The sequence below is a fragment of the Oryza sativa genome, chromosome 8 (genome assembly GCF_034140825.1).
Source record: "Oryza sativa Japonica Group chromosome 8, ASM3414082v1".
In the NCBI taxonomy this organism is placed as follows: domain Eukaryota; kingdom Viridiplantae; phylum Streptophyta; class Magnoliopsida; order Poales; family Poaceae; genus Oryza; species Oryza sativa.
In genome coordinates, this window is record NC_089042.1 from 20,963,888 (window position 1) to 21,017,887 (window position 54,000).

Genomic DNA, 54,000 nt, shown 5'->3' on the forward strand with positions numbered 1-54,000 from the left:
CGTGTCCGAAAACTCCTTGCGACATCCAATCAAACGTTCGATGTGATACCCAAAATTTTTTTTTTCGCGAACTAAACGGCCTATGTTGGTTTTATGTTGGTATCGAAGTGATTGTATGAGAATGTCCCCTTTTATATGGTCATCCATCCTTTTCTTAACACGGTCACCAATGCTGACATTTTATACATAGAAAAGGGTATATTGTTTTAAGGAGAAAATGAGAAATGAGACTAAACCTTGGATGAGGAACTAGGGTTTCGATCTTCCAATAGGTATTGATAAAGTCGATTATGGATACTCAACGATGATCTAAAGGCTCTGATCAGGACGATCGAATCCCTCCTAATCACTAAACCACTCTTCGATTGGTTATCAACCGAGCCGAAATATTACTGACCTCCTCGATAAGACTATCTCTTACAAGCAAATCGAGAATACAAGCAAGTGAGTGGAAGAAGCAATCTGAAAAATTTATGAATATAAGACGAATCTCACAAGTTGGATTTCACAAACCGAAGCAGCGTGAAACTGCAATGCCATAATAATATAAGCAAATCTAACCATAATTCGGAGACAACTACTAAATAAATAAGTTATATAGTCGACCAAGAAGCCCTGGACGAGTCTCTAATGGACTCCAACACGATACACAACATGTTAAGACGGTGACGTGACACTCGTATAGATTCTATATGCTCTCTTGTTTCGACGATTCATGTTGACTTAGAAGGAATTTTGATGTGAGACAAGGCTCATTCGAAAGTTGGTCTCATTATCTTTCCATACATAATGGAATCCGAATGAGATCTGGGTGACGATTTTAGTGCGGGTTGCTCTTGGATTCTGAGGTGGGCTTGAACTTGATATGAATTAGGCCTCTATTTTTCAAGTCTCTTTTCAAGTGCTTCTTGTTTCTCCTTTGTACGTACCGAAAGAGTGATGTTCTCATCAATCTTAATAGGAAAAAACTGGACGAAAATCATAACTAGAACAAACTCACAACTAACCTAAACTATTGTGCCACGGAAATAGAAATAGTCAGGTTCACTAAGCAAATGATGTTCATCACCAAATTTGCAAAATTAGCGAGCTAGGAGATCAAACTATAGTCATCGATTAGTAGATACCAACGGTGATACAAGCTCTCCTAATTCATGTCGTTGTGTTATCTATCTCCAATCAATTTTCATGGAAATAAAATGGATAAGAATCATACCATTGCAAAATTCCTACGCTCTACGCAAATCTCGTGTCATATAGGTACTCCTTCCATTCCAAAATAAATTATCCTAATATGAAATGCGATGATTTCTAATATAACGAATGTATCCAGATTCATCGTAATAGGATACCACATCTCGTATTCGATCATCGATGGCAGCAGCATCATGTCATATGCTACGAAATATATTTTGGTTGCATTCGTTGATGGAAGAGAAATGCCACTAAAAGGGGAGAGAGAAAAAAAAGGAAAGCACGAATTTTGCACAGCTAAATGGGCCAGCCCGAAACCGTTTATACTGGGCCGCAACGTCTAGAGTGCGGCCCACGAAAAGGATGGCCACACTGGCTCGCCTCAAGGAAGCCCGGCCGCGGAGAGCATCGCGTCCCACCCCCCACCGCCGCGGCGGCGATGGCCGCCGCCGCCGCCGCCACCGCGCGCTCCTCGGTGGCGCCGCACGCATCGCCCACCCTTCGCCGCTCGGGCTCATCAGGTACCTTGCCCCCCCCCCCTCTCCCACCTCATCACGACATCACCCTCATCACTGTTTCATAGTTATATGATTTGGGGATCCCCACAGATCCGGCTGCCTGTTTGGCGGCGAGATTTTTCTAGCTCCAAGAGAGAATGCCAGCCACGAATCGTGCGTGATCCGCCCGCCGCCTTCTGTGCCGTGCGGTTGCATAAACTAGTATACTGATGATGATGATGATGATGATGATGATGATGATGATGATGCGGCACTTTCGGGCTTAGTGGGGTGTTGCGATGCAAAAAAAGGCAGTTCTGTCGGCTTGGCAACTTTGCGTGGCGAGATTAGTAAATCAAGGGCATGTTTTTTTTTGTTTCGATCATCTAGCCTTTTTAGGTAGTGGAGAAGCTATGTCTCGGTGTTTATGGAATTTCCTAAAACCGATGCTACAGCTTTGCAGCATGCTGGATGGTGGGCGTTGTGATGCAAAAACGATTCCGTTGGCTTGGAAATTGGAATAGTGAAATTAACTGAGTAACTGATGAGCAAGGCATGTCTGTTTCTGATCATAAGCTTTTTAGATAGAGAAAAATACAGGTTGGGATTTTTGAGATGAAGATCTTCTTGGACCGATGTTAGCGCTTCGGAACATGCTGTTAAGACGAGCTCTGAAGAAATTAGAGTCCATTGATGAGTCCTATTTAGTGTGAGTTACCTTTCGTAACTTCCCTCTTTTAAACACTGAGGTGATGCCTGTGGTCAGGCTCTTATTTTGAGCTGTTTTCTGGGCAATTAGAAAGCCCAAGCATTGATGATAAGATTGATACATGAGGCTATTTGATATTAAATGCCATCTGAGCACTTGAGCAGTAGCTGAACAAGATGTGATTTTGTCGAGGGAATATGTAGTGAATCCAACTGACCATTAGACCAGAACTCTGAAGTACTTTTGGGTACTTAAAATTTAAGAAAAATAAACAAAAGCTGGAAATCATCTGGTAGTAATACTCCTGAAGCATGTTCTGCATTTTTCCGAGCTTTGTCATAGCTGCTAAGAGTTATATCCTCTCGATAACTTATCTTGCATGAGGCACAAAATGTGCTTGAAATGATTCGCGTATCCATCGTTCTTTCCCTTTCATAGCTTTAGTCATATCAGATTTGGTATTGCAACAATTAAACCTTCTCAAGGATTGGATGATGATGGAGAGTGTGGTCGATGACCAAGATAAGGAGCAAAGAAAACAAGCCAGGTCTGGAGAGAAAAAATGTAGGGTAGAGAAATGTTGTAATTTATATATTAGACCTGAATTTTTCACCTGTCGACATTTTTCATGTTCATTCAAGCTACTGTCATAGTTTGTTTGGATTCTGCATCAACAAATATCTCTACAGCTTTTTGATGCATCCATAAATATCGCCAGTCTCCTCTTAAGTGATGCTTTCACTTTGATATGGCCACATAGGATAGCTCTATATGAGAAATATTGGGGATTTAAAACTTTTAATATACAGAAGTGATTAGTTCATGCTAATCCTTCTATTTCAGTTCAATCGTGGACTGTTGTCAGTAGAGAAAATAACCAGGATTGCCCCTTCTGTTTACGACTTCACAGCATTCTAAATAGGTTCAGGCGACAGACAGGTGCAATAGACAGCGACAACTAAACAGAAGCCTACCAGTCTTCTCTTATCCTTACGACCTTACAAGTCATGGCCGGTAATTATGATTTATGGAGGTGATTATTCATGATTACTCATAAGGGAATAGAAAAATAAAATCACATGGGTCATAGCATTTATCTGGTGGAAAATTGACTGCATTCTTGTTAGTACAAGTAGAGACTTGACCAACTATTCATCATGTATTTTGGCTGTTTCAGTGGATCGCTGCACTTCCTGAGAGTTCTTTTAAAGATATTACCGTCTCTCTCAACGCTTACCGGAATTGCAGATTCGATCTATTTGCTTCGACTGCAAAAGCAGGTATGTGAACCTTATCCCCAAGATATAGAAGTTAGCAATGGCATAAGTTCCTCTCTCTTTGTTATCAAAAACATGTCATTCTTTTGGAGTACATGCATATCAAGATATTGAAACCTAAATCATTTATCAGGCTAGAGCTGCGGCTGGGTGCATCCCATCCACTCATTTTTCAGTGGCCATGCTAGCCTGCTAGGGATCACATTGGGAAGGGAAACAATCAAATAATCCGCGGTGGTCTCAGCTCAGCTGCATGTGTGGAGGACAAGCAAATCGCCAATAACACACCACATGGGGCAACATCGCGCAGACATGGCATGGACCCTGCTTGCCATCTACCCCTCACCGTTTCAATGCACCAGAGTTACAGCGGCAGCAAGGAGGCCCCCCCATTGCAATTGAAATGGCCACATGTGGAGACTGCCATATGTTTCCATCAGAGATGATCTCTCAGTTACAGTAAGACACATCCAATTTCGACTTGTTACCCTGATGAAGGAACAAGAAGAAGAGAAAGAAGTGAGTGTGGCAGACAGAGACAGCAGCAACCCGGGCAGACAGCTCCACGCACATTTCACACAAAAGTCCACACTCCAAACAGCTCCGTGTGCAGCAGCAGCAAGCAGCAGGCCAGCAGCTTCCTTGGTCAGATTTTTCCATCTCGTCCAATTCCATCGCGTTCAGTTTACTGAACTTTCGACTGCTACTTCGGTTCAGGCTTTGTTTCGACGCCCTATCGGACCTTTGACTGACGTGCTTGCTTGTTAGGTCGTTCAGAACACTGCAACTACTGTATCGTCACGTCGGGTTTTCGCTTCGCTTGCACCTCAGCTAAGAATGATCATAGCTTCATCTGTAGTTACCTAAATTACCGAACTGTAAATTTCATGAGATTGCAGGTTCTTCGACAGTAAAATTATCAAATTTGTACGGTTGGAAGGATTTTCAGTTAATTAACTTATAATGTTACGCACGAAATTTTCACTGAGCATTGACGGTGCTGGCTCACATGCTATCTGACAAGGTGGTCCTGCTATCAATTTGCTATAAAGTTACAACTAATGTCATGTCGTCATGTGTTAGCATTGTTATTCTTTTCGCATTTTGCTTGTATGTTCATCCTCGATTGGTGCTCAAAGCCAATCAAGCAGTTCAAAGTTACAATAAGGGCTCCTCTGAATGCAAGGATAGGAGAAACATAGGATTGACAGAAATATAAGTGTAAAATAAAAGGCTACAAATCACAAAAAAGGAAAAACAAAGATAGCGCTTGGTTAGATGGCATGAAAATGCAGGATTTTGAGGAGAGATCAAAATGAAACTACCCATGAGGTTGGACCTCAATATTAAATTTCCTCAAAACCTGCGTGGATTGAATCATTTCATATATATTTCATAATTCTATATTGTCCAGCCTTTGTTTCTAAGGATCATTTAGAAAAAAAAATATAGAACAAAAATCCTACAAAATTTCTATGTTCATAGTTCAAATGAAAGGGGTTTACGGGTATTTTCTCAAGGGTACTAGGCAAGGACTAGGTATTTTCTCTACTAAGCTTTTTTTCTCATGTCTATTTGAGATCTCCTATTATATGTGTTCAATAAGGGATTTTTTTTTTACTCTTAGCCATCCTCCCTAACAACGTGTTCTCAAATGCCATCCTTCCAAACAACTTTAATTATTTACCATCCGGGCCCACTAGGCTATTGCTATTTTGCCACTTTTGATTGGTAGCTCAGCAAACCGGGTGACAAAAGACTTCCTAGCCCCTTATCTCCTTTTTCATACCTTCTTCCTTGGCAGTCCTTCCCCTTTCCTCATGTCAGCGAGTTGGCCTAATTCTAGCAAGGTCCTGCAAGCTGGCGATGGAGGTGAGCTCGGAGACATAGTCGGTCGGGCTTCGCGGACCCACCGGGATAGGGAGGATGTTGTTGTTGCTGGTGGTTCACCACCCACCCCGTCCCAACAAGCTCCTTGTCGATGGAGGCGACGATAACCGACGAGCTTAGATACACGGCTGGTAGGGCTTCACGGTGCCGCCGGGATGGGGAGGTGGATGTTGCTGTCAGTCCACTAATGAGCTCTCTCTATCTCTCTCTCTCTCTCTCTCTCTCTCGCTCGTCCGAGCATGACAATGAAGGAGGCGTGGATGTCGGGAAGTCTCTAGCAATCCAAACCTCCATCCGTCGCCTCTAAGGTCTTCCACCCAGTCATCCATCGCCGCTGTCTCTGTCGATGGTTGCCACCCGTAGGATCCAACATGGTGGCCGGCCTTGCATCCCAGCTCCACAAAGGGGAATGGTGGCGACGACGATATGACGGGGGAGGAGTGGAGGGAGAAGAACGGGTACAGTTCGTAGGCGGGAAGCTCGCCGGTGTGTAAGACCTTGCCGGAGCCAAGGCAGCTCGCGAACCAAAGGAAGTGAGTTGGAAGAAAGATAGGAGAGATGAGATAATGGGTGAGGTCTTTTGTTACCCAGTTTGCTAAGTTAGCAATTAAAAGTGACAAAATAGCAATAGTCTAGTGGGCCCAGATGGCAAATAATCAAGGTTATTTGGAAAGATGGTATTTGAGAATACTCCATTGGGAAGGATGGCAAAGAGTCAGAAGCCCTGTTTAACGAGCACAATATCGACTATTAGTAGCAAATACTTCCTCCGTATCATTTTAAGTGTAGCTGTGGTTGCCGTGTCCAATGTATGAGTGCTCGTCTTATTTGAAAATTTTATGAAAAATTAAAAACAAATAATTTGCGCATAAAGTATTGATCATGTTTTATTATCTAATAACAATAAGAATACTAATCATAAAAAATAAAATAAGATGGACAGTCAAACATTATATACGAAAATCCATAACTGCACTTAAAATGGGACGGAGGAAGTAGTGAGGTCGTCAGTTTCCAATTACGTGCAAACCATAAATATGGTGTGCAGTGGCAACTGAGCCAGTTCATATCTGTTCATGGTTCTTTCTATTAGGAGGGAAGAGGTACATATACACATTTTTTTTTAGCACGCCCATTTTTCTAACCTACCATAGAGTTGTAAACCTCATCTCATCTAGAACATCACAAAAAATTTTAAAGCATTGCTCTAGAGGTACAAAATGAAGCTACTTCTTCACATTCCCAATCCTCACAATCAACCGTAATCATTCTCCATTTAACTTTTTCATCTACTTTTCCTTCTCAATCAATCATAATATTTCTCCAATCGTTTTTACTTGCTTTCTTAATACTCATTCCTACTTAAAAATGCTTAAATAGGATGAAGGTACTCCTAGCCTCCTAGATATTGTAAACTTAAATAGGATAGAGGTATTCCTAGCCTCCTACTAGTAGATATTGTACCTTGTTAACTTCGTTCGACACTCGTTTAATTGCTAAACAATGCTTACTGAAAACATTAAAACTCCACACATCAGTTTACTAAGAAACGTCGCCACCAAGCTCGATCAATGACGGCGACCGGACAGGCTGAAAAATTGAAAATACGGTTAACTGGTACCGATACATCCATGTGCATGTGGTCTCATTCTTTGCTCTAGCAACCCAAAAAGAATTCATGGATAAGGATTTGTATTCATATTTTTGTGATCCAAAAACTGATACGGATAAATAACTGTGATAAGAAAAAGCTTAAAATTTATTCAAATGTTTAAATCCTAGATAATATGGATAAGCCAAAAAGTTAAATAGGGTAGGCATGTCTTCAAATACTTCTACCAGTACATAGGAGTAGCAGGAGTAGGAGTAGGAGTACATTCTAGACTGCGAGGAATACAAAACGTCACGTGTGGTTAATCCCTCCTAACCATGTCAACGCGAGGAGAGCCGGGTCAGCCCAACCAACCAACCCAACCCACCACCGCCTTCACCCTCACCCACACCACCCACACGCCCCCCGCCGCTACGCAACCTTACGCCTATGGCAGCTGGGGCCCACGTATCCGCGGGACCACCATGTCAGTGACCGGGGGTCATGGGTACTCCAGCTTCGTGCGGCAGCGCGCACGAAGGCGTGGGGTGTGGTGGTGGGCCCGGCTCCTGGTAGGTGAGCTGGATCCAGCGCGGCGGGGCGGGGGCGGAGGCGGCATCGGGATCGGCGATGATTACACAGATGAATGCGACGCTATTGGATTTGCTAGTTTCGAAATGTTTGATTTTTTCTTATTTAAAAAATTTAGGTAATTATTAATTATTTTCATATCATTTGATTTATTGTTAAATATATTTTTATGTAGGCATACAATTTTACATATTTCATAAAAGTTTTTGAATAAGACGAACGGTTAAACATGTGCTAAAAAGTCAACGGTGTCGAACATTTCGAAACGGAGGGAGAACGTTTTTTTTTTGAGAGAGATTTTGGGCGCGGGGCATATGTGGTATTGCTCGTGGCAAGAACAGAGGGGGGTTTGGGTTCCGAGGGATAGGGGGGCACAGAGCTTGTGAGCGCAGGGGATGGGGGATGAGAAATGGGAGTATCGTGCACGAGCACTACTACTGCCGCCGCGGCCGTTGTGATGATCCGATGACGTCGTCGGCCACTGTTCATGTATTTCCTCTATCTATATATTTTAAATATATTTTAATGTATGATGCCGTTGACTTTTTATCCAACGTGTAACCATTCGTCTTATTAAAAAATTGATGTAACTATCATTTATTTTATTGTGACTTAATTCATCATCAGATATTTTTTAAGCATGACATAAATATTCCCATATTTACACAAAAATTTTGAATAAAATGAATGGTCAAACGTTGATAAAAAGTTAACAGCGTCATACATTAAAATACAGAGGGAGTACTTAGTACCTCCGCCCTAAAATAAGGCTGTGTTTAGATAAAAGGGTTGTAAAATTTTATAGTGTTGTATCGGATATTTGGAAATATATTTAAAGTATTAAACGTAATCTGATAATAAAACAAATTATATAATCCACCTGTAAACCGTGAGATGAATTTATTAAGCCTAATTAATTCATCATTAGCAAATATTTACTGTAGCACTACATTATCAAATCATGACGCAACTAGGCTTAAAAAATTCATCTCGGAATTTACACACAATCTGTGTAACATATATCTATATATATATATATATATATATATATATATATATATATATATATATATATATATATATATATATATATATATATATATATATATATATATATACACCCCTCCCTCCTGTCGCCCCTCTCTCCCTCCTCCCTCCCCCAGCGCCCCCTCCCTCCGATTCCCCCTCCTTTTTTCTCTCCCTCCTTCTTCTCTCTTTTTTAGAAAAATTAAAAATAAATTGGTGAATTCAAGACTTGAACCAATGATCTCATGGTTTATGACAAGCACTTCTAACCAAATCACCATATGATGATTTGTGAACAAATCAGTTATGTACCTATAACAATCATACCTTGTTACTATGATTCGGCAGTAACATTATCCCAGAAATATAGTAACATCATATGTTACTGGAAAAATGTATAGGTTGTTACTGCACTTTTGGCAGTAACAATATGACGAAATTTATAGTAAACAGAGAACATGCATAGTAACAGTGGCCCTATAGTAGTAATGTTTTTTTAGATCTAGAGTATTTTAAATCTCAATATTTAGAGAGTACTAACATACACGTTATGTCTTATTTTTCTAACCCATTTGCATCATGGCATTCGTCAAAAAAAGTGCTTAACGAAACTAGAACCATCATAACTATTTTTTAACATTGTTACAGCGAAAAGCAGAGGTGTTACTGCATATTGGCCATCATGTTACTACGCTGTTTCAGTGAGATGAGGACTAAAAAAAGGTAAATCTCAATCTTTAGAGAGCAATATCTCTCACATCATATCTTGTATTTTCAATCCGTTTGCACCATGAAGTTCATAAAAAAACGCTTAACGAAACAAGATCCATCATAGCTACTTTTTGACGTTGTTACTGCGATAATGTGGTCTTGTTACTGCACGATGACCATCCTATTACTGCACGATTCCTGCAAGACGAGAGCAGCAAAGTGGTGGGCGGGGGAGGGAGTGGTGGGCGGGTTTGACCGGTGGGAGGACGCTTTGACCGACGTGGGAGGGGGGCTTTGGGCCCTAGGAAGGGTGGGGGGAGGTGGGTTTGACCCATGGGAGGGGGGTGTAGAATAGATTTTATATATATATATATATATATATAATACTTCGTGCATGTATCCAAACATTCGATGGGATATGGTGTAAAATTTTGCTAGGGGATCTAAACAGGCCTTAAAGCAACTTACTCCCTCCATTAAAAAACAACTTATAAGTAGATGATGATTTGACACCACCTAAAATAATGAATCCAAGTTTATTATCCTAGGTTGATTTTTCTTAATGCAGAGATTAAAAGGTAGTACCTCATCCACCCGAAAATGTAAACATTTTTTAGGTTGGCACGGGTATTAACTAAGGAAGTATGTGAGAATGATTGAAGGGAATATGTGATTAGTTAAAAAGAAAAAGTAGGTAAAGGATAATGGTTGTGATTGGTTGAGAGTAGGAGATAGATGAAGAAATAGCTTCATTTTGGGACAAAGTACTATGCTAGAAATAACTACATATTAGGATGAAGATAGTACTACGAATTTGAACCTCTTATTCCCTCCGTACTCGTAAAGGAAATCGTTCGATATGGTCTCCAAAATATAACTTTGACTACTTGTTTCTATAAAAATATTTATTAAAAAGTAATATATGTATACTTTTATGAAAATATTTTTCAAGACAAATCTATTCATATAATTACATCTTCAAACTCAACAACTTGATAGTTATTCATAATTTATATTCCCAAAGTTTGACTTAAACATTGTCCTAAACGACTTCCTTCCTGTACGAGTACGGAGGGAGTACTGTTAAACTCATTGTTAGCACCGTACCTCTAATACTCCTTGTTAACAGTTCTATGCATGTGTTACACATTCAGGTGTTAAAAACAACAACAGTCCTAAGACACATACCATGGACGATTCTTTTGAGATCAAGCTAGTAAAGCTTTCGCCTGCAGATTAACGTGGAACAAGGGTAAATATATGAGGCAAATAATATGACTGGCATCCATGCAAACGCTTCCTTATCATTAAAAAAACAATTAATTGGCTCTAAAAAAGTTACTACAAGCTTCAAAAAGAAATAGTATAAAATAAAACATAGTACTCCAGAGATGTTTTATCTAAAAGAAAGATCTTTGCATTATCAGAGATGTTTTATCTAAAACAACATCAGATATGTCGCTGTGGCTCGATGGTTATACAGAGAAATTCGTTGACTAAATTAGCAGTTCTTTTTCTAAGTCTGACGGCGCTTAAGCGGATAGAATTGATAGTTCCTTCGTTACCAACTGATGTACTTTGACACATTTGATTTCACTATTCGTATTTTTTCTACCTCCTCCATTTAAAAATTACTTTACACGTCTTAAAATACTGTAATCTATATCTTATGTCCGGTTTTATAATATTAAAACGGAGGTATTTTAGATAACTCCCTCTATTTCAATTTCGTATATTATTTTATTCGTTGCAAGGCTAATTTGTTTTGGAGGAATAAATTTGTATTTTGTCATATAAGATTAATGATGAAAAATAGTACTCCCTCATTTTTCAAATTATAATTCGTTTGACTTTCTTCCTAGTTAAACTTCTTTAAGTTTTATTTTTTTATAGAAAAATATAGTAGTATTTTCAACACAAAACTAATTTGAGATTTAATGAAACTAATTTGATATTTTAGATGTTGCTAATTTTTTTATAAACTTTCAAATTTAACAAAGTTTAATTAGGAAAAAAGTTAAACAACTTATAATATAATATGAAACGGAGGAACTACTAGCCAAGTTTGCATGGTTGAATCAACATTTTGATTATTTTACAGGGCATCTTGAACTGCTAACAACGATACGAAAACTTTAAACATACACTATTATTTTTAGTTGCATTTTTTATTTTTCCATGCCTTATTAGCCGTAGCTCAAATGACATGTGTGTCGACGTTTAATGTCTCGACTACGGTATTTGCATGGCATGGGAATCGTTGGTACTAGGGTATACGTGAGACTGAGGTAAAAGAGATGGAGACAATGATTTTTATACAGGTTCGGGCCCCTGAATTGTCAGGTAATAACCCTACATCCTGTTGGCCGAAGCCGATATTGCTCTTATTCATGATAATCACACCAGTATAATATTTGGGGTAGCCTATCTAACTGTTGTCGACTTGGCGGTCTGAAGTTCTGACTCGTAGTCGACAACAGGGTAGCCTTCCTCCTCGAATCCGTGCCCGGCGAGATCAGAGATAGCGCTTTCGTCTCTCCTGACAGTATCCGGAGACACCGTAGGGTACTAGCCGTGCTTATCCCTGAAGTCGATATCCGGTGGCGTGTCTTGGCGTATGTAGGCTTCTATATTGTGGCTTCTATGTCGATTGTGTTGGGTGTTGATCCTGTCCCCTCTCTTCCTAGGGGGGCTTGTATTTATACCCATAGGTGTCCCCTTGTCCAAGTAGAACTAGGGAAACCAATATAGATACAATCCGAGTAGTCATTGTCGTTTCCATGTAGAACTCTGGTTGTCTTTCCTTATCCGGAACTCCTCCTATATCCGAACGTTGCTTCCGTATAGGACATGGTACGTAGTGGGTCCTACCGAGATTTAGTCAACTACTATTAGGTATGTGGTATCCATAACCCTGACAGTAGCCTCCGACTTCAATGCAAATGAACGAGTTCATATTCTCAACCGCAGACCTTGGAGGAACTGTTATCGAGCGCACATGACCATTCTCGGTGAGTGTAGAGATAACATTAGACTTCCTTTATCAGCCTCGTGTGGGTACCTAAAGGGTTAGTCTGAGTCAATCTCCGACGTCAACCAAGAAAGAACAGAGCATGCGACTAAGTCTCCCGTCTTGCTGTAATCGAGAATTTGGATTGAAGTCAAGAAATTTTATCTCGGTGGGTACACCATCTCTTCATTTCGTATTCCTTGTTGAGATACATCAACCGTTCTCGAGTGATCGAGAAAGCGCAGAATCTGCGACGGAGCTTTGTCGACATTTGTCGTACTCGCCTTAGTCGATCTTGGTGTAGAACCATAGAGACATGGAGCCTTCGTCAATGTCGAATAGAATTTTCCTGAAATCAATACTCTGAAAAGAATATTAGATAGAAATAGCCCTCGAGCGAACGCTCAAAGGGTAACATGTTATAATATAACAGACTAGTGAATTGAATGTACAGACCAGTGTTTTGTATATGAGCGTCTTCTCTCTTACCGACTCCGACCAGTCAGTTTGTAGAGTCATACACTCTCCCTAGCCCCCAGCCTTGTCGTCGGAGAATCGTTCTCGGATGATGAGGCTCTTGGACCTTTGACCTGCCTCGGTTGAACAAGCACTGATCCTAGCCCCCAGCCGTGAAGTTGAAAAATCCAATTTCCGATTACACGGCTTGGTTAATACGCACGGCGAGAACTCTTACACGACCAGATCTTACATGGTCTTTTGTCTTTAAAGGATCCGATAAGGCCTTATCGGCTCTGGGCGTCCCCAGCCGAAGTTCCCTTAGGTTCCTCGGAGGCCTTGTCAAGACGGCGTAAAGGGACATTAGGATAGGTTTCAACGCTAGGTGTCTTCTGTGGTAAGGGATCTCTGGGTAAAACACTTGGCAATATTGTGTACATGATATCAACTTTGTTGAAGTAGAGGTAATGGGAGAATCGCTACACCTCTGGTCAAGAACCAGGTAGTAGTCGTAACTCAACCACTAGAAGTAAATGTACGAGAGATCGCTACGATTGACTGGTTGAGAACCAGTGAGTAGGTGTCTCTCGATCATTTGAAGTCGTGGAAGTTTGCGGTGCGGGAGATTGCTATGTACTGGTTCGAGAACCAGCGAGCGAGTAGAATCATCTCTCGAACACCAATGGAAGTTGCGGTGCGGGAGATTGCTACGTACTGGTTCGAGAACCAGCGAACGAGTAGAATTATCTCTCGAACATCGATGGAAGTTGCGGTGCGAGAGATTGCTACATACTGGTTCGAGAACCAGCGAGCAAGTAGAATTATCTCTCGAACACCAATGGAAGTTGCGGTGCGAGAGAGTGCTACGTACTGGTTCGAGGACCAGCGAACGAGTAGAATTATCTCTCGAATACCAATGGAAGTTGCGGTGCGAGAGATTGCTACGTATTGGTTCGAGAACCAGCAAGCGAGTAGAATTATCTCTCGAACACCAATGGAGGTGCTAGAGTTGGTTTATTGCATGTGCGTCTCATATGGCTAGCATGACTCACGCACCCAACTTGTAGCATATCCGGATGTCCGTTCGCAATCATGTCGGGTGATCAAGCCGACGATGTTCGCGAGGAATTATCCGTTAACAACCTTTTCTCAAGTAGTCCAGCGATTGCTGTGTTAACAACCAAATTTGGTAATATCAGCATCGGAAGTGAAGATGGGATCGAAGTGGAGTCGGAGATAAGGATTGTTGTGGGAACATAGTAAGGATCGGCTGGAGTCCAGATCGGCTACGACTATAATCGGCTAAGTCTGAATCAGACTGGGTTAGGTGATACAGCCGATTCCGACGATACGACTTGTATCCGATATTGGGTTTGAGTTGACGTGCTTCAAGATGATTGTCATATATGGATGGAGTCCTGAGAAGGCAATTGTATCTATTAATTAGGATGTTTTGTGTAATTTCCTTAGAGATATGTTTAGGGCAAAAGTCTGCCGCAAAGACTTATGGTATCTTAGAGTTTGTTAGAGATAATAGTCGTGTCTGGTATGGACATATCTTGTAATTCTCGGGTATAAATAGACCCCAAGCCCTATGTAAATTTTAACACACACGTTCAATACAATTTCGGCGCATCGCCACCTTTTTGCTTTAGTTTTATTTCGACGAGTTCTTGCTTTCGGGTTGAGCTGCATCGGTTTCGATCTTCAACAAGAGGTAAAACTTGTTATGATGGATTGTGTTCTCGGGATTAGTGCTTCCATCTTTACGACACTCTAGTCTTGTATATGTAATTCGTCAAGTTATCATATATCTTACATAATCTTCGACAATATCGTCATCTAACCTACAATCGGCTAACATATGTCGACAGAAGGCAGCCGACTAGGTTAAATAGCGACGTTGACCTAGATTATATAAGATATCTAGCACTTTATGAAACATCCAGCGGCTTGATTGTCTAGATATTGTTCTTCTTTCTTCTTTTCATACTTAATGCTGCATCAGTTAGGTTTGATCTATTAAGTCATGCTTAGAATTTCAATCTCTAGCCTGCCTTCTGGTTGCCGATTAGGGTAGTATCGGAGTTTCAGCCGATCTTATCTGATTTAACTACTTTTATCTTATATGCTCGATTGATATGTTAGATCTTCCCTTTATATTAAGATCTTGCTGCGTTTAAGTATATTAAGCTCCTGTTTAATGTATTCTACTTGCTTTAATATCTTAATATAGAGTGGTATCGGAGTATTAGCCGATACATGCTAGATCTATCTGATCGGCTATGCTATGAACATATATAATCCTATTATTAATATATATTTCCATCTAAGTGATTTATACTATCTCGGCAAGGTGACCGATCTATCCCAACCACTTGATTTAAGTATATATCGATATAAGGATTACATATGATTAATATCTACAGCCGATCGAGTAGATTTAGTTCTGATTTGTTTACTAATACTTGCCGATCGATGTACATATGACATCGGCATAAGATAAATGGTATGTCATCGGCATCTAGCCGATCGGCTATCATTTATAGATTTAACCACGAATTCTTTGTCTCTATTTCTTGTTGATTACAGGATCAAATCAACTGGCACGCTCATACATCCGAAGGCGAGCTTTGGACCTGCACAGGAGTTAAGCAGATCTCCTAGGCCTCGTGTTTTCTGTCAACAGGCCGGCGCTATGAGATAGTTCGTCGGTCTTCGTTGGTGGGTTGGGCGCGACGATTCTGCATTTGTCGAGATCGTTCTCGATAATATGGTGTACTTGACCACAGCCTACTCGAGTGCTCAATTGTTCCTGAAAAATATTTTCTAGAAGACAAGACATATATCAGATAATATCGAGTATGTACTCAAAAACTACATGGATCTTCTAGCATTATCAGGATATGACGAGCAGATATAAATATCAGGCATTATGTAAACCGTAAGCAAGCATGATTTATACGAAAGAAAATAGAGCGAGCCCCCAGCATTAAACTGTAGTCGATTTAACATTGGGGACACTCGCGCAATAGGTATTGTATAAAAAACATGTAATAGGTAAACATAATAAATTATAGATCTGACAATATTGTATGATCTGAGTAGGTACGATAAATTGTATATAAAATATTGCGTACCTGTGAAGATACATGCCGGATGTATCTACGGAATTAGTAGATCAATTAAAAATTAATCTTACTAAATACCTTGTTTAGCCTTGGTAGCCGATCTTAACTGTACTCTGAACGCACAATAATTAGCATATATCGGTGGCCTGCATGGGCCCCACGGTATGCATGCTAATATTTTTGTAGATGGCGATGCGATCGGTCGGCTGGTTGGTTCTAATACGGCAAATTGTCTGGCTTCGACATCCTTTGCTGCGGTGGGGTTAGTCGAACCATGGTGAAGCACCACGACTGACAACCCTAAAATCGACGTGATCCGCGGTGGTGACGTCTTGAAGCTTGGTCGATCTCGAGAGATCGAATTGTTGATGACGATGGTTCCGATATTGTCGGAAGACATACTCCGGTCGTGTTAGATCTCCACAGCCGAAGTCGTCGAGTAGCTTGTTGTCGGAGAATCCATCTCTTAAACCCATCTCGTCGAAACCTTGAAGCACCAAAATGCCCCTACGTGGCGCGTTACTGTCGACGTTTGATGTCTCGACTACGGTATTTGCATGGCATGGGGATCGTTGGTACTAGGGTATACGCGAGACTGAGGTAAAAGAGATGGAGACAGGGATTTTTATACAGGTTCGGGCCCCTGAATTATCAGGTAATAACCCTACATTCTGTTGGCCGAAGCCGGTATTGCTCTTATTCATGATAATCACATCAGTATAATATTTGGGGTAGCCTATCTAACTGTCGTCGACTTGGCGGTCTGAAGTTCTGACTCGTAGTCGACAACAGGGTAGCCTTCCTCCTCGAATCCGTGCCCGGCGAAATCAGAGATAGCGCTTTTGTCTCTCCTAACAGTATCCGGAGACACCGTAGGGTACTAGCCATGCTTATCCCTGAAGTCGATATCCGGCGGCGTGTCTTGGCGTATGTAGACTTCTATGTTGTGGCTTCTATGTCGATTGTGTTGGGTGTTGATCCTATCCCCTCTCCTCCTAGGGGGCTTGTATTTATACCCATAGGTGTCCCCTTGTCCAAGTAGAACTAGTGAAACTAATATGGATACAATCCGAGTAGTCATTGTCATTTCCATGTAGAACTCTGGTTGTCTATCCTTATCCGGAACTCCTCCTATATCCGAAGGTTGCTTCCGTATAGGACATGGTATGTAGTGGGTCCTGTCGAGATTTAATCAACTACTATTAGGTATGTGGTATCCATAACCCTGACAATGTGTAATACTCAAGTGTGTCTACTGAGGAAGCGGAACATATCGGATTTTCTTTCAGCAGTGGAATACATTCTGATAGTACTCTCTCCAGTCATAAGGTTTTTGACATTTAGTCATTTACAATAGCTTTTACTCAAACTTTTACAATCAATAACTTCGTATAGTTTTAAACTAACTAGAAAAAATATCCATACGTTGCAACGGGTAAAAACGTATTTTCACTGATATATTAAGAGCTAAGCAATAAATTGAAATATTAGGATCGCTATATACATTATAATTGAAAAAGTTAATGAGAATCCTAACATTGGGATCACTAACATTGGGATCACTATAGATTATAATTAAAAAAGTTAATGAAAATATTTCCTGGGTTTAGGGTCAATAGCCTTCCTTTATTTTTAGCCCTAGGCAAGTCCGCTACCTCATTCTGTTTGTTTGGCCTGCTTCCCTTCGACCCAACCATAAGTGGAGTCGAAGCGCAGCTCAAAGTCTACTACCATATTCGGCCAGTACGCTACCTCCCTCCGTTTGGCCTGTTTCCCTTCGACCCAGCCACAAGTGGAGCCGTAAACTCAACTCGCACAGTCTACTACTATCTTTGGCCAGTCCGTTACTTCCCTCCGTTTGGCCTACTTCCCTTCGACCCAGCCACAAGTGGAGCCGTAAGCGCAGCTCGCACAGTCTACTACCATTGTCAATCTCCCGAAGATAGTCCCGTGGCCGTACGGTTGCCGGAGCAAATCTCTCCCCATCAAATCTGGTCGAATCTTTCCCGATCACATTTTGGTTGAGGGTTTTTAATTCACTCGATCTTCTCTTTCCGTTTTTTCCAAAATCAGTGTAAAACTCTCCCCCATCAAATCTGACCGATTCTTTCTCGATCAACCAAAATTAGTTCAGGGTTTTTGATCCACTCGATCTCCTCTTTCCGTTTTTTTTCCAAAATTAGAGTGTAAAACTTGGCATAAAAACGTCCGGGGAAGATCACCGTCATCATCGGCAATTGTTAAATGGAGATTAAATCCGATGAATTAAGACCGAATCGAAAGGGAAAATAATGGAGAAAATGATGGCGGAGGAGTGGGGAATCGATTTTTGCAATCAAATTGGAGGAGAAATGTACAATCGATATGGCGGCGGCGCAGCACGGCGCTAGGGTTCAAACTCGGGAGGCGTGCGGTGAACAGATCGTGTTAAAAAACCAGATGAAAAAAAACCAAAAACACACGGGAGAAAAAACCGGCGTCCGAAAAACCAAGCGCCGGGAGGCGCCAATAGATTAAAAAACGGACGAAAAAACCAAGCGCATGTGAAAAAAACTCCTTCGCGTGCAAAAAAAAAAAAGGGAAAAAATGCCTGTGCCAAATAACCAAATGGACTTTTTTTTTTCCAAACGGACTTATTAAAAAAAGGTTTTTTTTCGATCAGATGTTTTTTCTTTATATTTTACCGAGACAGAAGCTCTTTTTATCGCTTTTGAATCGGACTTTTTTTTTACCTCATTGAGTTCGACTTTTTTTTCCTCTTTTAACAGACAATTGAAATTTAAGTAGTATAGATAACATAAAATTAAAAAATCAACTCAAACACGAATGACGTATCAAAGTACCGGCAAAAAAACATCTTTAATTTTTATAATAGTAGAGATATAAATCGTACGCATGTATCTTTTGTCTTGAAAAGTATAATTATTATTATGTCATTAACTTACTGAATTTATATAATACAAAATTAACCAAAGTTTCAAAACATGGATATATTATAATATGTGGAATACATTTTTTTCTATTTTACGTAAATAAAAGAAAATAAAAATAATATGTGCCCTATTTTCCGTTCATCATCTTTTCCCCTTGTTCCCTCCGTTTTCTACGGAAGTGAAACGTGGCGCCATATCCTGCGGTGCCTTCTCCGCTGTTGCGTGTGGAACGGCTCGGACGGGATCCCCATTCCTACACGAATGGCGTTATCGTCATTACGATAAAAACGGAGGGGTGATCGGGAAACCCTCTGGGCCTCTCCACGTCGTCGCCGTTACTTCGAGGCGGTTTCCCTTTTTTGTCAGCGTCCAAAAAATGAGAAGCCCGCGCTCTTCGCCTTTTGCAGTAACGCCCCCCGTCTTATACAAGATTTTCACTATGAACCGTGAGAAAAGTCAAAACCCCAGTCCCCCGTTCGGAGAAAAGACTCAATGAATCCGTTACTTTTTTAAAAAATACGACAAGTGTCAGTCATTTGTGTATCAGACTTTTTGTGAAATAAAATTATGCCGCACCATGTTTTCTATGTGTTTATTAGTTACTTAAAAAAATGCTCGTGTGTTGCAACTGGTGAAATTTATTTTAATCTTATTATTATTATATGGTTTAATTAAAATGAAATTTACCGTCGGAGTTTGCTTGGATATATATATTTTTAGAAAATCATGAGCTACAGTTAGGAGCCCGATCGTTTCAAGTTAGTATGCGAGTTTTTTTAAACAGATTTCTTATATGATTCCTTCTGTATTATCAAAAGTGAACAATATTAAAAACCAATTCAAATGCGAATATGTATTTCCAAAAGCAAACGAACTTAAAAACCGACTCATACATGGATGACGTACCAAAATACCGGTAAAAATATATTCAATTTTTATAATAATAGAGATAGAGATAGGTTGCTCTTAATGAATTTTACTGATTCGGTAAGTGTTTTTTACATAAAACATGGTTATAAATTTAATAGACTTTAACTTTTTTTTTTTTGAAAAGAGACTTTTTAACATTTAGTTTACTTTAGATTCTTTTATTGGGTCTCTTTCTCTTTTAACTCTAGTAACTCCTTCAGTATAGAGGACATGGTAGCGTCTAGAATTGTTCATAGATTGGGCCAAAAAATGCTTAATTTGTATAGTATAAACAAATTAGCCCAAACCATTCTTTTCACTTTCGTTGTTTTGGGCTCAACAAAACCCGTTTAACATGTCTTGTTATTCACAACATCCCATGACGCGGTTGCATTCCCTCAACGTCATGCCTCAATGAGTCCCAACGTTATTATCCCATAGCAACTATTTCCCCGCGCTTGACGAGACCTCAACGTTTGCGGCATCGCGCTCGATGAGTCCAATCGATGATTCTATTCCTGCGCTGATGAGGGCTATACCTCTAAGAGTGATGTCCCTATACATTCAGGCTGTGTTTAGATCCAAAGTTTGGATCCAAACTTCAGTCCTTTTCTATCACATCAACCTGTCATACACATAACTTTTCAGTCACATCATCTCTAATTTCAACCAAAATCCAAACTTTGCGCTTAACTAAACACAAACTTTACGCTTAACTAAACACAGCCTCAACAACCTGCATGCCTATGTTCACGTGGCTCGATCTGATGGAACTTCCCACACATATAGTGATCCCCGAATGCATGACGACTATTCCTATCCCCTGCCATGGCCTTTTGCTACTTCTATGCTCTATTCCTTTCTCGTGTACAAATGAAGGAGCATGTACATGATTTAACTGATGCGGTATATATACATGACAGAACTGGTTATTCATGAGGCGGAAGTATTATGTGTTATGGTTAGGTTCAGTTGAGGGTGGTTCTTGCATTAAAGCAATAAATGGACACAACATGTTAGATACAAATCTGATGACCGTTCAAAATTCTACAGACTCGTAGATATAAACATGTCACCTATACCGTGTAAATGGTTCCTAAAAATTTATCTTATCCGTTTCATAATATAAGACTTTCTAGCATTACCCACAATCATCTATCATCTATAATGTTACGTCATAGATGAATATGGATAATACTAAAAAGTCATATATTATAGAACGGAGGGAGTACTTGTTTTCATCCATATCGACAACATATTCTGGTAGCTTCCATTCCATGTTATCGAAATTTTCCGGGCAAAACATATTCCCCTATTTTTAGCCTCCAAGAACAAAATGGTCACAACTTGTAAATAAACAAAAGAGCAAGCCCCACTCCGCAAAACACACCTCTCCTCTCCTTCCCTCATATTTTAACCATTCCACCCCTCACAAATCTCACTATTTACTTACCTTTACTCCGCCGAATAAAACCAACCAACCCACCCTCCTCCTCCCTCGCCCGCCTCTTATTTTTTCTTTTCTCTCCCCCAAATCTGATCCCCTCCCACACGCAACACGCGAGGCCGCGTCTAGGGTTAGGGTTCCCCTCCCCTTCGGCCATGGACGAGCTCGCGGCGGCGTCGGCGGCGGCGAGGAGGAGGTGGGTGCAGTGGGAGGAGGTCGTGGTGTCGAACGACCGGGGGAGGCGCCTCGTGCACTACTACCTCCGGGGAGCGGCCGCGGGCGGCGGAGGAGGGGGAGAGGTGAGGGAGCTTGCGGTGGTGGGGCGGGAGCGGAGCCCGCGGCACATGTCGTACGTGGTGCAGGGGCGGTTCCTGCGGTCGCTGGCGGCGGCGGGGGTGGGGGTGGGGGTGGGGGTGGGGGCGGGGGTGGGGGCGGTGGTGGCAGTGCCGTCGCCGTCACGGTCGCCGCTGCCGGCTTCCGCGGAGGGCGGGGCGCCGAGGAAATGGAGGTCGAGGCGGGAGGTCGTGGACTGGCTGTCCTCCCTCGTTTCCGGTAAGATTTGTGTGGTTTTTTTTTTTTACGCCTGGGCGGTCGATTCGGGTGGTGTTGTGCAGGATTTTGTGTTGTTTTGTGTGCGTTTGCGGCTGTTTTGTTCTTTCGCGTGTTGTGGTTTGTTTTTTCTGTGTTATATGGTGGCTGATTTGGGAATCGTTTTTCTGAATGTTACGGGGTCCTATTCCAGACTGCGCGCAGATGCGGTTTGGGCATATGTTTTTCCCTGTTTCTGTTTGGTTCAATTTGTTCAGGGAATAGCGTTTTTTTGGATTTCTATACCAAAAGAGGCTGTGGTTTCTGATTTTCTGACGATTCGACCCGAATTCGCAAATAGCGTTTTGGATTTCTCTACCAAAAGCGGTTTGTGGTTTCTGATTTTCCGACGATTCGACATGAACTTGCAAGATTGTTTGGCCTTTAGATAGGCGGATTGATTTGTTCCCGTGAATCTTTTGTATAACCCATGCGTGTTAATGGAGCGGATCTGATTTCTACCGTATTAGGTCTATCAGGGCAGGAATTCAACTTTGCATCCTTTTGTTCTCTCTGTTGCGAGGAGTTCATTTCTGGATTCGTTGGGTTCAATCTGCTGCGGCGCCCTTCTCACCTGATTCGTGAGGAGGTAGACAGCTTGTTCGTATCTCGTGGTTATAGGAGAAGAGTACAAACGTTTGCGATAACCCATCCGCTTATGGTCGATTGTTGTATATTAGAAACTTGTTGCTTTGAACCCGGATTTAGCTATTGTTCCTTTCTATTGGAGGGGTTTGATTCTGTTTCTATTTGGAGGGGGAAATATGTTCTATTTAGAGGGCAAAGATTGACAATTTTTTTCCTCCAAAGGCACCTTTTTTACGATATAACCCTCTTATGACCTGCCTATGATTTGATTCGGTTAGACATATCTTATGTCAGTATTGGAACACTTATGCTAGTTCTAGAGTTCTTTTTTTGTCAAAATAACTAATTTATATGAGTTGCCTTGCGGTTTATTCTAGAAAGCTAACAGGATTTTATCATAATAAGATGTATAATTCAGTCTTATATTGGTAACCTGTAAATCTCATGCCTTCTCCTTTTCCATAGGATTATGGAGAATACATGTGTGACCCAGTGGAAGCCGCTGCAGGTTTCCCTTTTTGGGTCGATTGTGTAAGCATGCGTTCGGAAATATAGAGAAAATGAAGCGGCAGCGTGAGTTGAAAGGCAATCAGGTGCCATTTTGTTCTTCCCTTCTTGTGGCCTCCCACGAGACACCCATGGAATTAATCCGTGTAAATTGAATGCTTCCGTAATCTGCCCAACAATGGTCAGGAAATCCTCCAATTAGTTCTGTCGATGAGCTTTTGTAGGAACTCTTACGGTGTGCTGACGCATCAACTTGTCAATGCTTCTGTTTAAATATGAAACGGCCTTACAAATTAGAAGTCACCTCCAACTCTGTTTGCTTCCAACTGCTCTTGGTTTTAACCTTGGTGGTGTGCGGCTGTGCGTTTCATCTTCGATTTTTTTTTGTGTTGTTTTCTTCTTGTGTTGCCTTTATTTTTTCTGAATCACAAGTGTGCTACTATGTTTTAAACCAATGTTTTGATGATACTCCTGTTGCACTGTCTTGTATGGTAAATTTCTTATGTCTAGTGCTTCTTTTGCAGGATGTAATTACGGATCTTCTTCAATGTCTAATAGGTTCAATGAAAATCCATATGATGACATTGAGTTCACTGATGTTGCTGCTTCAAAGGTATAGAGCTATTTCAAGATAACTTGCCCTTCATCCTTCTAGTATGTCCAGGATATATTTCTGAATTTCCCCCCATTGCTAATTCATTCCATTTTTGTGTGCTTAGGATGTTTCACATACATCATCAGTAAGGAATAACTCAAAAGAGTTCACATGGTTAGGTCCTGCATGGCTTTGCGAAAAGCGATGGAAGCACTACAGATCTTTCTGCCGTAAGGGGATTACTATTTCGGTATGTTACCCACTGATCATTTTCCTGTATTTTGTGTTGTCACCATGTGTACCACTGAGATTTTATCAAAGAAATGAGGACAACATGCTGAGATGAAGTATTGCAGAACAATAAACTATGTAGGGTTCTAAATGAAACTGCATTATGAAAACCTGGAGGAGTTTTAGGGGAAAAAGCTATGACATTCTGTTATTGCCCTCCTGTTTGGTTTTATACGTTGTATTTATTAGTACTACTGCACAGTGATATGGGAGTATTTCAAACTATTCAAAATAGAAGTTTAAATGCTAATACTTGTTATTACTCTGAACCTTTGAAAGGGAAACCTTGGTTGACACATGTTTATGCTATCTTTGTAGGTGCATAATTTTGTCTACATCCTGAGTGAGGAAAAGAAGAGGCTCATCGCCCAAGTGGAGGATCTGTATGAAGATACTAATTCAACCAACGTTGTCATGGTACGATGGTTCGACAAAGTTGATGAGGTTGGTGTCGAATTGCCACCTGATGTTGGTGACAGAGAGATTTTCTTTTCCCCTGGTCTGCAAGATCTCAGTGTTGAATGCATTGATGGATTGGCTGCAGTCCTGAGTGCTCAACACTTCGAGAAGTTCCAGAGTAGTCCAAAACATAGCTATTGGCAGCCTTATATTTGTCGCCGACAGATTGATGAAGATGGCGTCAAACCTTTTGATGTAACCCAATTGCAAGGTTATTGGAGTCAAGAAGTGCTTAGGACAATGTTCAATGCAGCTTCTTCTCTTAAGGTACGTTTCAAGGTCACTAAAGGTGCTTCTAGTTCAGATGGGGCACAAAAGAGGAAGCGTGATGCATTCAGTGAAACCGATCCACAGCAGTGTGTTCCTTCCGCTGCATTCGGTTCTGATAGTCTCAAGAATGATTTGGAACATAAAACTCAAAAGCAGCTATATCCTGGTAGCCGTGCTGAAGTCCTATCACAGGACAGCGGTATAAGGGGCTGCTGGTTTAGATGCTTTGTATTAAAGAGGCGCGGAGACAAAATCAAGGTGCGATATGAAGATCTTCAGGATGCTGATGAGACAGGAAATCTGGAGGTGAGCTTAGTGTAATTCTATATAATCTTTTTTTCCCCACTAAATTGGATCTCAGATCTTACTTGTTACTTAACCTTTGTTTGCAGGAGTGGGTTTTGCTAACAAGGATTGCTAAACCTGATCAGTTGGGTATACGCATCCCTGAAAGACCAATGGTGCGGCCATATCATGTACATAGCAAGGATCCATGCTCTTTCGATGCTGGTTCCATTGTTGATGCATGGTGGAATAGTGGGTGGTGGGAGGGGATTGTATTGCAGCAGGGAAATGACAGACGCCTTCAAGTTTATTTTCCTGGTAATTACATTCTTAATTACCATCAACATTTCAATTTGCCTCTGCATGACATTTTAATAATGTAGTTTGGAGCTACTGAACTTACATTTGCTTTGTTATTTATCACAGGAGAAAAGCAGATTGCTGATTTTTGTGAAGATGATTTGAGGCATTCACGTGAGTGGGCTGGTGGCAAATGGAATTCCTTGGGGGAAAGAAAAGATATCACACACCTGTTGCCCCCCACTTCAGTTCATGAAGAGGGAGGTTTGCTTAGCAAACCTGTTTCACAAGAAGGCAATCCCTCTTCAAAATTAGAATCTGACAAGAGGTGTGATGACAAATCATTGGGCACCAAGATTTCACATGATCAGAAGCATCAGAAGCGTGTTCTGGCTGATCTCACAAATGCTCTGAAATTCGATAACCTGAAATGGAGGCCAAGAAAGCGGAGCAGAAGATCTGGTTCCAAAAGGCAGTCAGACACTAGCAGTGGCAGTGGCAGCAGCAGCCAGGGCGACATGGAGGAGTCCAGCCCCTGCGGAAGTTTTGCAGTGCTTAATTCAGCGCCCGATGAAGAAGTATGCAAGAGCAGTGGAGAACCTCTTTTCATGAGGGTTTCCAACCTGGTGATGTCCAGATGAAGTCACTCCACGACTGACATGTTTTAGCCTTTTCTTTCCGGATTTCAACAGCCTTGGCGAGATGTGAGTTTGATGCATCCCCAGGTTATTTAGTCACAACTCACAACTGGTATCCTGATCATCTTGAGAGCTCTGAATGCTTATTCGCTCGGATGTCCAGGATGCAAGCATGGAGGAGCACACTGTTGTATTTATGACTGATCTAGATGAGTTTTACCATTTTGTCTCACTTTAGGGTCTTGTAGGGTGTTTTAACCGTCTTGTTGTTTAGTTGGTGTTACAAAGATAGCTGGCTCATTCCACCTCGGCAGTTTCCAGAGTCCCTTTTTTGTCTTTGTTTCAGCAGTCCAATATCCAATTTAATTTGTTCATCAGCTGTTATAGATGTTCTTATAGTATACTCTCTGAAATGATAATATTTACATCGTCATACGAGTTTTTTGTTCTTCTGCCTATGTGGTGTTATTTGTGTGAATTTATTGGTCTATAATTGAAATTGAGTGTATTGTCTTCAATTTCTGCTGCGTTTTTGAGCCTTTGAATACTAGATGTGGCGGTAATTGTTGGAAGTCATGTTGGTTGGTGATTATGTTTGTTGTCATGTTTAAAGTGTACCGATCTTACCATTTTCCAACCAGCTGTACCGACTTCACCGGGTCAAAATTGGCGCCTTAGCGAGCTACTGCTTACATTGCACTTCCGAAATTCTAGTTCCATTCGTGCCTTTTCTGTCTGTTTTTTCAGACAACTTTGCTCTATGGTTTTGCCAGGTCCATGGAACGCACAAACTTTTTCTAGACGACATTACGAAGATAGTAGTATTTGGGACCTGATTCCATCCCCGCGAGGGCATCTCGGCGAAGGCAAAATGTCCATAGGAAAAGGTTTTATCATCACAAGGAAGAAAAGGCCAACGAGAAGCAGCTAAGGAAAGGACCACCATTCGTGCAAGCCAGCCACTGAATCCCAGCCAGCGTCGTTGTGAGGACCAGAATCCGATTCGATTCCGACCTCCAGCAGCGTCCACCATGACACCAACACCCCCCTTCCCTCAAAGCGGCCAGAAAAATACAACGGCGAGCCACCGGCATCAGCTTAGCCCCAGCTGCCGGCCACCACCACCATTTCCCCTTTTGCAGATTCTTCTACCGTTCTCTCTTCTCCGGCGAGCCGGAAGCCGACGACCGGTCGTCGCGCGCCGCCGCCAAGTGGACAGACGGTGTTCATGAGTGGCAAGGTGATTATGGTGAATTGGAAGTGCAGAGGGGGAATGGTGTGGTGTTTTGTTGTGGAGTAACTGAAGCTGTGTTCAGTTTTCTCTGCAGTTCTACTGCATGACCGTCAGGATGAGCATCGACTGCAATGGGTGCTACCAGAGGATCAGGAGGGCACTCCTCCAGATGCAAGGTGAAAAACCGGAAAATCCACCAGAGATTACCACCATAAATATTCCTTTTGGTCTTTGATGATTTGATAATGCTCAGTACAGAACGATAGCAGGGGAACAAAAAAATGGGCATCAGGAACAGCATATTAAGCAGCAAAAAACATCTATCAAGATTCTCTTGTTGATTGTATTTATTTACTAAAACAAGCAGAACTGCTTACCTACACATTCAACATTGGTTACCTGATTGGCTACAATTGATGTCCTTTCGCATCAACAATTTTCCGTGCAAAAAATGTGGATTTCATCTCACATTTTTACCCCCTGTGTATGTATGTATGTATGCAAGAAGATCTGGATAGCCACCTGATCGACCGGAAGCAGCAGCGGGTGAGCGTCTGCGGCGCCTTCGTGCCGCAGGACGTCGCCATCAAGCTCCGCAAGAAGACCAACCGCCGCGTCGAGATACTGGAGATCAAGGAGATCGACGCCGGCGACGGCCACCGGCTGTGAAGTCGCCGGCGTCGCACGAGATGGGACGGCGGCGGCGGCCGTAGGAAAATTCTTTGTAAATAAATCCTGTATATTATAGCGTATATCATTTGTTTTAATCAGAGCCGATAAACTTATTCAGCTAACCCTTTTAACACAAAGCGAGAATGGTACGATTGCGAATCATGAGGAAAGTAGAGAATGGCCAGCTGCATGCCTGCATCAGTATCTAAGCTTTGAGATGAAGCATTCATCCTCCCAAAGCATCCAGGTGAGGAAGGCAAGCTCTGCAAGCGTAGGAACATGGCCAATTCTGCTTGGAGTGCAGCTTCAGGAAGGGCCTAAGTAGCCCCAACCATATGCACAGAGGTGGTCCAAAGATATGCACTCTCCCATACCCTAACAACATAACAGAAACTGAACTAGCTCTACAGATTCGGTACCGACGATGATCTCGTCGCAATTGCGATCACATGACTGACGATACTGCGAAAATGACACAAAACAATAGCAGAAAGCGATTGCGAAATCGCCTCGAGAACTATCATATCGCCATAACACGGTCTTTCACTACAACAGATTGGTAACATCGAGTACCAGACAGATTGATTGCTGGTGAGTGAGATAAATGTGCAAAGAAGAGCTTTGCATGGTGGTGTAGATCATCAAGAACTTGAGTAGCTTCTACCTCCATCCAATCCACCAACAATTGTCAGAATTGCTGGTCAGTCAGGGTTTCCTTGGAGTGCCATTAAAGTCCGCAGAGGTGGATGGAGAGGAGAGAAACTAAACCTGCTGATGGCTTACGGCCAAGACAGCAAATGTGGCCGCACAACACCCCCACCATTTTTATGAGCTTGAACAACCGTCCTGGCTCCTCCTTTTGTCACACCCAGTGAGGGTTCTGCAAGTGCTTCTTCTCCTTTTGGCTGAGATTGAGCAAACATGGGCATGGCGATGAGGTGCGTCTTGGTCCTCTTCTCCGTCTCCCCCGTGCTGCTCCTGTTCAACTTCGAGATGCTGGAGGTTGCTCTCCATCTAGCGAGCCGCGAAAAGGAGCTCGACACCGCTGCGGTAACCCCTTCTGCCAGTTTGAGCTTCCTCTCGAGGTTTAGGATAATGCTGGGGATGAACCATCATCGGTCGCGGGGCCGAAGGCATAAGAGATATTCAGAAGCTCCAGCTCCAGCTCCAGCACCAGTCCCAGCCCATCAAGCAAGATCAGAAGCTCCTGCCCCTCTTGTTCATGTGCCTCGAAAAGGAATGCCGTCGACTCATCGCAGCCACATTGCCCCAGCTAGAAGCCCGGTGCACAAAGTGAAAGATGGTGGTCACACCAAGATCCCGAGATCCGCCATTGTTGCTCTGGGTGTGGTTGGATTATGCCTAGTTGTTCTTGGAGTTGTCATAGCAGCATTCTCAGTCAGAAGATCAAGGAAGTTCAAGAAGGTGTGTACAAAGGCATTCAAACCATTTCGTCATGGATCAAGAGATCAAAGGTCACCTGCTGCTACCAGGAAGGTCAGTTCCCACCCTAGCCCAGATCCACTTACACTAAGTTCCATAGTACAGTACCAACAGAACCTTCCAAACCTTAAACAATCATCTGAATCAAAGAGTCTATCCATTCAGAGCACTATTCCGATGGGTACAGAACTAATAGTAAGTGATCATGCTGTGATAAACAACTCACAATCTGATGAGGTTGAATCTTTCCATTCCATACCTTGCTCTGATTTATCAGCTGGCTCCATTACAGAGTTACCTCAGCAAATTTGTGATAGAAGAGCTATTATGAACCGATCTGAGTATTTCCTACAAACACATGATTCACCATCTGATTCATCATATCAATCCCTTTCACCAGATTGTACATCTCGTTTGTCTCCAAAGGATCAAACTTTCACTGCTTCCAGTCACCTCAGTTTGCGTAGCAAAACTTGTCCAGAAAAATCAGATGGTGAAAATGCTGAAATAAACTGTCATGATGGATTGGAAATAACTTGCATTTCTGGGTCCATGGAACATCAAGAAGCCCCTATCGAAGAGCGGGCCAGAATCAATTTCAGGAACCCACCATCACAACACATCTTCCCTCCCTCCTATCGTACAGATACCTCACAATCCAAAATCAACATAGCATTTACTATGACTAACTCAAAGGTTGAATCAAGTTCTAAGGAATCATCAAGGATTGAGACCTCCAGTTCAATGGGTATACCAAAACCGGCACCGCCTCCTCCACCGCAAAAGAACCCTCCTCCAAATCTGAAAGGGCAATGCTATGGCCAGCCTCCACCACCACCTCCATTGCCACTTCAGATACAGGTTGGTAAAGATGGGTCTCCCCTACCAAGGTTGAAACCATTGCACTGGGACAAAGTAAGGGCTGCTCCAAACCGCTCTATGGTGTGGAATGATATAAGATCAAGTTCATTTGAGTTCGAGTAAGGCTATCCCCCCTCATAATTGTGTTCATCACATTTCCTATTCTTATTATGTTTTACAATAAAGCTATGCTATGCAGATTTGATGAGCAGATGATCAAGTCTTTGTTCGCATACAACCTTCAAGGGTCAATGAAAGATGAGGAGGCTATGAACAAAACCGCATCTACCACCAAACACGTCATTGAGCACCATAGGCTTCAAAATACTACTATCTTGTTGAAGACATTAAATGCAAACACCAGTCAAGTTTGCAATTCTGTAATACAAGGTAGGTTTCATGATGTTTTAAGTAATTATAAGTTATGATTATCAAGTTAACAATAATAACAATCAACTTATCCTCATGTCTCGGCTGACTCAGGTAATGGATTATCTGTGCAACAACTTGAAGCGCTTGTCAAGATGAAACCGACCAAAGAAGAGGAGGAAAAGTTACTAAATTATGATGGCGATATTAACATGCTAGATCCAGCAGAAAACTTTGTGAAGGTGCTACTAACAATACCAATGGCATTCCCAAGGATGGAGGTCATGCTCTACAAGGAAAATTTTGATGACGAGGTAGCTCACATCAAAATGTCCTTTGCAATGATCGAAGTAAGTGGAGTCATTTTGCATGACTTGTTTAGGACATATTCTGTTGTGCTTATATATATTGTTTTATTTAATAGGGAGCTTGCACTGAATTGAAGTCAAGCAAACTATTCTTAAGATTACTTGAAGCAGTACTCAAGACAGGAAACAGGATGAATGTCGGAACATTAAGAGGAGGTGCAAGTGCTTTCAAACTGGATGCGCTTCTGAAATTGGCAGATATACGTGGGACAGATGGGAAGACAACCCTACTGCACTTTGTTGTAAAAGAGATGGCTCGTTCAAAAGGATTAAAGGCTTTAGAAAAGCTCAATGAAACACCCAGCTCTTGTCATGACACACCAACTGAACGAGAGGAGTATTCATCAATGGGTACAGAATTTGTCTCTGAGCTAAGTAATGAACTAGGCAACGTCAAGAAGGTAGCAAGCATAGATCTGGATACCTTGCGAAACTCAATATCAAATCTATCCTGTGGGCTGGCTCAACTGAGAAATCTTGTTGAGAAGGACCTAGCCAGTGATGACAAGAACAATAACTTCTTGCAATGCATGAAATCCTTCCTAAATCATGCAGAGAATACTATGCAGGGGCTCAAAGCTGATGAAGCTCAAGTCCTACTCAATGTCAGGGAACTAACGGAGTACTATCATGGAGAGGTCAGCAAGGATGAGTCCAATCTGCTCCAAATATTCATCATCGTGAAAGATTTTCTTGGTTTGCTGGATAAGGTGTGCCGAGAAATGAGGGGCACAAAGCATAACCAAACTCTCAATTTAGTCCTTCCACTCAAGTGAATAGGTATAGATTAACCAACTGGCCACTAACAAATTGATTGTTTTGCATGTGAATGTTTGTATAACGATGTTAGCATTAAGTGTTTGACAAGTTGACTGCTTGTGTATGAGAGTGTTTCTTTGGGAGTGTTAGAATGGAGATCAGTTAGCATTAATTATAAACAGATTGTTTATGTGGAGTGGTATTGGCATCACGGATTCAAAATGGATTTGTGTGGCATGATTTTTCAGGCAGCTTTTCATTTTGGTTAGAATATTAGTGAAATAATGCAGAAAATGTTGCTCTTGGTACCATATATGCAAATACAATTATAGTAAAATAATGCAGAAAATGTTTGCAAATATTACAAATCACCAATATGACAAACCAATTCCAAAGCCAGTATGCAAACACAATTTGAGATGGCTCAGATACACCTAGATTTACATACTAGCTTAATTTGTGATCTTTAGAGTTATTTCCAAGATTGTACCAATGCTACCAAGAGTGTTAATGGAGGTTAGGAACCTTATGCAATAAAGTAGTTTTCTCCACAAATTCAGGAATACATTTGGCTTTTAGCATCATATAGAACAGAATCTGAAGGAACAACAACTCATGAGGGGCGAAAAATATACCGAATTACGAAAAATTATAATTACCAAACTATTCTACAGTTATAGCTTATTGCTTTCCATAACTTAATAGTATCATCTCTCCAACAGTACCCAACATTCAGAAGGAAAAATAGTACAAACAACCGAAAAGTAATACCCGATGAGTGATTAAAGATACAAAAATGGTATTCGACAATAGACCTCCATAGGAATCAAACTAATGATTAGCGAAGATAGTTGAAACTTCCAAGGAAATCTTACAAAGTTAAGCTCTCAGGATCCTCAATAATCTTTGCAAAAGTTTGCAGGAATGCTGCCAGATCAGCACCGTATACAATTCTGTGATCAGCAGTGACATTAACCTAAAAAAATGTAGATCCACCTTAGTTGTTTCTATATACAGAAATGTCATTCAAATAAATCGCAGATAAGCATTAACAGTTCAAGACGTAAGATATATCTGTGGTGCTTCAACCCTACTTCCTACCAATGAATTGATATTTTTTATGAGAACAATGCTCTTAATATCAGGTGGGTAAATAAAAAGACTGGATGGATCATGTATACATATAAAGGAATGATCATATCATATATGAAAATCATGATGTCAACCACCTACCACACCCAACCACCCCAAATTATACACATGGGGTAATTCGTTTATCACTAAGCAGAGCTCCTGCCTTTGCCACTGGCTATCAGTAATACATGGGGTCTGGGAGTAAATGATAATGAGAACTCAGCATTAAAACCAAAACTCATGCTAAATTAGTAGCTTAAGAGAGATGGTTCATCCACTTGGTAGACAAATATTTCGGTTCAATGTGTGAATTTGTGAATGATCTTATATGACTAAGCAAACAGACACAAAACATACTAGAGACGTGCTTCTATGCTCCTCGGAAAAAAATACTGCACGAAAATTAAAGCACATCAATGGTTCGGATTAAAAGATGATTACTAGGGTAAACCGTCATTAACGAGGGCCAATTTCGTCCAGGAAGTAAAATCCCACATCAGACCAGGCCAATCGCACCATCGATCTGGGAGGTTGACACGGCAACAGGGCTGGGTGGTGAAGATCGGCCGGGCATGTGCGAGGAATGGGAGGGCGACGAGCTGTGCGGGGCGTTGTTTGGTGCCCGCCGTCGGCGTTGAGACGGATTATATATAGGACGACGAGAGAGGACCAGTTCTCGATCGAAGGGCAACGCCGCAGTGGGGAGGCTGCAGGGGCGGCAGACCAGATGGAGCATGGCCGGTTCATGCCACGCGCATCCACTACGGCCGCCGTTCATGATCATGATTACGCAAACTCCCGGCCAAATAAAAGCTTCTTTTGATTCAGTGTTCTCCTGTTCTTTGTACTGGCGAAACCTTGATAGAAATCCCAACTGTTCTCCTGTTTTTTGATTCAATGTTTTTCGTCCTTGATAGAGGCGGCTGGGTATGGATATGGAATTTTACTTCCTGGACGAAATTGCCCCTCGCTAATGAGGTTTACCCTGTTAATCACTTTTTAATCCAGACCATTGATGCGCTTTAATTTGTGTGCAGCTTTTTTTATTGAGGAGCACAGAAGCACTTCCCAACATACTAATATAACAATCACTAATTTCCAGTATTGGCTGAAAAATTGCATGTGTGAAGGGCAACTAACCAGCATTTTGCTCTTGACACTAAAGAAACCATCTTTATCAGCCACCACTGTAGGTTTTGAGGCTCCGACAGCCATTATGCCTCCCTGTATTCATACACACTCAAATACTTAGGCCATATACCAGTAAAGGAACCACATCAATATTTAGCATCAAGCAGATTAGGAGAAAGAGAACCTCACCTGGCCAGGTGGAAGAATTGCATCAAATCTATCAACACCAAACATACCCAAGTTTGACAGTGTAAATGTCCCTGCAGACCACCAATTCTTCAGGTAAGTACAATTTTCACATGTTTTTCAACAACGATCTACAAGACTGAAACATCAGGTTCCATACCAGAGCTGTACTCATTTGGTTGGAGCTGTTTTGCACGAGCTTTCTTGACTAGTTCCTTCCATTTTTGTGAGAGCAAATATATATCCAACTGCATCATGCCATTGCTCAAGCTATTCAGTGAACTCATATGATTCAATTCCTAAATGAAACGACATTAAACACACAGATATCCTGTACCTTATCAGCATCCTCCAGAACAGGTGTAATGAGCCCACCATCGATTGCGACAGCCACCGCGATGTTGATGTTGGTGTTGTAAGTGAAGCTCTTCCCATCCCTGCAGCTAGCATTCACCACCGGGTGCTGCGCAAGTGCCATAGCTGCGGCCTTCGCCAGCAGAACTGTCATGGTCACCCCCTTTGACTTGACCTAACCAAACCAAATCAACCCCAACAATCAACAAAATGACCAAAATGTAATAAACCATCACAGGAGGTTAAGCACTGCCACCCCCAAAGTCTCCAAAGGTATAGCACCTTCTCATATAGCTCATCGAGCTTATCGGTCACAATTGGGTATCCCACACGGAATGCGGGCACCGCGAGGCTCTCCACCATGTTCTTGCTCACTGCAGCCTGCATGCCAGTGAATGGAACCACCGTGGCACCGGGCACCGGAGGAAGCTCCGCGGCCTGTGGCACGGCGCCAATTGCCGGAGCAGACAGCGGCACGGGAGCAGCAGAAGCAGCAGGCACAACCTTCGGCTTCGGCTCGATGCCGGCGGCAGCCTCAACATCGGCCGGCGTAATTCGCCCGAACGGCCCAGTGCCAGCCACCTTAGCTAGGTCCACCCTATGCTGCTTGGCCAGCTTCTTAGCTTGCGGGGTGGCAATGCCCTTCGTGCCGGCTGCCACCGGCGCCGGAGCCGCCGGAGCGGCCGCGGGTGGAGGAGGCGGCGGTGGCGGCGCGGCGGCATCGGAGGGTGGAGGCGCCTGCTGCGGGTGGGCCTTGGAGAGCTCCTGGGCCTTGGCGAGGGCGGCCTGGAGGTCGTCCTCGGACTCGGCGAGCAGCGCGATGGGGGCGCCGACGGGGGCGGACTCACCGGCGGGGACGAGGACGGCGGCGACGATGCCGTCGTGGAACGTCTCGACGTCCATGTCGGCCTTGTCGGACTCGACGACCACCACGGCGTCCCCCTTGGCGACGCGGTCCCCCTCGGCGGCCGACCACGACACGATCTTCCCTTCCGTCATGGTGGAGCTCAGCGCCGGCATGAAGATCTCCCGGATCTTGGCCCGCACCACCACCATCCTCGCCCGCCGCCTCGCCACCGGCGCCGCCGCGGCGCCCCGCCCCACGAGGAGGCGCGCCGGCACGGTGGAGGCCGCGGCCGAGAGCGAGACGGGCGCTGGAGTCGTCGCCATTGGAGAGGTGGAGGTGGAGGAGGAGGAGGTGGAGGCGGCGGAGGCGAGGTGGGGGAGGTCGGGTGTATAAGGAGAAGGTCGGCGAGGGCGGAGAAAGCGAGGCGGATGAGAGCTTTGGAAACTCCGACGAATGCTGAAATGGGCTGGGGAGGGCCGGGCCGAGCCTGACGTCAACCCCCTCACCTGGCCTCTATCAGGGCCGGGCTCAACTTTCTGTTTTGGATCGGGCTCGTTTTAGTATATTGGGCCGGCCCATTAACCCGCAGACGCAAGCCATCTGTCGCGACTTGGGAAAAGTCTATATCACCTCCCTCGTCTATTACTCCGCTCTCCATCTCTCCTCGCAGGCAGCAGGGAATAAGTTCACCAGAGGTCCCTCAACTTAACAGCGAGATTTTCTGAGGGCCCTAAACTACAAAACTAGAAATCTTCATCCCTAAACTCATATAAACCGTGCACTCAAGGTCCTATAGCAGTATGTATGGGTGGTTTCGACGTGGCATCCTAGTCAGCAAAAATAAATAAAAAAAGTAGGTGGGGCCCACATGTCAGTTTCGTTACCGCACGTAGCCGCGTGCTGATGTCGTCGCCGCCGCTCCCACCTCGAGCCGACGCCTCTGCTGCTCCCGCCGCCGCCCCTTTTCCCCGCCGTCGCAGCGGCGGCCGCCATTCCCAATGTTGCCACTCCTGCCACGTATCGCCACAGCCACCGCTGCTCCCGCCGCACGCCAACGCCGACACCGCCGCTCCTGCCGTCACCCATGTTCCCCGTCGTCGCCGAGGCCACCGCTGCTAACCACCACATGTTGCCACGTCCGCCGTTCCCCTCCCCCTGGGAGGCCTCCGCGGCCGCCACGACCGCCGCTGCTCCCACCGCATGCCGATGTCGTCGCCGCCGCTCCCACTTTTGCCCATTCTCCCCACTGATACAGAGGCAAAATGACCAGAAAAAGGGTAGGAGTACAGTACAGTACAGAGGCAACAACCACGTTGGATTAGAACTCCGACGCTCGCCCGCTGTCGCCGCCGCGCTCGATAGTTGACGCCGCCGTCCGCCTGCTCCGGCCGCACGTTGACATCGCCGCTCCGCCTGCTCCGGCCACGTGCCGCCCGCGCCCGGAGCCGGTGCTCACCCGCCGCCACGGCTGCGCTCGCCCGCTGACGCCGCCGCTCCGCCTTTTCCGGCTGCGCGCCGCCCGCGCCCGGAGCCGGTGCAGTTCCGGATGAGGAGAGGTGGGCGCCGGCCGCCGCTCCCGCCGTCGCGGCCTCACGGGCGGTCGCGCCGGCCACCTCTCTCCCCTTCTCTGGCGCCGGCCGCCTCTTCTCCCCTCTCCCGCTTCTTCCCAGCGCGCCGCAGTGCCCGCTCCGCCGTCGGCCGCCATCTGCCTGCCTGCGCGTGACGGCGTGAGAACTGAGAAGTTGAGAAGAGAAGAGAAAAAAGAGATGTGGGACCCACATCAATTTATCTCACTGACATGTGAGTCCCCACATATTTATTTTACTATTTTTGCTGACTAGGATGCCACGTCATCAAAACCAGTCATCTATACTGCCTCGGGATCCAAATTAGATGGTTTTGTATAGTTTAGGAGTGAAGATTTCTGGTTCTGTGGTAAGGGGACATCAAAAAATCTCGTTGTTAAGTTAAGGGACCTCCGGTGAACTTATTCCCAGGCAGCAGTGGAGGCGAGACAGACCAGACCGCTGAAGAACAGTCATATCTCACTGACAATCTGACATGTGGGTCAATTTACACTTGTTTTTAAAGGTCAAGAGGTGTAAGTGATTCGATCAAGAATAAGATAGAGGAGGCAAATTAGACTTACTCCGCGGAGGCGTCACGAATTTTTTGTCATTTTTAGATTTTTTTTTAATATTTACAGAAATAATCTATCGGTCAAAAAAATTGCAAAAATAGACCCTGCCGCCCCAGTGGTGGGCGGCAAGCTGATGTGGCAGACGGCGGGTCGACCGTGCCGTCTGCCGCTGTCGGCCAAAATTGCAATTACCGCCTTGCCGCCCATACAGAGAGCGGCAAGGGGCTAATTGCAATTTTTGCCGCCCATAATGATGCAGCAACGGGGGTTCCCGATCTTTCGATGAGAGGAGGATAAACTTCGATTTGGGGAAGGATACGACGTTGGCGGTCCGACTATAACTACCACAGGGGTGCTGCGCCTTAGCAACCGGTACACCGACTCCACGTTGTTGCTGTTCTTGCCGTGCCAAGAACAACCTTGAACCTGCAAGCAATCGAAGAACAAGCAAGAACAAGTTGACAAGGAAACAGCTCACGGCACTTGTCAAATGATGAAACTTAAACAAACCAAAATGGGGTTCTGAATACAAGTATCCGGGTGGTCTAGCCGACACACGCGAGTACAAGGAAGTAGCTGCAGCTAAACTTACATCAAAACAAAACCCAAAGTGCAAAATGGTGGCTGCTAGGAGTTTATATAGGTGGAGGAATGACCAGGAGAGGAGGTGGGAGCAAACCCTAGGTTTTGTGGACCCCTAATGGGCTGTAATGATACAAGGCCCAAGCCCAAGTTTCTGATGTAAAGAACTATTTTCGTCATTCTGAGCAGCCTGGGTCAAAGTTGATGGTGAGGCCATGCATAGCTGATAGTAGACGACGAGATCTTTCCAACAAGTACTCATTTGCCCCGTTTGACCTCCGGAGTGAAGAGCATTGACTTCATCAAATCAGCGCTGCTAGTGCTGCTTGCGATTTGGTTCCTCTCCCATATTCCTAACAACAAGTAGATCACAACAACCATTTAGTAGCACCTAATTCTGAGAAGAACTTGTATGATTAGCTAGGAATGACTTTACCTGATAATTAAGTTCACGAGCTCGAGCTCTAGTCATTGGTCCTTGCTGTGCAATAGGCGTGGTTGTATCGTTGGAAGGGATGTCCTCATCAGATAAAGAGGTTGCGCTCGTACTTTTTGCATCTGGGTCACTTGCCGCCCCAGTAGAGGGCGGCAAGTGACCCAGATGCAAAAAGTACGGCCAAACGATTTTTCTATGTTATGTTAATATTAAATAAAGAAGTATTTATTGGTAAAACTTGTTAATATTGTTATAAAAATGTATTGAAGTTGGTTGTTTCGCAATTTCATATGTTAAGTAAGGTAGTATTTTGTAAATTATTCGACGTATTAGTACTCGGATAATTAATATAGGCCTATCGCAGTCTCGGTCGTAGAAACATTATATGGACTTAAACAACGAGAATTATGTAACATGAAGAAATAGTAGTACAATTTGAACATGATACAACTATTTTCATTGCGGTTACATAGATGATATTAGATTCGAACTAGGAGGGAGGTAATGCAATAGTTGAACACAACGACGATGTAGTAATGGGACAAGGAAGCATGACAGTAGAAATTTCAATATGCCAAGTTGTCCGACAATAGCTAACCCCTACGTGAGGATCCCTCTCCTCTCTCAAAACGCGTTTTAGTAACTCTGTATTGCTCTGGTAGTTCAAGCTACACAACACGGCTAGGTGGAGTTAGAACCCTTATGGTGTCTATCCATTCTCTGTATTGACATCTCCTTGGTGGTTCCTGGGAGGAAAGAATAGATGTAAAGCGAACAAAGTTAGTAAATGTTGTGAGAAAATAAGGATTCATGTAATCAAAATATTCTTACCATGAAATCGCCATCAAGAATATTTGGACAAACGTTGTAGGCTTTATGGAACGAAGAACCTGACAATGATCACCACACCTGCATCTTGGACGGGTTTCCCATGGAGGGAGTGCCGTAGTTAGCACCCGCCAGTCGCTCTGTTGTTCACGACATTGTCATTCATAAGCCGCTTTTCTCTGTAAGTATTGCTCAGTACTTTCGGATACGAAATACCAGCGACCTTCTTGTAAACAAGTGGTTAGGTCGAGAACGGGATTTTCTGTATCGACCCACTTGATGTATGCGCAAGCCGTAGTGCGGGTCTGCCGAATAGAGTAGTGTTACGAAGAATAAAGCGATTGCCCATACGGAATGAATAAGCATATGCAGATAATAAAATACCTCACGATCATAGTTAGGGCACCTACAAAAGCGCCTTCCTCGAATATTAGGATTCCTCAAAGCCATTAGTTGGCATCGATCACCGCATAGGCAGAGAGGACGCTGGCACCAAGGTGGTAGTAGGTATACACAAGGATCGCTACGCCAGTTCGGATCCTCAACACCCCGGCGTCTAGCCATTGACGAAAGCCGGTAGGATTTGTAATGAAGCAAGTGGGAAGAGAGTACTGAATGTGACTGAGTTCTGAAAGATTGTGAGGCCTCACTCGTTAAGGCGACTTATATAGGTGCAAAAAATCGAGTGATATCCCTGACATGTGAACGTGGCGGGGCATGGTGGGTACGCCTGATTGGCGCCGAAAGTTACATGCCTGATCGGCGCCGAAAGTTACATTGGTCGTATGCGGCAAATGGCGGGCAAATACTCGTATCGCATGCGAATAAAGGAGGATGCATCGGTGCGACAGAAAGTAGTCGTGCATGCGCCGAAAGGTATCGTGCACATATAACAATAACATAGTCATTACACAAGCATACAGTACTAGAAAGTGAAGCAAATAAACAAAGAGAAGACTGCTCTACTGGCCCTGCCCCACGCCGCGACCACGCTTAGTCCTCCGGGCCTGTGCTCGCACGTGGTCCTGGGAGTAGGTGAAACGATCCGGTGGCATAGCACAGGTAGCACGAGTGTCTGGCGGCGGAGTGGCCTGCGCCTGGTCCTGCGTCTGCTTCGGCGGTGCGCCTCCCAGCTGTAAGGGGCCGATGACGTCCTCTGTTGAGCCTGAAGCGAAGTCGAAGTCAGTGATGTCGAAGAGCAAGGTGGAAGGCACCAAGCGGTCCGACGAGGTCCCAGCATGGTCCAGTGGTGGACCCTGACTCGACGTGCCGGCTGCCTGTGACGAAGTCCCGGTGTACTGCAGAACTGCGCTGAGTGCAAGGTCGATGCAGCTGCCTGAGACGCTGACCCTGCAGCCTGGGAGAAGTGGGCGGCCTGCATCATAGCGAACTGGGCGAAACCTACACATCGACAACGGGACCCTTGTAAGCTAAGACATAAAATGCATGTAAATTGATTGTCGAAGTAATGTTGTTTTTTTAAGTACCTGTGGGGGGCACAACAGAAGGCCTAGCCGAGGAAGGCGGGGTGCTGAACGGTGCACGAAACCCTGAAGCGATCGGCAAGTGAAACGGCTCACATATATGTGCGAGGCATGTACAGAAAAATCCTTAAAAATACAGCTGCGGAGGGGGAGTCGGCCTAGGAACGTGCGCAGCTGGACGGGGACCAGTCGGTACAGGTGGCCGCTGTACAGCTGCGTCTGCCCGAGCAACGTTGTCTGCACGACAGGTGAGCACTCAGAGAATCGAGCGCATCGACTCCACCATCCGCGTGTACGTCATCAGGTGCTCCTCTACGGGTACCGGAATCCCCGCGCCTAAACGTTGGATCATCGTTGAACCGTCAACGACGACCCGGTTGATGTCGTCGACCTGGATGGTTAATTTGTTCGTACATATTCGTAAAATTTGACGAAGAGAAAGACATGAAAACATAAAGGAATGGTGCGATGCAGGGTACTCACAGCACGAGCGAAGTCCTGGTCACGGTGCCTGGTGTAGAGGTCTCTAGTGCTCGCAACGTGGGGCTGCTGCTCCAAGGGAGCGAAGGTGACCCTAGTACGGGTGCATGGTTGGTACCCGCGTAGGTAGGCCTGGTACGCCTCCTCAGTGTGTGGCTCTCTCTCGTGGTCCACGACCTCCTCGGTTGCGAACAACCAGTCCTCAATAAAAGTCGTCAACTTGGCGGGCCAGTCGCCAGCTGACTGCTGACCCTTGCGCGAGTACCTGCAAATTAATGTGTCATATTAGTGTGAATCGACAGATGTTGCAAATTATTGTGGACAGGTAGATTTTAATGCAACAACTCAAAGCGCAGTGAAAGATCTTACCGGTGAACAGCAGCTGGGACGGTCGTCGGAAACAGTACTGGAAAGGGCTGACGGAAGCCGAACTGCTGCATCACGCGGAAAGGGGCGTGAGGCTCAACGCAGATGTCGAAGACCATCAGAACCGTAGTCATCCAGTATGCCTGGTCCCTAGTGCAGAGTGTGGACAGACCCAACGGCGCACGAGCCTGGGTAGCCGCGGCACTGTAGGGCTCCCACACGACGTCAGTCGGCAGAAGGCGGTCAAACTCCATAACAAACTCAAGATACGACCGCCTAACCTGGACGTGAGCCCATCGGCGCTGCAATACGAGACGATCGATGTGATGTACAATGAACTTAGCAATTAACTTAACAATACGAGAAGATCGATGTGACGTACCTGACGACGGCACCACAGAGTACCCATCATATGGTAGTCGACCTCTGGTCGCTCCGCGTACAGTGACTCCTCGTACGCGTGCTGGTCCACCTCAGGGCGGCCGATCGCAATCCTCTCAGCTGCCCAGATAGAAAGAAAGAGAGGGCACCCACCAAAGGTCGCGCTGGGATCCGTCTTCGTGCAAACCTCACAAAGGCCACGGTACAGAGCCGCCAACAACGCGGAACCCCAGCTCCACTGAGGCACCTCGCCTACCACGGCGTCGGCGATGCTCCTGGCGTAGTGCACGAGTCCCTTGTCGACCGCGTGCCCGTGACCGCCACAGAACATCACCCAGCCAAAAAGCCAGAGCAAGTATGCCTCCAAACAGCGGCTGTAGGAGTACTCGTCGGCCTCCGCCTGTAGCTGCTCGACCTGCAAGCGTTCGATAAAATGTTAGGCACCTTAACTGTGGACTAAATATGTAGTACGCTTGTCATTTCGGTACGAAAACACTCATGGTGAACTGAAGCAGCCACCTCTTCGTAGGTCCGGTGTTGCGGTGGTGTGCCAACGGCTCGAGAGGGAGATGCGGTGCACGCTGTACTAGTGCGAAACGTGTTGTCAGATCGTCCTGCCAGTCCACACCCGTGGTCACTGGCCCAACAGCGTCTCCCGCGAGCGGTAGCCCCAACAAGTACGATACGTCCTGTAGGGTAGGGGCTACCTCACCGCACGGCAAGTGAAAAGTGTGCGTCTCTGGCCTCCATCGGTCGACCAAAGCTGCTAGGAGGGACCGGTCCACAGTCCATCGTCTGGCCGGGTCCGCGTCGCCGGCGGTAGCCTCCACCAGCCGACACATCGGTAGGAGGCCGGCCTCACGCAGCCTGCAATAACAAATTAATATGTCATTATAAAAATTATTACATCACAACTAATTTATAGTAATACACTGTTCGTACCTCTCGACAAAGGAGTCGTGAACCGTAAGTAGCTCACCGCACGTCCGTGCCCGGAACGTCCCAAGCTGAGCCCCCTGCACCGCAGTAAGGTGAGACCGGTGTCGGTGATCTATCGCCGGGTCCAACAACTGAGGTGTATCCTGACGTGCCATCTCTGAAAAATATAGTGTTTCGTGTTAGAACAATTCAAAAAGTAGTAATGTAAAACAAAAGATAACTTGTAAAATTATGAAATCGTAATAAAATCATGAGAATAATTATGTACAACAAGAGTACAGGCTATTTAAATATAGCAAACGTTACTAAGGGTACATAACGATGACGTGCAATTTAACATATATGTAGAGTTCGATAATATAACATAACATAACATAACATTATGTATCGAAGTCCGACATTACATCAGCATACCTAAAGACACTAGGTGCCTTAGTCTGACGTTACATCACGAGACCTAAAGACATGACATGCCGAAGTCTGACATTACATGACGAAACATAAACACATCGATAAGTTCGAAACAAATTACAAGCAAAGCCACATGCCAACATAGAACATAAGAACTACACCACGTAGCCAGACGTGGCACGACGACGCCTAGGACGTGGTCGAGTGGAGGTAGTGCCTTCACCCGTAGGGCGAGCTCCATCTGCTGCTGATCCTGATAGTCCTGCCTCCGCCGCACTTGGTTTCTCCTTGTCTTTAGGACAATGCTTGTAGGTGTGCCCACGTTCATCGCATTTGCTGCAACGCTTCACCCTGCCAGCCTCCGACTCGTCCATATCGTTGCGGATGCGACGAGTCTTCCTCCTTCCAGCCTTGTCTCGGAGCTTCGATGGGTCAGGAATATTGAGTACTTCATCGTTAGTCTCTGTGAACTCCCCAGCTATGCCGAACCCATAAATCTCGCCGCTCCATGTATGATATATTGCTTGCTTACTGAACTACTGTGACACATATACTGCATCTGGTATGCCACACTCCGCTGCGGCAGCAATGATATGGGTGCATGGCCTGTGGAGCAGCTTCTGCTTTGCACAAGAGCAATGACATGTGCTGTCGGCTTTGAGAATACACTCCTGCTTCACTCTCTTGCGGTAGATACCCCTGCATGCCTTATCTTGACATAGTATCTCAAACCTGTGCTGTTGGGTACCTTGCACTAGAGCTCGATGTTTCATGGCCTTTTTACGCAACTCCTCTAGCTTTTTTTGCATGAAAGTTCCAAACAAAATGCTGTTGTTCGGCATAGAGGGAAGAACTGCCTGGAACCGATCCCTAAAATACCTGCATGTCCCATGTAAAATGAACTCCACTATGCCAACTAGTGGCAGTCCACGGACACCGCGCATCACCCAGTTGTAAACTTCTGCCAAATTTGTTGTCATTATTCCATATCTAGCACCACCTGTGTCATACGCCTTGGCCTATTTCTCTTTTGGTTCATGCAGAATCCACTGAGAAAATTTCCGAATCTCCAATCTAGTTCTTCTAACCAATGTTGGACTATCCGTTGGGAGAGGTCCAAGAGCTTGAGGAGGGTCAGCATCGGCAGTCGATGGAGCCGCTGCACGCTGATCACTGCATTTGGCTGTCAACTCATCTAATCTCTTCCAAAGCTCATTGATTTTTTTCTCCTGGTTTTGATTGCATAGCCTCTTAAACATGTTCATGAGCTCCTTGTTCTTGAATTGCTTGAAGAAATTAGCTCCCATATGATGCATGCACCACCTACTCTGTACATCTTCCCACTCACCAGGGTATCCTCATTCCATACTCCCAAACTGTAACTCTTCTATCGCTCGCAGAATGCCAGCGTGCCTATCATGTATCAGGCACACATTTGGCCTCATACCAACAACTTTTGTTTTAACCAATTTCAGAAACCAGTACCAGCTATCGGTATTCTCACTCTCAACAAAAGCAAATGCCAAGGGCAATACCTGATTGTTCCCATCTACCCCTATTGCTGTTAGTATCTGGCCCCGATACTTTCCTGTCAAGAATGTCCCATCAATGCAGAGAACAGGACGACAGTTCACGAATGCCATCTTGCATGCATGTAGAGCTAAGAACGCCCTTTGCAGCACACTCTTGCCAGGATGTTCAATTGAGGGGAATTTCTTCACTTCGTAAGAGCTCCTAGGGTTTCTTTCCTCGATAATACCAAGCAGGCGTGGCAAATTGTCATACTAGGCTTCGTAAGTTCCAAATCTCATCTCTATTATTTTCTGTTTGGCCCTCCAGGCCTTGGCATAGCTAATAGTATACTTGTATGTCTCTTCGATGTGTCGGATTATTGACCTTGGTTTATATGTGAGATTATCGATGACATGCGCATACATCTCAGATGCAACAAATGCACATGTAATGTTCCTGTGGTATTTCTGAACACCAGGTAGAAAACATGTATGCTTGGTAACGACTGACACTGTCCAATAATCCTTCCATTTCCCCTTATATGCGTGCACTCTCCAAGGACAACCATCTTTTTCCTTAACACACCGAACTTCATATTGCGACCGATTGGACTTGGCAACCCAAAACTCTCTATGAAGTGACACTGCAAAATGTTTTACCGCCTCCTTCATATCTTCTGCTCTACTATAAATCGCTCCTTGAATAACCTCATTTTCTTTGTACTCCCATCTCACACTATCCTTTTCAGAGACGACCAGCCCAGAAAAATCCTCACTAGCCCATTCTGCTGGATTAATATCCGTCTCATCATCTGACGAATCACCTTCCTCTACACGCTCGTTGTCAGAATCCTCCCTCTCCATTTCATCCACAATGGCACCACAGTCTCCCCCTCGTCGGCCACTCTACCTGGTTGAATGCCCACTGGAGCTACTACGCCCCTGTCCTCTCGTGCGTTGACCTCCTCCACAGAAGTCTCATTTACTTCAGCACTTGGTCCCTCGCCATCATCCATGTTCATCTGCACACCTGGATCCTTCGGGTGAACAAACAGAACCATAGCTAGAGGCCACCCGCGTTGCAATGCATTTTTCACATACCATCTCCACACTCGAGAGTTTTGAACTGGTATTAGTTCCCAATAAAAACCCTTAGTTGCCCAACTTACTATAACATTGATTGTTATGTCACTTGTCTGTGGATCAACTCTCAAGCCCCTCATTAACCATCCTTTTATAGAAGGTACACTCCTCTCAGCCGGTCTATCAATTCCCCTTTTCTGATACAATAAAATCTGACAGATCTACCCCAGTTGACCCGTAACGGATGTTTCCTGGGCCATGGTAAACTTGGAATATTTGTTTGTTCGACATATCTGTCAACGAAATAACTAGATTATATTACTCTTTCATGCAATAAACATCTACAACGTAATATCTTCTTGTGTATGCCAATGCAACGGTAAAGTATTGATTCCAAACTAGCAGATCTACGTAGTTACCGATATCTGCAATACGCACTTCTAGATTAGTACAACTAAAACCCTAAAAATATAATGCATTTATTCAAACAAAGTTTTAAAAAATACACACTATTTAACTCAATAGTCACATATAGGATCTATGAATATTACCTGAAATCGGCGTCTGAATCCGGTAGGGCTTCGCCCCTTCTTCTCTTCTCCTCCCCTTTCTTCTTTTTTTTCACTGGATTTGAGAGGGGAGGAATGAGGGCTGGGAGCTGGGCGGCAGGCCTTTTATAGGCAGCGAGGCCTGCCGCCCGGCCAGAGGGCGGCAAGGGGCCGCCTGCAAAATGCCGGCCCCGACTGGTTTTTTTTGCATTCAGGCCCCTTGCCGCCCCAACAGAGGGCGGCAAGGGCTTTCCTGCAAAAAAACCCTCCCTCCGTCACCGCCCGTCCCTTCCCCGTTTGCCACGTCAGCTTGCCGCTCCAAAGGTGGGCGGCAGGGTCTATTTTTGCAATTTTTTTGGCCGATAGATTACTTCTGTAAATATTTTTTAAAAAAAATCTAAAAATGAAAAAAATTCGGGGCGTCACTCCAAGTCGCTTCTTTTATTTGGGCCGGGCAGTTTCTGGGCTAGACCCATTTTACTGTTTTGGCCCGGCCCATTTAGCCGCCGCTACTTTCCAGCTTCCAAGGAGGCCACACCACGCACCGCAGCTGCAGCTCATCCCCACGACCAAATCTCGCCGTCTCCGCCTCGCCGCCGCCGCCGCCGCCGCCACCGCCAAGAGGGGGGGAAGCAACCCGCAGCCGCCGCGCGGCGAGATGAACACCGACATCACCGCGTCGGTGAAGCCGGAGTACCCGGTGGTGGACCGGAACCCGCCCTTCACCAAGGTCGTCGGCAATTTCTCCGCGCTCGACTACCTCCGCCTCTCCACCATCTCCGCCGTCTCCGTCACCGTCGGCTACCTCTCCGGTACGTCCTCCCCCCACCCCTCTCTACGTTCCACCCCTGGGAGGAGGAGGCCTCAATTCCGCGCGTCCTTTGCAGGGATCAAGCCGGGGATCCGCGGGCCATCGATGGTGACGGGAGGGCTCATCGGGGTCATGGGAGGGTTCATGTACGCCTACCAGAACTCCGCCGGCCGCCTCATGGGCTTCTTCCCCAACGACTCCGAGGTCGCCCGCTACAAGTACAAGCTGTAGTGAGAAACTTTATCGATTCGCTGCGTTCTCTCTCTCTCTCTCTGCTGCTGCAAGCGTTTACATCTTTTTTTTCTTTTTCCTGATGATCTCGTTTTAGCGTCACTTGTTGATGTGCGAGATGTGTGGCCTTGGCTGAATAAATGTTGTACGCTGCACGCTTGTGAGGAATTCGTGCTACAATTTAGCTCCCTTTGCCATGGTTTAGTGGCAATTTGGTTGCCGATCTGGTAAAAATTTATGGAACTGAATGTGACCCCCTGCCTGTGAAATTTGGGGATTTTGTTCTTAAGTGACTCTGGAAGTCGTTTCAGGAACTCAGGATTTGGGAGGTTGATTTCTTTACATGTAGTGGTAGTCTTGTGGTACTGGCCAGATGCGGGGCAAAGTCTGCCTGCCAAATAGTTCGTAGATAGTTGTTGTGAGAGGGGAATTATAACTTGCATCTTGGAGAATCGTAAGGAAGTAAGATGTTACGATGAGGGAGCACAGTGATAGTTCTTGCTAACCTAAGAATACATAAATTGCTATGCCACATTTAGCTAAGCGGTCTCTAGTGGTTTTGCTCTTAGTTTATTCTCTCAGATGTTATATACACTGAAAATATTATTTGAGGCAAGGAACACTCAGCGGTGAACAGTACTGCCTCAAATTTTGCCGCAAAAGGACTAATATTAGTTTTTATATATGTAAATCTGAAGGCATGATACGATAATTATTTGATTCTGAGTACCATGATGGCATGGTTGAACTAGTTTAAGACGCCATATTAGACTAGCAATGCCATGCTGCATAGTTGTCTTATTCATTCTCTTATGTAGGTTAGCAAGATATATGAGATAACATATCAGTAATCAGGACGCATAACTTGATTCAGTTGTTTGTTTTTCATACTCATCTCATCCCAATGCTTTTGATACCAAATCACGTGCAGTGTTTAGTTCAGAGAATCGGATATTGGCTCCTCCTATGTCTCAAACTGCTTGGCTGCCTACTAGAAATGAGTTGATAATTGTAGCATTTAAAAAAAAAATCGACCGCTGTCCTAGCTTTGGTGATATTCAGTCGTGGATTTAGAATTTTTTTTAGCCTAAGCAAGCCTAATGATAGATAAGAAGTACACATAAACCCATATAACTACATAGACCATTTATCATAGGCATAAGCAAAAAATTACAGTTGTTGAGTTCTAATTTACAAGGAAAACCGATGTACAAAATTATATTGATGAAATGATGGCCGTGTATTATCTTAAATAGAAATTATATAGGGCTTGTATTATCTTAAAAAGGAAAAAAAAAGATGATGAATGCTGGACAGTTAGGTCACCTTGCCTTCATATTGCAGACATATGATGATGTAAGTATTTGCTTTGCTAATTTACGTTGCTGATCCACTGATCTGACATTCTGATCTCCATTAGAACTAGTTGATTAAACATGTCAAATTACTTGTTGTTCCAAGGTTTGTCCTAAGTCAAACATTTGTATCTTTGACCAACAATTTCTAGAAATTCATATAGTTCAACATCATAAAATTAATGTTTTTAAGATGCACCATGAGAAATGTTTTTATAATATACAATTCACATGTTGTTAAACTACACGAATTTCTAGAAACTGATGATCAAAGATAAAAGTGCTTGATTTAGGACAAAGCTAGAACTACAAGTAATTTGAAATGGAGGGAGTACCTATTATTAGTACTTAACTGCACGCGGCTCAACGCCTGAACCTATGATGATAACTAAGTACTGCTCACTGCGCTGCATGTGGCAAAGTGACGCTAATTAAGTATTACTGGTCACTTGATGCATGCGGCGGAGCCCGGGCACCTGTGGCGGCCTGTCCAGGGTAGTCAATTCCTGGCTCCGCAACTGGTGATATTCCTGAGCTGATGACTTGTTCAGCCACCCTGCATTGTACAAGAACATGCAGTCCAGAGATGTTGATTGGAGAGTGTGAGTTACTTTTTGCTTCCCCATGCTTGATCACATTAAGTAGTTCTTTAGGAAAAGAGGACAAACCTATGTATGGTGCCAGCTTCCATCAAAATGTTTTGTTTTAGAAATGATGTGTGTGTTGTAATGTTATTCTTGCTTATCATCCATATCTAAATCGTTATGTTCTTGAAAAATGGAAATCAGAAACATAGTTTCCAATCTGAATCTTTTGGGAAGGTTCTAGGGACTACATATTCTGGTTACTTTAAGTTGGTATAATTTAATAATATAGCTCTTTGGCGTCCTAGAAAGTATCATAATTTCATATTTAGTATGGTAAATGAAAAATATTGGTGGAATGAACAAAGAATTGGTCAAACAGAGGACCTCACACTGATTGTTTTTGGATTTGCATGTTGCTTGACAAATAGAAGTATAATTTACCCAGAATGCCTCCATCTATCTTGGAAGATTTGGTAAAGTACGGTGTCACTTCTATCTATGCTGAATGCCTGTATGTGTGCAACCTGAGTATATAGTTGTATGCTGTATGCCTGTATATGCGCAACCTCTATGTTGTTGCAGTAGAACGTTTGAGAAGTTTATCTGAAACCAATTGTTTTCCTTTTGCTACATAATTACATGAGCTTGTGACTCCGTTCTTAGTTAAATGTTGCACCATTGTTAGTAATTAATCTGCAGGTAAAAATATGACCAGGAAGTCTTCTGAATAACAGGTGTTATGAGACTAGGACGATGACATTGAACTCTGGAATTTACTGCAGTAAACCAACGCGTCTATTAGTGGATCATCGGATTCGTTCCCTGTCCCTCCCACAGCAGTAGAGGCGTGAGATGACATAGAACATCCGCGCTCATCCCTTTGCCCTCAAGAACATTGCAGAAGTAGACAGTGAACACAGATATAGGGTGGGGCTCTCTCTTTATTATAGATTTCATTTGGAGTACAAGCCAGCCAATCTTAGATGTCTCGCCCTGCCCTTATATATATAGGGGTCTTAGGAAGGAGGAGATAGATCTTACCTCTACTCCGTTTGGATTAGTCCAAAAAAAAAAGATCTTATCTCCCCGGGAGATAATATTCCGTAACATTTGCATCTACCAAAGTTAGCTGCATAGTTTTTCTGTATTTGCTGATTTGCATTTTGCAGTAATTTCCTCTTGGCACAAGGTTTTGGCTTCTACATTAGCTTTTTAATTAGAGGTTAGCTATGCGTTTATTTCACAAGTCAGTGCGGGGGGCATAATTTCAAAACTTATTGTTCAGTGTTTGAGAAATCAGCTTAATATCAAACAAATTGTGTTATAAAAAATTCTGCATATGAAATAGAGCCCTGTTTTTTTTACAAACATTAACCTCTCTAAGCTGCGTAGGATTGCTGAAATCCTTATTATCAACCTGGTCAGGGAAGAACGCAACGACCCACGAAATTCGTGGGCTAGTTTAGGTTCACTTCTGGCCCCGCAGAGATCTTTGCGGCCCATAAATATTAATGGACCGAAAGTTCCGGTTGGACCAAAATACAGATGGTCCACCATGAAGACGGGCTAGATTAGGTCCATATATATAGGTGGGCCGAGAATACCGTATGGGCCACCAGTTGACCTAGCTAGTGGACATAAAAGGATGGTTTGTAAATTTGACTTCCCGTTCAAGTTCAGGGCTACAATTTGGGAGTTTTTTTTCATTTTTATTTTTTAATATTCACAGAAATATTATACCGGTGAAAATATTTACAAAAATAGAAATATTAAGGTGACGTGGCATATGGTGCCATGTGTGTATTTTGCGCTGAGGTCATATGCAATTTTCGCCGCATGCAAAATTCGCATGCCCGCTCAGCAGCCTCCAATACCTGGTCACACAAGTCACCCTGCCACCCTCCCCGAGAGCGGCAGGGTTTATTTCTGTAAATATTTTCACCGGTATAATTTTTCTATAAATATTAAAAAATAAAAATTTAAAAATGAAAAAAATCTACAATTTGGCGCATGATATCCCCGTGGATTGGGCTAAAAGTAGTAAGGCCGAGGAAAAAGCTAATAACTGGATAAATAAACAAGATGGGTACCACGCGCGTTGCTGCGGGAGAATTGTGTGATAATATAATATATATATGAGTTCTAAAATTTTCTTTCTTACCTACTATACAATTTTTTTTCATGTTTTATATATTTTTATACCTTTATCAATTATCCAAAAGTTATAAATGATTGGGTTGTATGGTGTGCCTTTTAGGAGAAAGAGATGCAATTTGCAAGAACCGCATCAATTTGCGTCAAAGGTCCTAGATACATAACTGCCCAAGATATTATCTTACCGCCTTGATGAATCATCCAAATACTAAAATAAATTGAGGTGATGTGAAAAGAAGCAATTTACACCCTTGATGAATAATCCAAAGGCTAAAAATAATTAAGGTGATGTGGTTTCATGAGAGAAGAGAGAATTAGCATTAACTATACTTAGTGGGGATAAACTTTATAGATATATAGGATAATTCCACTTCGATTTTCTTAACTAGCAGCCGAATCTGACTCATTTACAATAGCAGATCTCTCAACCCCCAATTATTAAAACCAGTGCAATTTGATTCCCTCGACTGTTTTGGAATTTGGAGGATAGTTTCGTTGACGTGGCGGTGTTAACATGGTATTCATCCAACATGACATTGACATAGCGCTTATGTGACATTAGAATTAAAAAAATATGAGACCCATTTGTCATGTAAAAAAAAGTTATGGGACCCACTAACATGTGGGGCCCGCATAATCATCTTCTCCTTCCTTCTTCCTCCTCCCTCTCTCTTCCTTCTCTCTCCTTCTCACATAGCTGGGGCTGAGCGGCGGCGGCGGCAAGAGATGGAGCGGCAGCGGCGGGTGGAAAAGGAGCTAGGTGGCAAAATCAAACAGTGCGGCGACGAGGAATGGTTGCGTGCCCTGAGCACAATTCCGAAGGGAGACGGCGCGCGGTGGAAGGCATCGGTCATCGAGGAAGATGGGAAGCGTGCTCCACACCGCCTCTCCTCGTCGCCGCTGCTCCACGCTGCCGCTCCTCTTCCCTGCTCCCCATCGTCGGTGGAAGGTGTCGGCGGAAACCGGTCCACACCGCTGCTCCTCGCCCCCTCTGCTCCGTGGAGCCATCCTCGTCCCAGTTCCGCGCTGCCGCTCCTCGTCGTTGGTGGAAGGCGTCAACGGAGGCGCCGCGAGTTAGGATGAGATGGAAGGAAACCTCTGCTAGAACGGCCACGTCGTCAACGCGTGGACCGAGCGCCTGATCTACTCCTAACTCATTCCAACACCATAGTTTGGTATGCCACTACTACTTTGCTCTCTAGTGCCGCCATGGCGCCATTGCCAAGAATGCCACCTTACTACGTGCTTGTGACCAGGGTTTCCCTTATCGTTTGGAGGGGGGTTATCGCACCCCTGCTATAAGGCGGTTACTGTGGTAACCGCTGAAAACCGTGTTAATTTCGGCGGCAAACATTTGAATTAAAAAAAATTGATGGTTTCGCGGTTTGGTTGCGGTTATCACACGGTTTGACACGGTAACCACGATATTTGCGCGGTAACCGTGAGTTGTGTAGCCGAATAGAATAATGCTAAAAAAATTGAAAAACCACCTAAAAGTAGAAATTAGGGATAATTAGAAGAATATATAGGATACTTGTAAACCTAACTTTTGGATGTAAAATACAGAAAACGGGCATGACTTTTTCTATATTATGGAGATATTTTCTCCTCTATTGAGCCGGTTGCATGGTACAACTTAAGGCCCAATACCTTTTTTTATTTTTTTTCATTTTCTAAACTATTATTCATTTTGCCCTCAAATATGATTTTATTTTACTCTTTTTCAAAAAAAATCTTCACCATCTACCTTTTTTTTTAAAAAAAAACAAGAACTACATTCATGCTTTTTTTTTGGAAATGTTGAATTTGGTCAAAATTCCATAAAACCCTATTGACGGTAACCATCATCGTACCCCTGCGGTAAGCACGGTTATCGTGCTAACAGCACAGTTTTCGACGGTAAGGGAAACCTTGACGACAACCTACGGCCCCCCACCCCCCACAGCCTTGGCTCTACTCAACTCTTCATCATGGATGGCGCTTGCATGATCCATGACCTTCTTGCTTCCATCAATGTCAACGAACTAGGTCGGGCAGGGAGGGGGGGGGGGTTAGCGGAGGCTAGGGGCCGGAGGCGGTTGCTACCCGTGGCCTGTCGACAGGAGGTTCCCAAGCTGTCACTGTAGACGTACACCATCATCACCTCCACGTGGTTGCAACTCTTCGCCCTGCTGGCACTGGCGAGCTATAAAAGTTATTGCGGAGGATGATTCATGGGAGAAGAAGGGGAGCCCGCCGCGGATTACCGGAGCTCCTTGTCGCTGACCTCACACTGCCACTGCCTCCTCCCGTTGACGGGCTTACCGGCCACCACCCCAGCGGTGAACTCCTGGGGAAGAGTAGGAGATGAGAGGAAGAGAAGAAATGAAGGGAGGGAAAGTAGAGGAGGCCATTTACATGTGACCCTCATATGGTTTTTCTA

At 44.1% G+C, this 54,000-nt stretch overlaps 4 protein-coding genes and 1 long non-coding RNA gene across 7 annotated transcripts; 4 read left to right on the top strand and 1 right to left on the bottom strand.

Annotated features, from left to right (window-relative positions):
- Positions 1-1,548: 1,548 nt before the first annotated feature.
- LOC4345637 (uncharacterized) lies at positions 1,549-4,668 on the top strand. 3 transcript variants are annotated; one of them, XR_001548006.3, is made up of 4 exons: positions 1,549-1,715; positions 3,311-3,433; positions 3,578-3,680; positions 3,811-4,668. It is a non-coding gene; the product is annotated as an uncharacterized lncRNA (long non-coding RNA). The 3 variants fall into 3 exon arrangements; XR_001548009.3 differs by having other exon boundaries at positions 3,311-3,414; XR_001548010.3 differs by lacking the exon at positions 3,311-3,433.
- Positions 4,669-21,427: 16,759 nt separating this feature from the next.
- LOC4345638 (uncharacterized) lies at positions 21,428-26,409 on the top strand. Its single transcript, NM_001422572.1, has 6 exons — positions 21,428-21,924; positions 23,580-23,668; positions 23,775-23,900; positions 24,260-24,976; positions 25,063-25,273; positions 25,382-26,409. Exons 1-6 carry the CDS (start codon positions 21,528-21,530, stop codon positions 25,894-25,896), a joined length of 2,055 nt encoding a protein of 684 aa, NP_001409501.1. The 5' UTR covers positions 21,428-21,527; the 3' UTR covers positions 25,897-26,409.
- A 151-nt stretch (positions 26,410-26,560) lies between these two features.
- LOC4345639 (formin-like protein 9) lies at positions 26,561-31,789 on the top strand. Its single transcript, NM_001422573.1, has 6 exons — positions 26,561-27,133; positions 27,222-27,303; positions 27,636-30,222; positions 30,303-30,493; positions 30,587-30,822; positions 30,897-31,789. The coding sequence occupies exons 3-6, from the start codon at positions 28,721-28,723 to the stop codon at positions 31,614-31,616; spliced, it is 2,649 nt and encodes an 882-aa protein (NP_001409502.1). The 5' UTR covers positions 26,561-27,133; positions 27,222-27,303; positions 27,636-28,720; the 3' UTR covers positions 31,617-31,789.
- A 443-nt stretch (positions 31,790-32,232) lies between these two features.
- On the bottom strand, positions 32,233-35,659 carry LOC4345640 (dihydrolipoyllysine-residue acetyltransferase component 4 of pyruvate dehydrogenase complex, chloroplastic). Its single transcript, NM_001422574.1, has 6 exons — positions 34,687-35,659; positions 34,388-34,579; positions 34,211-34,298; positions 34,054-34,124; positions 33,874-33,957; positions 32,233-32,575 (listed from the first exon to the last, which is right to left on the bottom strand). Exons 1-6 carry the CDS (start codon positions 35,572-35,574, stop codon positions 32,471-32,473), a joined length of 1,428 nt encoding a protein of 475 aa, NP_001409503.1. The 5' UTR covers positions 35,575-35,659; the 3' UTR covers positions 32,233-32,470.
- An 11,322-nt stretch (positions 35,660-46,981) lies between these two features.
- LOC4345641 (NADH-ubiquinone oxidoreductase 20.9 kDa subunit) lies at positions 46,982-47,771 on the top strand. The gene is made up of 2 exons (XM_015793064.2): positions 46,982-47,252; positions 47,328-47,771. Exons 1-2 carry the CDS (start codon positions 47,099-47,101, stop codon positions 47,480-47,482), a joined length of 309 nt encoding a protein of 102 aa, XP_015648550.1. The 5' UTR covers positions 46,982-47,098; the 3' UTR covers positions 47,483-47,771.
- Positions 47,772-54,000: the final 6,229 nt, after the last annotated feature.

Bases quoted from the DNA above. Each gene is read 5' to 3' on its own strand.
- LOC4345641 (XM_015793064.2), top strand. From the start codon at position 47,099: ATGAACACCGACATCACCGCGTCGGTGAAGCCGGAGTACCCGGTGGTG. The intron at 47,253-47,327 runs GTACGTCCTCCC...CGTCCTTTGCAG, and splicing joins CACCGTCGGCTACCTCTCCG to GGATCAAGCCGGGGATCCGC.
- LOC4345639 (NM_001422573.1), top strand. From the start codon at position 28,721: ATGGGCATGGCGATGAGGTGCGTCTTGGTCCTCTTCTCCGTCTCCCCC. The intron at 30,223-30,302 runs GTAAGGCTATCC...TATGCTATGCAG, and splicing joins TCAAGTTCATTTGAGTTCGA to ATTTGATGAGCAGATGATCA. The intron at 30,494-30,586 runs GTAGGTTTCATG...CGGCTGACTCAG, and splicing joins TTGCAATTCTGTAATACAAG to GTAATGGATTATCTGTGCAA.
- LOC4345640 (NM_001422574.1), bottom strand. From the start codon at position 35,574: ATGGCGACGACTCCAGCGCCCGTCTCGCTCTCGGCCGCGGCCTCCACC. The intron at 34,125-34,210 runs GTATGGAACCTG...GGTGGTCTGCAG, and splicing joins ACCAAATGAGTACAGCTCTG to GGACATTTACACTGTCAAAC. The intron at 32,576-33,873 runs GTTAGTTGCCCT...ACATTTTTTTAG, and splicing joins GTGTCAAGAGCAAAATGCTG to GTTAATGTCACTGCTGATCA.
- LOC4345638 (NM_001422572.1), top strand. From the start codon at position 21,528: ATGGACGAGCTCGCGGCGGCGTCGGCGGCGGCGAGGAGGAGGTGGGTG. The intron at 23,669-23,774 runs GTATAGAGCTAT...TTGTGTGCTTAG, and splicing joins CTGATGTTGCTGCTTCAAAG to GATGTTTCACATACATCATC. The intron at 25,274-25,381 runs GTAATTACATTC...TATTTATCACAG, and splicing joins CCTTCAAGTTTATTTTCCTG to GAGAAAAGCAGATTGCTGAT.